The 72,089-nt window shown below is 45.2% G+C and overlaps 1 protein-coding gene across 1 annotated transcript; it reads right to left on the bottom strand.

Annotated features, from left to right (window-relative positions):
- Positions 1–22,528: 22,528 nt before the first annotated feature.
- On the bottom strand, positions 22,529–61,533 carry MEP1A (meprin A subunit alpha). The gene is made up of 13 exons (XM_065401594.1): positions 61,467–61,533; positions 61,307–61,360; positions 59,601–59,641; positions 59,415–59,490; positions 58,024–58,141; positions 43,084–43,259; positions 33,510–33,731; positions 32,668–32,817; positions 29,832–30,047; positions 27,209–27,682; positions 25,894–26,067; positions 23,263–23,467; positions 22,529–22,676 (listed from the first exon to the last, which is right to left on the bottom strand). The coding sequence occupies exons 1-13, from the start codon at positions 61,531–61,533 to the stop codon at positions 22,529–22,531; spliced, it is 2,121 nt and encodes a 706-aa protein (XP_065257666.1).
- Between the last annotated feature and the right edge of the window lie 10,556 nt (positions 61,534–72,089).

Genomic DNA, 72,089 nt, shown 5'->3' with positions numbered 1-72,089 from the left:
CAGGAGAAATTGGGAAATTAAGTTCCTGATTAAAACTCTTCGGCGAGGTTGTATCATGTATTTATGTAAGCTCTGTCGGGCATTGGAGTACTTTAAACAGGGAGACAAAAGGATGCTGCATTGGAGTACCTTATGAACTTTATCTGCAGAGTGTCACTGGGGCTTTCTTCTTCCATTTTATGTCTTATACAGCTGCTGGGTTTGCAAAGGGGGCCTTGATGGCACCTGTGTAACCCCCCACGTTTTGTTACATTTTTAAATTTGTTTCCAGCAGCATGCTCCTTATGTAAGGTGCTGTACAAACACCAAAAGCTTATTTTCTATACAACAAAGAGGACAACAATAGGGCAGTGGGGCTACACAACATATGAGTAAAGTGAGCGCACACACACCCGCTCCGACCCCCCAATACTCCATAATCTTCCCTTAACTGGTCAGTTTCTTGTTGGCAGCACCACTCCCAGTAGTGTGGGTTGTGAATGCTGGAGGGAAGAATAGACCCCCTCAAGAGTCTTGGCTTTTTTGTTGAATTGAGTATGGGGAGCAGGGCGGAGGTCTAGGAAGAAAGAGAAATCCTGTGATTTGGAGCTCGGGCCTGGGAATCAGGAGCACTGTGTCATGATCGTGGTTTTGGTGCTGCTGATTTCCTATGTGCATGCCCCTTAACTGCTCAGTTTCTCTATCTGAAAGGTGTGTGTTATTAGACCAAAGTAGGCGGGAAGTGATAGCCTTTAATGTTAACAAAGGGCTTTGTGACCCTAAGACGGAAGGTGCCTTAGAAGTGCAAAGTATTATTACAGGATTTTATATTAAGTAACATTATTGCTCTGAGCGCCCCCATCTTTTTCAGATGTCTCGTTTTTGTAAGTAAAAGGTTAATACAAATGCAGGCTATAAGAGTACTTATCTCCTGCCCATGGGGGCAGTACAAGCGATAGCTTTTACGTATGTTCCGCATAAACAAACAAGGGGTTGCTGTTACAGTCCGAACTAGATAATTTAATCTTGCATTTTGCCAAGCACCTTTACACGACACCACATAAGAAGTGGCCTGAACTGGTCTTTTGAGCCTATATATAATCCATTAATGACTTCCAGATGTTATCTGACCTGCAACTTTACCTTCAGACTGTGATTGCTTAAGCTCTCCCACGCTAAGCAGGGCTGGGTCAGGTCAGTACTTGGGAAACGGCAAAGGGAAACCTAGGACACTCTGGGGAACGGGTGCTGGTAATTCAGCAATAGCGCACTCCGTGTTGACAGCTCTCATGATTTTATCATGAATCTCACTATATTTGGTATTTTTCTTAAACCCTTAAACCCTGGAGGCATGTGATTAGGTGAACATCTCAGCTTTCTTTCTTTTTTTCTTTTTCTTTTTTTTTTTAAAGCAAGTGTCTAGCCCTCAAGGTTGCAGAGAGAGGCTGAGAAATGTGACCCCAGTGAACCCTAAACGCTCAAAACCCAGAAGGCAAATAAAAATAACCCCTGTTTTTTTACAGTCATGATTTTTGGTTCCTTGTTTTTAAACACTTGTAATTGGCAATACAGAGCTCCTCCTGACTCAGTACAGAACTTTATGCCCCTACGCAGTTTTGAAGGCAGGGCTGTGCTGTGCTGCTGGAAAGACTGCGTTTCAGATGTGACATAAAATGTGTCTTGTCATTAAAGATCCCCTGGCACTTTTTGCAAGAGCTTTGAATGAGGTTTAAGACAACTAATCCACTTTGTTACTCTTTACTATAGTATCCAATCAAGCCCTGAAAACTTGCATTCACTGCTCTGACAAAATGAAACCTTTAATGACCACAAGTGGTCAGGACCTCAGTTTTACCATACATCTCTGCAGGATGGTGCCTCCAGCAGCAGAATACCCACTAGACTTTGGTGGTGCTTTGATTTGACAGGAAGGGTGCCATTGCTGAATTGGCAACACCCCTTTCTGCAGCACTTAGATGTTCCTTGGAGGTTCCCTGTCCAAGAACTGATCCTTCCTTGACTTAATTTGTGAGAACTAAGGGCTTGGCTACACTTGCCAGTTAGAGCGCATTAAAGCACGCCCTAACTCTCGACCCGTCCACACTGGCAAGGCACGTAGAGCGCCTGGACTCTGCAGCTGGAGCGTTCCTGATAATCCACCTCCATGAGAAGCATAGAGCTTGCTGCGCCCGGGCTGAAACGCCCAGGTGTCAGTGTGAACGAGGTGTTGCATTACTGCACTCTGATCGGCCTCCGGAAACGTCCCATAATCCCCTTAAGTCAAGTGGCCACTCTTGTCGTTGTTTTGGAATCGGCTCCAGGAATGCGGATATGCCCTTTCAAAGCTCCGTTTCTGACAGCCGGGTGCTTATCTGCTCCAGGACAAAGCAACCATTACTGTGGAATGCTGCTTGCTGTGAGTGTGTGAGAGAGAGCGAGAGAGGCGGGGGGAAAGGGGATCTGCTGCTGTCTGACAGCATGCTGACATGCTCTCAGCCCCCCAAAACCCACTCTCTCTCCCCCCACATACACACAACACACTCCCTGTCACATTCCACCCCACCCCACCCCCATTTGAAAAGCACATTGCAGCCACTTGCATGCTGGGATAGCTACCACAATGCATTGCTCTCTGTGGTGTTGCAAGAGCTGCTAATATGGCCACGCCAGTGCGCTTGAATCTGACAGTGTGAACAGACTGCAGCGCTTTCCCTACTGCGCTCTCCGAGGGCTGGTTTAACTCACAGCGCTCTACATCTGCAAGTGTAGCCATGCCCTTAGTAATCCACTGCACAAGGCAGTATAGCTGGATAACTATATTTGGGGGTAGTTTAATAACACTTGCACAAGATTTAAAGTTTTGAACGAGTTCCTTGTTTGATGGGCGTCTATATAAAGGTCCCACTTATCACCCTATTAAATCTTTGCAAGAGAAGCTTATGCCCAAAGGAGTTAACATCAAGGTGCATAAATATATCTGTGGTGTATAGTTCTGATGCTAAGTAACATATATCAAGTAAATAAAGCAATAAGACAAGCTATAATGAGTCATACTTAGGTGCATTGTTAGGCACAGCTTTCAAGGTGTATCGCCCCAGCTAGTTGTGAATTATTACAGAATAATTCACACTTTATCAAGTCTTGGTGTTTTATCTACTTGCAAGCTTTAAAAAATTCCCTGTCCCTCTTCTTCTCTTTTTGTCTGTCAATGGTTCTGTACATACATGTTCTAGGAGCCAGCAACACAGTTAAGCCAGGGACCTCTCTCAATAATTTTAACCATTGTCTGCATTCAGTGCCTTCAAGGTGTTTTAACCAGGAAGGACCTCTCTGTTTCAAATGTTTAATAACCGAGAATCTTTCTGTAGAGCAGAAAATTTCTGTATGTTATCAAAAATATTCTAATCACCATATTCAATTAACAGGAAGAATAAATTACGCCTTTAAAAATTAAATGTCTTAGCTATAATAAAGAATAATTAACAATTAGAGAGCAGCTATTTTGACAATTTGATGCTATAGGTTAGGAAGTGAAGATCACCCTCTGAAGGTATGAGACTTTCATAGCTATTGTAAGGAAAATTCAGTTTTGAAACGAACACTTTTTGAGATAATTTTAATAGTTTGATAGAACTTTGCTGTGCTTGAAACTGCTGTCAAATTAGTGAGGAGAAAAATATAAAAAAAATACAAGTAGTCTTATAGTAGCTTTGAAAGTCTCTGCTTTCTCCTGTAGGAGATACATTACCTGTGTCTAATCTACAGTATCAAACTATATGCATGCTGGGAAGCATTTTGTAAATTACTGTTTCTTCTGGGAGATCCAAACACTTATTTGTATTAAAGGAAATTGTAAAATTATGGTAAATATTTTTTTTAAATCTTGTGAAATTCATTCCATTTATATCTATTAAAAAATTATAAATATATATATATATATTAAAGTATATTAAAATGTAATGACTATTTTACCTATCTATGGTGTTCTAAATAACCTGCACCCATTAAGATCCCTCCTCCACACTCATTCCTTCCATGAAAAGAGCTACAACAACTTTCTGAGACCTGGAAAATATGCTCTTATAGTGAGACACTCAAGAAGCTCAATATATTTAGTTTATCCAAGAGAAAGTTAAGAGATGGCTTCATCATGGTCTACAACAGGGGTCGGCAACCTTTCAGAAGTGGTGTGCCGAGTCTTCATTTATTCACTCTAATGTAAGGTTTCGCGTGCCAGTAATACATTTTAACGTTTTTAGAAGGTCTTGTTCTATAAGTCTATAATATATAACTAAACTATTGTTGTATGTAAAGTAAATAAGGTTTTAAAAATGTTTAAGAAACTTCATTTAAAATTAAATTAAAATGCAGAGGCCCCCGGACCGGTGGCCAGGACCTGGGCAGTGTGAGTGCCACTGAAAATCAGCTCGCGTGCCGCCTTTGGCACGTGTGCCATAGGTTGCCTACCCCCTGGTCTATAAGTCTCTGCATGGGGACGAGATGTCTGATGATGTCTCTTTAGTCTCGCTGAATAAGGCATAACAAAATCCAATGCTTGAAAGCTGAAGCTAGACCAATTCAGATTTTTTAAACAGTAAGGGTAATTAACCATTGCAACAAATTGTCTAGGAATGCAGTGGATTGTCCATCTCTTGAAGTCTTTAAATCAAGACTGGAGGTCTCTTTCTAGAAATCAGGGGTCGGCAGCCTTTCAGAAGTGGTGTGCCAAGTCTTCATTTATTCACTCTAATTTAAGGTTTCTCCTGCCAGTAATACATTTTAATGTTTTTAGAAGGTCTCTTTCTATAAGTCTATAATATATAACTAAACTAGTGTTGTATGTAAAGTACATAAGGTTTTTAAAATGTTTAAGAAGCTTCATTTAAAATTAAATTAAAATGCAGAGTCCCCCGGACCGGTGGCCAGGACCCGGCAGTGTGAGTGCCACTGAAAATCAGCTCGTGTGCCGCCTTCGGCACGCGTGCCATAGGTTGCCTACCCCTGTTCTAGAAGATCCACTCTAGCTCAGCCAGAAGATATGGGCTTGATGAGGTTTTTTGGCTTGGGTTATGCAGGAGGTCAGACTAGATGATCATAATAATCCTGGCCTTTAAATCTACGAAGACTCCTAGCTAGATGCATAGATCCTGCAGTTGCAGACAGAAGTAGAAAACCCTAAGATAGCTATAATTACCAAATATTTCTCTGGGTGGAAGCCATAGTCTAGGAGCCTCCCACAGGAATACTGTAGTCCCCATTTGGTTAAAATCTCAAGATTGGTAGCATCTCACTGACCTCAACTGCAAAATTGACTAATGAAGGGAGAAATGGTCTTTAATACTAAATAAACAGTACTGCATATTTAATAGATATTGGCAAAAGGAACTATGGTTGTGTGGTTAAAGCACTTGGTGGGGATTCAGGAGATCTAGGTTTGAGTCTCTACTCTGCCACAGACTACCTATGTGACCTTGGGCAAGCTGTTTAATCTCTTCATGCCCAACAAGCGGCGGTAGCTATGTCAGCAGGAGAAGCTCTCCCGCCGACATAGCACTGTCCACACCAGCGCTTAGGTTGGTGTAACTTATGTCACTTGGGGGCGGGGGAGGGGGGGATGGCTTATTCACATCCCTGAGTGACATAAGTTATACCGACATAAGCGGTAGTGTAGACCTAGCCAGACACCTGCCATCTTGATAAATATACTACCAAGAGGGATAAAGTAGGCAATTCAGTCGAAGCAGCTGGCAGAACTTCTGCACTTGTTTGGAAAGCAGAGTGTGATGTGGTTTTCAAACAGACTAAACATGGAGCTTAAATTAGTGGCAGCCTACGGCTACTAAACACAACTCATGGGCCTTGAAAAAAGCGTGTGTGTCTGGAAGCAGGAGGACTGCAGGAGCATGAACACAGCCCCTTGTGGTATAGGCAATTTATATTCATCAGCAGTAACCAAATGGGAACTGGTGTTGATGGGTTGTCACTTCCTTCCTCCCTCCCCATGACAGATGGTGGCTATAACACAGGGCGCTGTTCAGGCTCCAACAAGTACCCAGAGAACCCCACAGAAGATGGAATATTTCACAGCTCAAAAGCTTCCTTGACAAATAGAACTGCATTGACTATGCATGTGGAAATTATTAGGTATCCTGAATCCCAGGCTGCTAGAGTGGCACCCTGTACTGATGGTTCCAAGCCATGGGTCTGTTTGGCAGTATTGATGTTTCAGGCTTTTGAAACTAATACCCTAGACCCCCTCTCCTAGCCCCAGCGCTGCCCATCCTTACGCCGCTCAGGAGCTTAGGTTACTTCAAACCCTTGTCTTGCCGGCAATGGGATGGGGAGCAATAAAATCTCCCACTGTGGATCAGTGGGATCACAACAGAATGGGAGGCTGAGGGCATTGTTTGGTGTATATAAGATCTTGGCCTGGAAAACTAAACTCTACAGTTGAGCAAAAAGGTTGGCAGCTATTGCTGGAATTCAGATGGGGCACCTTGGTGGAGACGTGTAAATGTACATTACAGAACCCTGGCTGAGATGGCGTCTCTGACTGTCATTGTCCTAGGCACATTATCCCTGAAAGAGAGGTTTTCTCTGAATCTGCAATTTTTCTAGACTTCAGTGTTATTGAAATGAAACTGCTTCAAGGATATCTCCATTCTTTCTCATCTTATGGATTCTCATTTCATGTAAATTATTTGGCCACTTTTCATTTTAATTCTTTACTGTCATTCTCTGCAAAAGAGATCATTTGGTTTCTTCGCTGAAGGTGTTCAGTGATTACTCGGCTGACAGCTGCCCTTTGTCTAGAAAGCAGAACGCCTTTGCAGGATTTAGTTGTGCCTACTTAATCACAATTTTTCTTATATCTTCTAAGTTTGCTTCATGGCTTTTCTCCTGAAGTTTTAGGGAACTTCCAGTATTGTGAATGGAATATTGTCTTGTGGTTAGAGCTGTGAACTAGAATTCAGGATTCATGGGTTCCATCCCTATCTCTGGGGGAGAGTGTACTCTAATGATTAAAACAGGGAACCAGAAATGAGGACTCCTGGGTTCTTTTCTGGGCTGTGGCAAGGAGAGTGGATGGTGGTAACAGGGTGCTCCTGGGTTCTGTTCACAGCTCTGCCACTGACTTACTGTGTGGCCAGGGGCAAGTTCCTTAATGTCTTTGTCCCTCAGGCTTCTAGGGCTTTTCTACATGGCACCAGCAGCGAACTAGGGGGATGTGATTTCGAGAGTATTCTAATGTATTGGATTGTAACTGCCCAGTGTAGATCCTGCTGGCGCGCTCTGAAAAAGTACCTAGTGCATGGTAACAGTTCTTTTGCACCTTGTATGCAAGCCCTTAGTTGTTTTGTTTTGTATTATGGTATCACCATTATTATGGCCAGAGGAGATTGGGGCCCCCAAAGAAGTGGAGAAGGGTGTAGATGTGGCATACAACCATACAATATTTATAAACCACTTTAAGCTCTTTGCATGAAAGGTGTTACAAGAGTGTAGATTAGTATAGTGGGAGTGTGGGTTTTACAGTTAAGGTTGCATAAAATTTTCCATTCTAACCTGTTTTTCATTGCTTGTAACTTTCTGAGATCTTTGTCTTTTAGACTGGAAAATTTCAGTCGCTCTGCCCGGAGTAGCTGACAGAACTGTCCTATCAAAGTTTAAAGCTGAATATGGTGGGGGAGAGGGAACATTGGGAACTGTGAATGTTGATGGGAGGAGCTGTCCAGGAGACTGGATGTGGAGGAAAATGTGAGTTGAGTTAATAGGAGGGGCAGGAATGGAGTTGTACCAGGCTATTAGAGACTTGATGGGTGAGTGGGGGGAATTCAGATGCCGCATAGGGTTTGAGCTAGAAGGGGCTATGGACAGAGGGCGAGAGAAGTGATCTCTACTAATGCAAACCACCTGTGGTTATTGTGCCAGATCTGAGAGTGAATTTGTCCATTTAAGTGTGAAGCAGAGGGGTTCTAGTTCTACTTTAAACTTAAATCTCAACAATCCTAACTGAGGAGTCACTCCTAACATCTCCTTCATGCGCCACCCTCACCACATTCTCTGCGTCCGCCATGAAATTTTGCTATTGGCATGTCATTTCATCATCATGTTGTGAAAAGGGTTAGCTTGACCAATGGAGCCTGCTCCCAGTCATCACAAAATATTGAACATGAGTTCTGTTACGGGTAGCAAGCATTGTTCCCTTTCCAAGGCACTCGAGCCAGCCAGAGCATATGGTAGCCTGCAGCTTGTTCATAGTGCATTCAGTGTAGCACGTAGCTATATGCTGAATGAGAGGCTCATTAATGGCATCTCCATTTTCTTCTCTTTATTAATTTGTCTCCCCGTTTCTCAGATGCAGAGCTTTTCCTGCATTTTTACATCTGCTTTTGTTTGCGTTTCTTTAGTAAGCTTGGGCATCGTCCACCAGGTACAGGGTTGTGGATCATCCAGCCCGTACAGGAGTACGACATCAGGCTGTCACCTTATGATTTTAGTACATGACAGTTTCTCTCTCTCTCTCTCTCCATGGGGTTTGTTTTATGTATTGTAGATTTCTGGCAAGTATCTGTAAATGAAATAGAGTTTTCACAGGAAACCTAATACAGCTGTGTGGGGCAGATTTACAGAATTAACCTTTGGGCTAGATTCCCAAGGGGGATTAGGTACTTAACTGCCCCTTTAGGCACTAACGTCCAACATTTTGGCATCACTGGCATTCACAAACCACCCCCATTCAGCTGTCGCCTAACCCTGGAGGCATCTAAAGTCCCGTAGGCACCTAAATTTCTGCAGATGTACGTGCACACTGCCAACTAATTCCTGACGCTGCCGAACACCTAGCTCATGCCTAAACCCTGGTGGGTTTCTCAAAGTAGGCATTCCCCCACCTGTCTCACCTGATCCTGTAGGCATGCTCTGAGCACGCCCAATCCACGAGGAACAGGAAAGAAGATGGTGGTAACACTGTCTCCCTTACACCCAATAGCCCAGTGGCTAGAGCACTCACCTGGGATGTGGGAGACCAAGGTTCAAATCCCCAATCAGTGTTGGAGCAGAGCCTTATGTAGACATTGGGCCGGAGAGAGAGTGACTATAGCCTAGTAGTTAGTGCATAGATTGCAGTCCCTTATACACCTCTACCCCAACATAACGCTGTCCTCGGGAGCCAAAAAAATCTTACTGCGTTATAGGTGAAACTGTGTTATATTGAACTTGTTTTGATCCGCCGGCGTGCACAGCCCCCCCCTCCCCACGGGGCGCTGCTTTACCACGTTATATCCGAATTCATGTTATATTGGGTCACGTTATATCAGGGTAGAGGTGTACTTCAACAGGAAAGATTGAGAGAGCCCCACCTTACAGTAGCCTATACCCCACTGGTTAGTATACTCACCAGTGAGGTGGGGGACCTGGTTCAAGGCCCTGTGCCACATCAGGCAGAGTGGGGATTTGAACCTGGGTTTCCCACTTCTCAGAGGAGTGCTCTAACCACTGGGCTATTTGATATCAGTGATGCAGTGGAAGAACCATGCAATTGTTCATAAGAAAGGGCTGGCTTAGGTGCCTCTTCTCAGGATTCTCCCTCTCTAGTCAGGCTCCTAACTCCTTTTGGGGTGTGGGACTTCGGCAGCTCCCTGCTCAGTGTCTTGGCTTCTGTGAATCCCTTGCCTAGGCGCCTACCTCTTTCCATGCGTTGCACAGGGACCCTGGGTGCCTAACTCACAGTTGTGAATTCCTCTAGGCAGCAGGGTGCCTAAAAGTTAGGAGTTGCAACTCCCAGCGTCTACGGCGATGTCTGCACTGTGCACCTTACAACGGCGCAGCTGGGCCATTGTAGGGTAAGCAGTGTAGCCGCTCTTTGTCACCAGGAGAGAGCTCTCCCGGCAACACAATAAGACCACCCCCCAACAAGGGGCAGTAGCTTCGTCGACAGGAGAATGGCTCCTGCCAACGAAGCGCTGTTCACACCAGCGCTTTTTGTCGTTAAAACTTTTGTCATTCAAGGGGGTGTTTTTCCACCCCAGTTACTAAGCCTAGCTAGTTTAAAGCTTTAATAAGAGAATTTTAGGACACTATATCACCAACTTAATCAAGCATAAGTAAAACAGATAGAGCAGGATAGAGTAACAATCAGTCCTGGGGTATGGGTAGGCTGTTTTTGTCATCATCAGGTCCATGCTGGTCTATCTGATGGGGTCCTGCTTGGCTCCTCCTCCTCCAGCCCCCTTTGTTGTACACACGTCCTTTATACTTTGTCTCGTAACATCAAGCAGGAACACATGATTAAAACTACCTTATTTATAACCATTCGAGTCTCAATATATTTCATACACATATAATAACTAACCCCAAATCCTTCTAACTTATCCATTTTTATTTATCCTGCTAAAACTCTGATTGGTACCTCCTTATCTATCTTTTATAACGAGCTGTCTTTTTATTGCTTTCACCCATTCCATTATTTCTTAAAACAGTTGTCTTATTCATACTTGTCTGCATCATGTGGCCTTGGTTGGCTAGTCCTGTCCAGTCAGTATCCATCCTCCCTAGTCTGTCTTACTAAGGAGAGCTGCATCTGGCTAATAAATCACACATTTGTCAGGTGTGCTTGGCCCTGTTATCTACACCGACCAAAAATCGACCGTAGGTAAGACACAAACCTGTAGCCTTTGAAGTTGTTTTACCAGTGTTTTGAGAGCTGTGTCAGCAAGATACTTACAGGAAGCAACAAATTCCTTGACATTTTCTTATTGCTATTGAATATATAATATCTACTTCTCTGACATTATTAAATATACATTTGTCTAACACAGTTCATTATACATTTCTTGACGCTTTGTTTCCTGGTTATTCCCCTTTCGGAGAAAGTCCTGTACAAAACACAATCCCTGCAGACAGGAATTTGTAAGGGATGAGAGTTCGGTGCTGAATAGTCCATGGTACTGTATAGCCAAGGGATGGTATGTTTCAGAGAATGAAAATTACATTGATTCCAGGCTTGGGAACGTTGCCAAATCAAAGAAAGCCCTGCAGCCTTTGCTGATGCTTCGAGGAGTGTCCCTGCTGCTGCCTGCGTAGAATTTTGAGAGGTGCTGCGCACCAGCAATTCCCATTGAAATCAATGGGCCCAAGTCTGCTTCCTTTGAAGTCAGTGGCCAAACTTCCCCTGGTTTAAGACAGAATGGCATCAGGCATAGACTGTAGCTACGCGTCGTTTCTCAGGATTTACGCCCGGCTCCTCCAAGGGAGTTCAGAGTTGCAACACTCAGCATTGCAGTGGGATCTACAAAGCTGAGCTAGGCTCCCTGGACCATGACTGGAGAGAGATGGGTGCTTTAAGAATGGGATCCACAAAAGCCAGCACATTAGGTGGCTCCCCGCCTAAGCTAGCTGCATGCAGACAAGATGGGTGTGTCAAAGCCCCGCCCCTCTCACGAAGTTCGGGGCCTAAATCCGGGCTGCAGAGAGGTCCCTATCTCTGCTTGCAAGCCACAGCCTGGAGCCCCTCTCCTGGAGCCAGATGACTTCGGTGCCTAAGCAGTTTCTTGTGAGAATGAGCTAGGCAGGCGCCTAACTCAACCCCAAATGGGAGGCAGCGGCAGTGATGCCTCCCATATCACTTTTAGCCCAGTGGTTAAAGAACTCCCTTGGGATGTAGGAGACCTGGGTTTAATTTCCCCTTCTGGGGAGAAGGGGTTCAAATCCTACCTCTGAATAAAGCGCCCTAACCACTGGGCTATTCTGATGGGGGGCGCGCTGTGTCTCCTGTTGGAACTGTTTCACTTTGGATAAATGCCTAAATAGACATCGGGGCAGAGAGAGAGAGAATGTCACTGTATTCTAGTGGTTAGAAGCACTCTCCTGGGACTGAGGAGACCGGAGTCTGGTCCCCCTGCTCCAGTGACTCTGATTTATCCCAAGTAGAACAACTTCAACAGGGGAGATTGAGGGAGAGCCACATGAGCAGATCCCATAGCCCAGTGATTAGGGCACTCACCTCAGAGGTGGGAGACCCATGTTCAAATCCTTTTTTCTACAGCAGGCAGAGGGGGGCATTGAACGTGGGTGTCCCACATTGCAGATGAGTGCACTGGGGTAAGCGTTATGATGGGGCCACCACTGCTGCCTCCTCCTCTGGCCAGATTTTGAATGGAACCCAGTCCGAAGGGCGTGCTCAGAGCTCACCTACTGGATCAGGTCCCGCAGGCAAGAGAGGTTGGCAAAGCCTGTCTTCCCATGCTTTGTGGGTCATGCTGGGGCTTAGGCAGTAAATAGGCATTCGTACACCTAGAGCAGCAGTTCCTGAACTTTCTGCCTGCATAACCCTGTTTTCAGTCTCCTGCGAGTCCAGACAGCCTGGAGGAGTCCATTACCAAATGTCATCCTCTGCACAGCCTGGCCTTGCATGCACAATACCTGCAAGGTCACGCTGTGTGGAGCAAAATGGCGTCTGCACACTCGGGATTGCCACAACCCCATCTGCTGATGGCGCAACTTGACTTGATGTCATGCCCCCTAGTTGGGGAACTGCTGGCCTAGAGTCGAGGCAGCAGTGCACATCTCTGGATGCAGAAACATAGCCGCCTAGGAGACTCGCAGCAAAAATTTAGGTACTGAGTGAGGTTTAGCTGCCTACAGGATTAGGTGGCCGCCAAGCAGGAGTTCTGTGAATCTCGGTGGAGCCTAAAACTAGGAGTTGTGTCCCTGTGCTTGGGATTTAGGTGCCTATGTAGACCTGGGTCTTAGTCTGTAACAGAAACTCTCCACAAGAAACCTAGACGAGGAAGGGTGTGGGTGGGTGGGTGGGTGGGTGTGAGAGAGGGTATTTAGTTCCCAAATCACTAATTTCTATATTCTGCCCCTCACTTGAAAATGTAATTTCAATGGTTGCAGTTGCTCTCTAAGCAAGCAAATCAAATGGATGCACATTAACAGTGCTTCTTGCTGTGCTAATGAGCAATTTCTCTTAATCAATGAATAGCAACCCACAAGCAGGATTCCGATTGTACATATAGCTGTAACTACAAATTACAGGGCAAATAGCAGGATGGAATGCAAGAAAAGAAAATTCAGGCTGGACATTTACGAAAATGTATTTACAATAAGGTTGATTTAACTGTGGAATAAGCTCCAAAGCGAAATAGTGGGAGCACTGTTAATTGCAGTTATTCAAAGGTAGCTTGGAAACAAAATATTACAGGGAACAAAATCATGCTTTTAACAGCAAGATAACCTAAATTGGTTTCGTCCATTTATTTATGTATAACATCTTTTAGCTGAAAAATAAGGATATATCAACTATATGAAGTTATGCTGGGAGTAGATGCACACAGAGATGGGGTGGCGGGGTGCACGCATGCATGTCTCATTAATGAGTCCACTGCTGCATAGTCTCTTGGTAAAAATAAAAAGCAAAATTTGTTCCCTTAAATACACAGTAACAATTGTAAGAATCCATTACCAAGTTGACTGGGGAACTTTTGTAATTCTGACCTTTACTTTTGTAAAATAACCCCTACAAATATATTCCTAGGAGGCAAACTGAAAAGAAATGAAGTGATCCCTGCATATAGGGTCTGAATCGGCACCATTGGCTTTGAGTTTGATTGGGCTCAGAGGTTTTAAATCAGTTTGTTTGAGTTTGTTAAGGCTAAGGAAAATATTTCTAATAGTAAAATTATAATTTTTATAGCAAAACTATAGGTATAGTAAAATGATAATTATCCAAAGCTATAGCACTAAAATGTTACATTAAAATAGTCTCTTATTATCCCATAGTAAGTTTACAATTATTAAATAAAAAATATAATTTTAAAGAACAGGAGTACTTGTGGCACCTTAGAGACTAAAGTACTCCTGTTCTTTTTGCGGATACAGACTAACACGGCTGCTACTCTGAAACAATTTTAAAGGTGCACTCTAGAGTTAATCCATAGTTCTTAGAGTATTACTATATAGTTCTGCACTCACAGACCCCTTGTAAGAAAACCACTACGTTATCCCACAGTAATGACTCAAAACAGCTGTAGTTATGTGTTTCCTGGTAAAATGTGAAGATTTCGGTGGTCAGTGTGGAGGTAGGCATGTAGTGAATGAGAAAATGGGAGATGCTTACTGAACCCCTAACAAGGAGGGGCAGGGGGCGGGGGCTGGCGCTCGGAGGAGGGGCGAGGGTTGGCGCAGCGCGGCGCTGGGGGGGCGGGGGCTGGCGCTTGGAGGAGGGGTGGGGGTTGGCGCGGCACAGCGCTGGGGGGGTGGGGGCTGGCGCTCGGAGGAGGGGCGGGGGCTGGCGCGGCGTGGCGCGGCGCTGGGGGGACGGGGGCTGGCGCTCGGAGGAGGGGCGGGGGTTGGCGCGGCACGGAGCTGGGGGGGCGGGGGCTGGCGCTCGGAGGAGGGGTGGGGGTTGGTGCGGTGCTCGGAGGGGGCGTGGCTTCGGGCGGCGTGGCGTTCTGGGGGGCGGGGATTCAGGCAGCGTGGTGCTGGGGGGGCGGGGATTTCGGCGGCACTGGGGGAGGTACGGCGGCGCGGCGTGGCGCTCGTGGGGGGGGGGCGGCACTCTTCTTTTTTGCGTGGGACGGCAAAAAAGTTAGAGCCGGCCCTGTGCACACCTACAAAATAGGAAATGACTGCCTAGGAAGGAGTACTGCAGAAAGGGATCTGGGGCTCATAGTAGGTCACAAGCTAAATATGAGTTAACAGTGTAACACTATTGCAAAAAAACAAACCTCATTCTGGGATATATTAGCAAGCATGTTGTAAGCAAGGCAGAAGAAGTAATTCTTCCGCTGGAGAAGAGAAGACGGGACATCATAACAGTTTCAAGTACATAAAAGGTTGTTACAAGGGAGGAAGGGGAAAAATTGTTCTCCTTAACCTCTGATGATAGGTCAAGAAGCGATGGGCTTAAATTGCAGCAAGGGCGGTTTAGGCTGGACATTAGGAAAAACTTCCTAACTGTCAGAGTAGTTAAGCACTGGAATAAATTGCCTGGGGAGGTTGTGGAATCTCAGTCATTAGAGATTTTTAAGGGCAGGTTAGACAAACACCTGACAGGGATGGTCTAGATCAGTGGTTCCCAAACTGGGGTTCACGAAATGTTACAGGGGGTTCTCGGGAAAAAATTCCCTAATGGCGGACAGGACTGTCCCTAGGGACTCCGGGCAGCATGGGGCTAGCAGCCCAGAGCCTTGGGGACTTCCAAGAGCTAAGCAGATCAAAGCAAGCATATCTATCACACTGAGGAGATTTAAACTTCAAGACTCCTTATATGAAATAGAAAGGGAGGTGGATTTTTTTTGCTGTTTTTAATATTAAATAGTCTGCTAGTGTTGTTTTTAAATTGTTATGAAGAACAAGTTTAAGCTTTGTTGTCACATGCATTGTTTGCCTGGACTGCTCAAGACCTGAATGCTTGTGTAGAAGGTACTCTTTGAGTTGGCTTCTTAAATACCTTCATGCTGTTTCACATCTGATACTCCTTGATGAAACATAGGAGCCAGAAGTGCCAGTACAGGGGGGGTGACGAAGGTCACGTGCTGCCCCCGCGGGTCCCTCCCCTTTTTTTCCAGCAGCCCCCACGGGCCCCCTCACTTTTCCGGGAGTGCCCCCCAGACCCCGGGGTGCGCAGGGGCTTTGCCCCCCACCGCTTTTTTCTACTGGCGCCTCTGATAGGAGCCTTGTCTTGTAACAGACTTAATCAAAAGTGATACAAGCTACAAAAGTGAGATCTTGGAAGAGTGTTGCCGTTTTCATAATGTAATAAAAATACTGTAATGATAAATAATAATAAATAGTGTGTAATAAGCATGTCATAAAAACAAATTTTATATTTCCAAGATCATTGCTTTTATAAAATCCCTAGAAATATTCATTTTTAGGAAGGGGTTCACGAGACTTGACATTTTAGTGAAAGGGGTTTGCGGATTGTTAAAGTTTGGGAACCACTGGTCTAGATAATATTTAGTCCTGCCTTGAGTGCAGGGGAGTGGACTAGATGACCTCTCAAGGTCCCTTCCAGTCCTATGAGTATATGAGTTCTTGGGTGGGCATGGCTTTTCACTTTATGCTGTTCCTAGCATCCTACAAGCTGTTATGCTGGAACAATTTGTATTGTAGGGGGGGCTGAGAGCCATTGAACCAAACTGTAAAACACGTATATAATGGAAACCATTTCAAGCACCCCCTAGCACCTATACCTACAAATAGGACAAGAATTACTTTAACAGGATGTTTGTAGAACAAAGGAAGTTTTCAGAAAACCCATAGCATTCGTTTTTACTCCCAAAAGTCAGTTGTTCAATGACACCTAGTGGTGACTTCCAGCTGGTTCAGCCAAAGCATTTTATCTGCAAATATTTCAAGGCAGACAAGTCTTCTTTTGTCAAGACTTTTGTGTCAAAGTAACTGTTTAATAATTTTTAGCCTCTCAGTTGAGCAAGAAGATGTCCTTTTAACAAACTGGCTTTCTTTTGTGTTATGCTTGACTGTTTCAATTAAAATTGTTTACTGATTTAAAACGTGCTTTTCTCTGCTTTTTCCTTCCTCTAGATTAAAATACTTCAGGCTACCGGTTTGCCTCAGCATCTTTCCAACTTTGTGTTCTGCAAATACACTTTCTGGGATCAACTGGAGCCAGTTATGGTTGCCCCTGAGGTGGACCCCTCTTTATCCCCCATCAGCAAGGAGCCACAGTGCATGGTTGTCTTCGATCACTGCAATGTAATTTTTGTTTTATTTAGGACTGCACTTGCAGACAGGCAAAGCAAGATAGTTAAATTAGGCTGCCACTGGCCTAGTCAGTTTCTTTACTAAACTTAGTATCATTACAGTAGAACCTCCCAGATACGAATACCTCAGGAATGGAGGTTGTTTGTAACTCTGAAATGTTCGTAATTCTGAACAAAACATTAGGGTTGTTCTTTCAAAAGGTTACAGCTGAACATTGACTTTAATACAGCTTTGAAACTTTATTATGCAGAAGAAAAATGCTGCTTTTTACCATCTTAATTTAAGTGAAACAAGCACAAAAACAGTTTCTTTACCTTGTCAGATCTTTTTTTAGACTTTCCCTTTATTTTTTTAGTACTTTACTTTTAACACAGTACTGGACTGTATTTGCTTTTTTTTCTCTCTGCTGCTGCCTGATTGCGTACTTCTGGTTCCAAATGAGGTGTGTGACAGATCGGTTAGTTCGTAACTCTGAGATTATACTGTATGGTCATTTATAGTAACTTAATATAGTCACTGAATTTGTAGTCTTTCACTTGCAAGCTGCTTTTATAAGCACCGTTTACCAAAAACATCACATAGAACAATAAAATGAACTACTAATAAAGGAAAATAGAAGAGACTATATGAGAGATGTGCAAGAGGTCAGACTAGATGATTATGATGGTCTCTTCTGGCCTTAATGTCTGAAAGTCTGTGTGTTTGAGTTTACCTGTCTGGAATCAGTTCAGGCCTGTGAGCAGAGTCTCTTGAATTCCCATCCTGGCCCTTCCATTGATTTACTGTGGCACTGGGCAAGTTACTTAACTTCTCTTAGTTTCCATATCTGTAACATGGAAGGATTTTGTGAGGACTGGTTAACATTTGTAAAGCGCTTTGAGGAAGGATGCTCTTTTGGTTTACAACAGAGGGTCCTGTGGCACCTTTAAGACTAACAGAAGTATTGGAGCATAAGCTTTCGTGGGTCCCACGAAAGCTTATGCTCCAATACTTCTGTTAGTCTTAAAGGTGCCACAGGACCCTCTGTTGCTTTTTACAGATTCAGACTAACACGGCTACCCCTCTGATACTTTTGGTTTACGGCACTGGACTGGGATTTGGGCATTTGGGTTCAATTCTCAGCTCTGTCACGGACTCCCCCGTCACTTTGGGCAAGTGGTTCTCAACCTATTTACCATTGTGGGCCGCATTAATGTGTTACCTGGGCCGCAGGTTGAGAACCACAGCGCGCATTCCCAACTCCCCTGTCCTCCGCCCCCGCCCCAGACCCCTATTCCCAGCACCTCCTGTCCAGAGACCCCTCCACAGAGTAGGGCCAAGAACGGAGGCCTGGGCATGGGGTCAGGTGGTAGCCCCGACCCTGGACCTGGCTGTGAGGTAGGGCAGTCAGGCGGCAGCCCAGACCCTGAAGGGCCAGCCGGCAACCCCGGACTCTCGCCATGCGGGGCCGGCCGGCAACCCTGACCCCACTGCACAGGCCTTGGCAGCCTTTAGCACACAGCTGGGCCACAGCTGTGTGCTAATTGGGCCGCATGCAGGCCGCGGGTTGAAAACCGCTGGGCAAGTCAGATAATTTCTCTGCCTGACTTCTGCATCTGAAAAATAGGGGTAATAACGCTTCCTTTCTCACACCTTCTTTGTCTTATTAATTTAGATTTTAAGCTCTTGGGGTCAGGGACTGTTTTACTACATGTACGTGTAGCATCTAGTACAATAGGCTCCAACCTCTTCTGTAGGTTCTAGGCGCCTCCCTAGGTGCTACTGTAATACAAATAGTTTGACCAGGTAGAGAAGTGCCAAGTGTTCATTTTTACCATATGCAGAAACTGAATGCAATTTGCAGGTAGAAGTAGGTACAGAAATCAGGAGACATCAGCCTAGTGCTTCTGAGTGGAGAACCTTAAATGCCAGTGTCAAAAGCCTTTGATTTATGCAAAAAAGCAGTCAATGAAATAATAGACTTGGATAAATGGGATTATGTAGCTTGTCTGATCTAGAGTCACCTCCAAAAGTGTGTGTAGAATGGGGGGGTTATTAATTTAGAAGGCATGTATGGGCCCAAAGAGTTAAAGGTGTGAACATGACCCCTGTAACTGTCCAACAGTAAACAGTTTTAAACGAGTTTTGGGGTTTGGTATTCAGAGACCTCAGCCTACTTAATACCTTGGCAAACACATAATTAAAAATCCTTTTAACCTTTTATTGAAGGTACAGTGGGGGGGGAAAGGGAAAATGGTTAAAGCATTTGAAATGTTAAGTATTAAATAAGGCTTTCATCTTAACATCTCTTGTTCACTGTCCCTTTAGTTGGAGAGAGTTCTCAAATAACCCCCGCCATGTTTGATAAGTCTCTTAGTTGGTAATTGTCCTTTTCAGGGAAAAGAGAAGTTAGTTGAGATGTCATTGCTGTTAAAATCCAATCCTGTTTCCTAAAAGACGCAACAAGACAGCAGACACACACAAGGAGAAAGAAAAGAACAGCAAAGATAGAAAATGCAACTTCTTCCTCACTTGCAACCTCTCTGCTGGCAAAACATAGGCACAGCACACGATCTTATCAGCCACTCTGAGACCTGGCAATCATGTATCAGCACTGGGCTATTTAGGGCATTGCATTTAGCTGCCCTTCTGGTAACAGGCTTACGGCAAAGTATGCAGTCTTGGCCGGCTAAGACAGACTCTTATTGGACAGAAGGAAAAAAGAAAGAGAGAGGAAAGAGAAGTAATAAGGTAGAGAAGAAAAATAATACATTGTGGGGGAGAGGGAGGAGACAAAATCTCATATCCCATGTGGCGTTTGGGATGTAGCTGGACCTGGCGGGTATGGCAGTGTCATCTGGGTCCCTCTCTCTGACCCAGACGGGTCAAGACATCTTTCAGGATTAGGATGATGAAGGCACAGTGGTGTCACTCTGAACCCTAGGGTCCCAGGAAACAGAGTGGGCAGCGGTTATGATGATGAAGCTTGCTCCTTCCCCAGCATTGCAGTAGCTAGCTTTTCCTTCTAGCCTCTTTTTGAGGACCCTAAGGGACTGATGGGTGGAACAGCCTATCCCCTCATTCCCATTGTTCCCCAATTGGTCTGTTGACTTCTGGTTGCACACTTTTCTTGCTTACAAGTCAGGACCTTAGCATGGTCCTTGATTTATATCAGTAGGCCTTTTTGTTTGGACTAATGCCGTGTTTCTGTTGCCCTTATGCACCTTTTCCCATCAGCATTTATTGTTGAAGGTTATTGTGATGTTTTGTGAACTTTCACTCACTTTTCACAGTTGAGCTCACAATTAGGGTAAATTTGTAGGTCCAATTAGCACAATTGTTAACAACTTATTCTTTTTAATGTTTAATTAGTTTTGTCATTTCCACATAGGAGTTTTCTGTAAATATTTCTGAAGACTTCATGGAGCATCTTTACGAAGGGGCTTTGGCAATTGAAGTGTACGGGCACAAGCAAAGTGATCCTCGGAAAAACTCAGCCGTGTGGGATTTGGGAATAATTCAAGCCAAAACGCGAAGCCTTCGTGACAGGTAACTGCAGGCAGCAAACTCCTCCCATACAGTTTAAAATCCAGCCTCCCAGGCACAGTATATTTTTCTGGATTCTAAAGTGGGTTAGAGACCAGCAGTCAAATCCTGGGTTAAGTAAAAATGAATCTGATGTTTGGGTCTTTGTAACCCTCTGTGCTCATTGCAAAACCACCACACAGGTTGGTAATGTAGGTAAAAATTATTGATAAATGCTCATTCATATTGTTTATAGTTTTGATTAAAAGAAGAAAAACCTGAAGAATAAGACTGGATGATGTCATATTATTTAGGCAACACCATAAATGTGTGTATGGTTCTTTGCAAAGAAACAAAAGATAGTGGGGCTGATTTAGCTGTATCTCTGAAATCAATGGACGGGAGAATGTCTTTGGTTACGTACCGATGTATTGGAGATCAGTCCATGCCATGAAGCGTTTACAATCTAAGGACCTGCTCCCGCTTTCATTGGAGACAATTGTGGTTTTGCCATTGACTTTAGTGGCAACAGAATAGGACTGTAAGTTAAAACATGACATGGGAAGGTAACAAACACTGGGAAAAATAAGGAGAAGGGAGAATCGACAAGGGTGTTACAAAATTTCCTACTTCCAAAATTCAAGCTGATGGGACGAGCCCTTTTGCACATTGCCCTGTTCTTGATTTTTAATGGGGCAATTAACAAAGTCTTTGTAAGCTGCCCCATTTAGTTTTGATAGATGTTCTTGATGGACAAGAGACCATTCCTCCTGACTAGGTTCACAGTTTCAGAGCAAACGTTTTTTAGGGTATGTCTACACTACGAGAGTAGTTCGATTTTACTTAAATCATAGAATCATATAATCTCAGGGTTGGAAGGGACCTCAGGAGGTCATCTAGTCCAACCCCCTGCTCAAAGCAGGACCAATCCCCAACTAAATCATCCCAGCCAGGGCTTTGTCAAGCCGGGCCTTAAAAACCTCCAAGGAAGGAGATTCCACCACTTCCCTAGGTAACGCATTCCAGTGCTTCACCACCCTCCTAGTGAAATAGTGTTTCCTAATATCCAACCTAGACCTCCCCCACTGCAACTTGAGACCATTGCTCCTTGTTCTGTCATCTGCCACCACTGAGAACAGCCGAGCTCCATCCTCTTTGGAACCCCCCTTCAGGTAGTTGAAAGCAGCTATCAAATCCCCCCTCATCCTTCTCTTCTGGAGACTAAACAATCCCAGTTCCCTCAGCCTCTCCTCATAAGTCATGTGCTCCAGACCCCTAATCATTTTTGTTGCCCTCCGCTGGACTCTTTCCAATATTTCCACATCCTTCTTGTAGTGTGGGGCCCAAAACTGGACACAGTACTCCAGATGAGGCCTCACCAATGTCGAATAAAGGGGAACGATCACGTTCCTCGATCTGCTGGCAATGCCCCTACTTATACAGCCCAAAATGCCGTTAGCCTTCTTGGCAACAAGAGCACACTGTTGACTCATATCCAGCTTCTCATCCACTGTGACCCCTAGGTCCTTTTCTGCAGAACTGCTACCTAGCCATTCGGTCCCTAGTCTGTAGCAGGGTTCTTCCGTCCTAAGTGCAGGACTCTGCACTTGTCCTTGTTGAACCTCATCATGTTTTTTTTGGCCCAATCCTCTAATTTGTCTAGGTCCCTCGGTATCTGATCCCTACCCTCCAGCGTATCTACCACGCCTCCCAGTTTAGTGTCGTCTGCAAACTTGCTGAGAGTGCAGTCCACACCATCCTCCAGATCATTAATAAAGATATTAAACAAAACTGGCCCCAGGACCGACCCTTGGGGCACTCTGCTTGAAACCGGCTGCCAACTAGACATGGAGCCGTTGATCACTACCCGTTGAGCCCGCCGATCAAGCCCATTGGGTCTGTTCCTGTTGAATTCTATGGGCTTTTTCCATAAGGGAATTTCTCTCAATCATTTAAAAAGTTCTTCCAGTTACTTTATCTGAGTTTGAACACTGGCTATTTTTCACTGGTTAGATCAAATGCATGGGATCTCCTCATTCCTGCTTGTCTTAGAATAAACAATCTGATAAAAGGACACGCAGAAGAGATTCTCTAGGTTGTTCTCATGTTACAAACTTTTATTAAAAGAGAAGTTCTAGGTGAGCGCTCTTTAAATGCTATGCCCTACAGAGCAAAAGCATTGTCACTGAGATTTTAGTAGAACATTTTCTATATCCATATCTTGAGAGTTTCTACATATTTTATTCCTGCATCTGTTTTCATTAAAAACCAGATGCTCCCAAGCTCCAGGAAAATCATCATGCTGAAGCATTTATCTTCTAGTTAGCATGGAAACAATTATGATAATTAATACTATTGTTCCGGCAGCTCCACCAACCATCATTCCAAGGAGATTCCCATGGACCTGTGCCGCCTGGCATCTCTCACCTGTATAGAAGAAGGTGTTGCCTGAAGGACACCTGGGAATAAAAGGCAACAAATGTAAAGCCTTGGTGGGTATTTTCCTGCCCTGCAGGACCATTGCAAGATCATCCATCTACATTCAGAACTCCTGAAAGAACTAAGGGGCCTGTCTGTTGTAGATTGAGGACTGTTTGGTTTGAGAGAGGATGTTCCATCTAGACACAACCCTGAGCAGGGTCCAATGGGGAACCATCCCATCCCAGAGCTGAGAAGGAGAGGGAGCTCAAGGAGGCTTTCCCCCCGACAAGCTGGCTGGGTTGCCTGGGGCAGTTCCCAATAGAGGGGTTTGGGCCAAGTCTCCCACATCATCCCCACTTCCTTTAGGGTAATTTACATCCCCTGGGAGCACCCACAGAGGGAGCAGTTTCTGCACTGCCCTGAGGACTGCTAGTAAGAGAATTCCCAAAGGCTGAGCAAAGGAGTACCGTGTTCCTATCACTGTGCCCGACAATGTGGAGGATTTGATATTAATGTCTGTAGTGGTGATCTGAGAGTCTTATCTTCTCATGAGCTGAATGTTTATTAGATGCATCAGCTAGTGCATGAGAAATCGGCGGCTGGCAAAAAAGGGGCCCGTGGTACCTGCAGCTTGCTTTCCCTTTCACATTCACACAGACTCCATCATTTTGGCAAGGATTTGGGTCACACGGGTCTCTCATGTAGGATGGCCAGTCTTCAAGGGGGCCAATGTTCAGGGCTGATCTCCTCTGCCTTTCAAGAATGAGGCCTTTGGTGATGGATTGGGCCGGTTTAATAGGGACTTCAGTCTTTTTGAGATAGGTTAGATCTTTTAAAAAGAAAATAAAGAGAGAGACAGCGGTTAATAGCGACTGACATTATTATACATTGCACTTTTCATCCCAAAGGATCTCAACAATGGCATATTATCTCTCCTTGCTCCACATAGGGAGCTCTCACTGGTATTGGAGGAAGCTCTGCATGTATAAAAAGAGGAGAACGTGCCCCTGCTATACACACACACACACATACACACACACACACACACACACACATACACACATATATATATATAGAGAGAGAGAGAGAATGTGTATATGTGTGTATATATATAGAATGTACCAAACTCAAACCTTAGAGCCTGGGATGTTTGAAATCCAGATCCACATTTTGCAGTCTGAATCCATCACTAACACACATAGGAATCACTTCACCAATAATTGAGATTACTTGGCAAATGACTTCAATTCAGAGAAAGCTACCATAGAAGCCATGCAATGTCCTCACACAGGGCTAGCTAAAAGGGGAAACTTCAGGGTTCTAATACATGGATGCCAAGATGGCATAAGCAGGAGGAGTTTCATTTTATTAGGCACTGGGGAATTTTCAGGCTATGCAAAAGGGACAGGCACCAAACCTGGAACCAAAGTGGAACCAGACTGCTGGCACAGAAAGTTGATGAAGTTTGGAGGCACTCTTTAAAGGAAGATCTTAAAGCAGAAATAGGTGAATTAGAAGATAAAGTGCTTTGCTGAAACATGGTGGAGTGACAAACATCAAATCCGTATGGATACAAGTCCCAGGTAATAACAATAGAAAGATATTAACAGGGTTGTTCTACCAACTTCCAGATCAGGGAAAGGTTATAATTGAGTGCACAGTGCTGAGGCAGGTCAAAGCAGTAACGAATTCTAATAAAACAGTAATCAGTGGTGATTTCAGTTAGCTGGGTATAAACAGATTAAATGTCCCGATGGAACAAGGTTTAGAGTGGCAATTTCTCAACACATTAAATGATTGTTTCTTGGAAAGAGCATGGACGAGAACAGAGGAGGACAGGCTAGTCTCATCTTAGGGTGTGTCTACACTTAAAACACTGCAGCGGTGCACAAGCAGCACTATAGCTGTGCTGCTGTAGTGTTCAAATGTAGACAAGCTCTTAGTAATACACTGGAGATGGGTCAAGAAATTAGCTGACCTCCAAGACCAGTGGTTCTCAAACTTTTGTACTGGTGATCCCTTTCACATAGCAAGCCTCTGAGTGTGACCCCCTTTATAAATTAAAAACACCTTTAAATATATTTAACACCATTATAAATGCTGGAAGCAAAGCAGGGTTTGTGATGGAGGCTGACAGCTCACGACCCCGGCATGTAATAACCTCACGACCCTCTTAAGGGTCCCGACCCCCAGTTTGAGAACCCCTGCCCAAGACAAAAGAATGGAAATTAAAATCCATAGACTCAGGATGGAGGCTATTCAAGCAACCTGCGCAGAGTGTCCCAGAAGGAATGCATACCCCTAAACAGGAAAGGAAGCATGCAGGCAAGTAAAAGAAGATTGAAGGTGAAATTTTCAAGTGTCCAAGCAACATAGGCGTTTAAGTCCCATTTTCAAGAAAATTTGAACTCTTAGGCGCAGATCCTCAAAGGCATTTAGGAACCCAGCTCCCACAGAAATCAGTAGGCATTAGGTGCCTAAATACCTTTGAGGATCTGGGGGCCTAGGAGCGTAAGTCCCATTGAAAGTCAATGATTTAGTCTTCTAAGGATTTTGATTTCCTTTCCATTTAAAGTCAATGGAACTTTGGATCTTTTGAAAATGAAATTTAGACTCCTAAATCTCTTAAGCTCTTCTGAAAATGTTATCCTAGAAGATTAAATGGCAAGGTTCAAGAGGTTATTCAATCAAAGAGATATCCTTCCAAAAATGGACACCCAAGCCAAAAATAAGCAATCAAGACATAAGACGGAAATTAGGAGCAGGGGTGATTATTGAAAATATACTAGCTCATTACATCAATCAATGATACATCCTTACTTGGAATACTGTGTTCAATTCCAGACATCTTTTTCCAAATAGACACAGCTGGCCATATTTTTAAAGGTATCTAGGCACCTAAAGATGCAGATAAGCACCCACTGGGATTTTCAAAATGCCTACATGCCTAACTCTTATTGAAATCAATGGGCGTTAGACCCCTAGGAGCTCTTGAAAAATCACACAAGGTGCCTACCTGCATCTTTTAGGTGCCTAAACACCTTTAAAAATCTGGCCCAGCAAAATAGAAGAGGCTCAGAGATTGATGACAATCATTATTGGAATACCCATCTGAACTGACATTGAAAGAAGAGCCTGTTCAGTTTGATTTAGTTGGAGTTGGTCCTTCTTTGAGCAGGGGGTTGGACTAGATGACCTCCTGAGGTCTCTTCCAACCCTGATATTCTATGAAGAGAAAGAAAAAAGATTCTGCACCTTTAAATTCTGCAAAAATAATGAGGTCATCGTTTTTCAGGAAATTCCTCTGTCTCAGCTGTTTGTGAGAGATGAAATTACTCCACCCCCAGTCTAAGCTTCTATTACAGTTGCATGAAGGGTCGAATGTTCCAACAACAGATGGTTTATCCCACATTGAAGTATCATTTTTATCTGCAAAATATTATGATTATGCATGACTTGGTTTTAATCAGCAAAAAGCCTAGAACCAAATGTTATTCAGCAATAGATGTCAAATCATTACAAGGACTTTTTCTGCATTAATAAACTAGTGGTGAAGTCATGCCACAAAGTCAGATTCAGATTTTGAATACCTGTGTGAGAGTTTAGAGGTTCTGGATTTTATCCATCATTATTGTTCTGTGAAAAATCTTTGTTATTAAAAGCATTAATATAGAAAAGATCATACTGACAAAGGTATGGCGAGATAGGGACTCAGCTGTTGGGGTTTTACTTTGACATCAAACTCTTTTTTCTTATCATTATTAATTTGCATTACAATATCACATAGGAGTTCTAGTCATGGACCAAGACCCCACTGTGCTGGGTGCTGTACAAACACAGAACCGAAAAACTGCCTCTTCCCCAAAGAATTTATAATCTTAGTGTAAGGCAAGAAGCAATAGATGAAGACAGAGATATGGATGGGGGGGGGGATTACTGGATATGCTCTGGATGATGATAACTTAGAACTCCCACAGATTTCCAACTACTTTATTCATTAAATAAACTGCTTTGGATGACAATCTAAATGCAACCAAGCTGTCTGTATTCAAATTCGCCAAACTGCAAAATCTGCACGTTCAGTTGGTCAGGCGCATCACGGGAAGGTGATGCTCTTGTGGTGTTGCAATGTCACATTGTGACACACCACTCATCAGATCACGTCACTGGCTTGGAAGTGTTCTGACCTCCCTGAACCCATTCTAAGAACACAGGCAGAATTCTGGGTCTTGACCTGGTTTGGAAGAACTTTATATATTTAGAGTCAAACTCATATCTCTGGGCTCATTCGCCCCTATGATAATAAATAATAATTATTAATAAACACCTAACACTTCTAGAGCACATTTTTATCCCAGGTGAGCTTGTATCACTATTCCCATTTTACAGATAAGGAGCCTGAGGCCCAGAAAATGGAAGGGACTTGCCCAAGGTCACCCAACAAAGTAATAGAAGAGCTGGGAATGGGAACTAGGCCTCCTGACTCCAAGTCCCATGCCCTCTCCACTGGCTCACACTCCCTTTCCCTTGTGCATGCTGCTTCAGTCATTTTCATACAGAAGCCACTTACCCGGCAAAACTTGGCTCTTGTCTGTTGTGAAGCTCCTGCTCGAGGACATCCTGTTCCTGATGTCAGGGTGCTGGTCTAGCACCGTTATAATAGCTCGTCTGTTCTCAGCAGGCCATTGCAGAACATCATCATTCTCTCCACTGCACAAGTGAAAAGAAATGCGGGCGTAATCTGGAAAGTAGGAATTAGATGTGCCATGAGGATACAAAGTTATACCATAACCATAGCCCTCAGGGCTATAAAACCGGGGACTACGCATCACAGAGCCTGAAACAGAAGTCTGGAGAATGTAGGTGAAGTTCCGAATGAGCCATACAGCACTGGGGCACGGTGTCTCAGTTAGGGTGACATCATCAATAAAAATTCCACCAGATGAGCTGCTGTGACTGCCCCTGAGTCCTTGGAAGACGTATCTGAACTTCTCTTGAACATTGAGGGTCACATGGGCAATTTTCCAATTGTGGTCGCTATCTCCTACGGGAAGAAACGAGAACCAGAGACACAATTAATAACGATATACCATAGGCTTGGTCTACATTACAGAGTTAGGTCGGCACAAGGTGGCTTACGTTGATGTCAGTGTCTACACTAGAATGCTGCTTCCACTGAAGTAAGTGGCCCACTATGGCAACATCATAACTCCACCTCCACAAGAGGCGTAGCACTTATGTCTATGTAGTTAGGGCCTCACCCCATCAGTGACCGCCCAAATTGTTAGCCACCTCCACTCCCACCCTGGCGTGACAGCCTGAGCTGTCAGCCAGGCACGTGGCTCACCTGGTCCCTGGCTGACCGCTCGGGCTGTCAGCACCAGGGCAGTGGGGCCCCCACCTGTGAGCCCAGCATCTGCCTGACAGCTAGGGCTGTCAGCACTGGGGTGGGGGAGGGCCATCTGTGAGTCCGGTATCCAGCTGACAGCTAGGGCTGTCAGCACTGGGGTGGGGGAGGGCCATCTGTGAGTCCGGCATCCAGCTGACAGCTCGGGCTGTCAGCGCCAAGGTGATGTGGGGGGGGGGGAGAGAAGGGGGCAGCTGTTATCCCCAGGCAGGGCTGCCAGACTCCAGCTCTCAGTGTCCCACAATGCCCCACTTCAGTCAGTGGACGCTCCTGGTGGGGACACGCACCACCAACAGAAGGAGTAACTGTGGACGTGAATTACAGTGCTGTCTGTACATTGACTTAAGTCGACTTAATTTTGTAGCGTAGACAAGTCTTTAGTAGCACATTTATTGTTATCCAACCACTTATTTAAACCACATACTAAGACATGTGGATTTCCCCATAACCCTGAAGGGTGGAGATCTCAGGTTGTTATTATTACTATTATAAATTTATATTTCAGTATCACCAGAGGCCAGCTAGGCCAGAGGCCCATTGTGCTAGGTGCAGTACAAATATTTAGTAAACGGCAGTCTCTAACCCAAAGAGCTTACACTTTAAAAGACAAGTTATACGAGGTCAATGAGACAAACAAGAGGCTCAGGGAGTCTGGCACCAGCTGTCCCAATATCACCCTGATTTTGCTAAGGTACAATCCTTCATCCTGAAAATCCCACCTGCAGGATATTCATAGGTCCCCCAAACTCCCTGGGTTTTGCCACCACAACAGAACCATTTCACGGTAGCTGAGTTTGTGCTGTTGAGCAAACCCACAAAAGTGGCAACTCTCATCAGTGTTTGGTTTTGCATTTTTTTAACTTGGTCTAAAGTAATCTCAAAATAAACCACCAGGGTCAGATCCTTCGTTCCTTAAGGTGACTCGATGGCAGTCGTTAGAGTGACACAGGGGCTGAATGTTGCCCTTTCTGTTGTAGGAGAGCCGGATTCGGATACCTTTACTCACACTGAATAGCACATGACTCCTTGAGAAGTCCAATTGATTTCTACATGTCAGGTGCATTGAAATCAGTGGGATTGCTCATGAAGTCAGGTGTTCTTTAGTATGACTGACATAGTAACAGAATCTGGCCTCCTAAGTCTTTGACTTTGTGTGGTGCAGATTGAGACCATTTGTTGGCTACCCCTTCGCCCTTCCCTATTATTCCAGGGTGACCCCAGGATGCTCAAAATGTTCTCTGTTCAGACACAAGTTTAAAGTTTGATGTCAAAGCACTTGTATTAGATGGTGCCACTTAAGTTCAGTGACTCATTGGAACCACGTTCCACTGGCAAGCAATGAGGAGTTGATGAATTTTTTGCATGGAAAATGTTCTAGAAGCAAATACATGTGCAAATGGTCAGGAATGAAAGCTCTTATTTGCATTAACAATGCCGGGGATCATTGCTCCTATTTGCATGAGCACAGTGATTAGTTACCCCTCATGGTGCAAATGTAAATCTTTTACAGGCCTGCTTTGCTCTTACCCAAAGCATTAAAATGGTGACCTATATTGTTTGGGACCATCCGAATTTCACCATCCAGGGCTTGTAAACAGCCATCCACGTAGTAGGTATGTTGTGCTCTGATACCAGAATGCCTGCCTGGATAGCAAGATGCTGACCTGATTGGTTTGGGAAAACTCTTGTGTTTCTGAACCAGTTTGTCTCATTTCTGAACACACTAGGATGTCTCCCCATCCCCCACCCCCAATTTTGTGTAGTCGTCTAATATTTTCAAAAATACCTTGAAAGGTTTTGACTTTAACGAGTGTGTTAACAGTCCCGGTGCCACTGTCCTTTCTAACCCAGATGACAAGCTTGTCCGAGGGGCTTCCGGAGATCTTATAGAAGAACTGGAGACACTGCTGAGTTCTCTTTGGGTAAAGGATCCGGGATTCTAGGAGAGCCATATCGTCTGCCTGGCCAGAGCTAGTGTTGAAGTACATGAAAGAACCAGCATCTACAGAGAAAGTGAGCATCAGTTATTGCCTCTTTTTAATCTTTCTGCCTGCTGCATATGACTTGTGGTGGCATAAATGTATGTACAGTGCAGAAGAAACAGCTGCATGTATAGTTAGTGGTGCTTTTCTTAAGCCTCACAACACCACTATCTTTTTAGGTATTATCTCATATCCCCATGTCACCAACGGGGAAACTGAAGCACAGAGAGGCTACACAGAAGACCCAGGAATAATATCCCGGGGCTTGTCCCTAGCCACTAGACTGTACTGTCACACAGCCAAAGTCCCTTTAGTTACAACTGTGAAATAAAAAATGGGGGTGTGACATTTTGGGGATCACACACACTGCCTGCCTTGTAACTTTGGGTGCCTTAATGCTATGCTGCTATAGCTCTGAGCTCCGATACCAGCAGCCAGCCTTCAAGCATAAAGGGCTTCCACCCACCTAATTACTCCTTGTAGGGTGACCCCAATAGCCCTTCTGCTCCCGAGTCTCCCCATATCCATCTCCTGAGTTCTTAACTACCAGACACTTGGACTTTTCCCTTTGGGATCGTCATCCCAGAAGGAGTGCAACCTGCCCCCCGTCAACAGATAACTGCTTAGGGTAAAAATAAACAAAGAACGTGTATTTAATAGAAAAATCACAGACTCAAAGATGAAATCAAAAGGAAAAGCAAACACATACGAGTTACACAGAAATTAACCATACAGATGCAACCTCAGACTTTACACTTCAATATTAGCTATATCCCCTTCTCTAACACAAGTTACCTACTGCTACTGAACAGTTTCCCAGCATGCCCTCTGTCCTAGAGGGGATCCAGTGTTTAAGAAACAGCACCTTGCTTAGATGCTGGCCCCCAGTTTCTAGATAGCCTGCACTTCAAACTCCTTCCCTTTTAACTCAGGATAAAACTGCAACCCCCCACTTTCTTTCAGGCTATAGGAATTCATGGTTACAGAGAGTGGGGAAACGCCTTCCTGCCTTAGTCCACCAACCATCGTCCTTCCCTGGGTTGCACAATGCCAGGTGCTTGGAGTTTGTTTCATGTAAACAGCTAGCCTGGGAGGTGCCCTCCCTGCCTGCCTGGTGGGAGGTGACACTGCAGTTACACCTTTGTTACAAGTACAATGTTCTACACATATCTCCACGCATACATTCATAACCATCTGAAGAAGTGAGTTTTTTTACCCATGAAAGCTTATGCCCAAATAAATCTGTTAGTCTTGAAGGTGCCACCGGACTCCTCACTGATCTCCTAATGACCACCAAGTTTGGGACATTACATGCTTTCATGAAAGACCATACTTAATCTACAGTTCTACTCTGTAACATTGTGTAGAGCCCATAGATTCAATTGCTTATCCCTTGGGGTTCAGACCCCCTGTTCTCTCCTGGGGGTGTCTGGACTTTGATTGTCACAGGAGGGGAAGAATTCAAAGAAAGCCTGCAGGATGTTTTACTGGCGACCCTTGGATTGCTTCCAAGTATCATTTCTCATTCCTAGTTAAAATTGTACCTGATCCTGTGTAACCATTCCTGAGAGAGTGAGAGTCTCCGTGTCTTCTTCACTTTAGTGGCTGGTCCACATAAGGGGATAAGAATGTACCACCACTGCCAGCAAATGGAATTGCTCCTTAAGCTCAAATGATAGTGGCTCATGCTTAGGGTCATTATACCTGCACTTCTTTAGGCAAAATTCCCACTGAAGTCATATTTTCCCGAAGTCTGAGGGAGTTCTGCCTGACTAAGTAGTGGAAAATCAGGCCCTTAGTTGTCAAACAAGCCTTTGAGAATTTCTCTTTACTTTAATTTGTGAGCAAATGCTTCCTGGACTGACACTGCCGGGCTCTGTCACTGGCTCATACTAGGGACTGACCTTGCATTTTTGTGATTCTACTAGTTTGAAAAACAGAAAACTGGGGATTTTTGTGTAAAATTATCCTTAAACACTTGAATAGAAGGACCTTAAAAATCATTGTTGTTTGATTCTTTAGAAAATCAAATATTGATCTAAGACTGTTCCAGACCCAACACACCTCACACTTCATTTATGTTTCAAATGTAACAGTTACCAGAGATATGTGTGCAACTCTTCACTCTTATGTTGTGCTAAAATCATTGTTAATCAAACCAAGGCAGGTACGGTAGGTCACATTCATTCCAGCATCAGCATATATTTATTATGCCTCTAGTTAAACCATAATACATGTTCTTTGTCCTCTTCTATATTGCTGAGCTGGTCTGGAGAATGTAGTGTATGTTGCAAAAAGGTTCTGATTTGGCACTGGTAATATCAGCACCTTTGTTCCTCATTATCAAAAGAAAGCACATTGCCAACGTGCTGTGAAAAGGGAAAAGGGTGTTAGCGTGACCAGAGTCATAACAAACAAGCCTTCTTTAGAACGGTATCCTCAAAGATAGTTGTTCTTTTCCTGGCTTTGAAGTACTTTTCAGTTTGATCAGCTGCCAAGATTTTCCAAGTGTTGGCTGCAATGTTAGCATCTCTCCGAAGCTGTCTTTAAAACACAGCTGTCACCCTCGCTAAGGCATGAACAAAGTGGCCTTTGGGGTCCCTAACGTTTACTCAGGTACATATTTATTTTTTATTTTACCTTTGCAGCGTCCGAGGAGCGTGTGGTCTTCTTGTCCTGCGAGGCTGCTCTTCTTATGGACCCAGTCTGCGTCATCTCCGGTGCCCTGAACCATGCCACAGATATTGGCAAACTCAAAAGCACACTGGTCCAAAAGGGTGTGGGTTGAAGCTGAAAGAACATGCATATAGTTAAATCCAAAGAAGCCTCTAGTAAATAAAATATGTTTTAAGGAAGACTGGGATAATGCTGTTCAAATTGTTTTTCCCTTCTGTATGCTTTTCCTGATGGATACGTTTCTATGCAACACATCATATGGTACATATACAATCCTGCAACCTTTACCATCCCTGAGTATTCAAAATGATTCCTTAGGGAGCTATTACACAACTTGGTTCCTGAAGATAGCAAATAAAATCAGCTATCCCTGACTGATGCACAACCTGACAATTGGCTGATTTCTTGGAGCTGTCACAACCAAGGTGACCCTCAAGCAAGGATCTGAAGGAGGAGAAGGTTAATTCATTGAGGGGGATCCCTGAATAAAGCACAGCATGGAAGGAAGCTTAGAATTGGATGAGTATAAGTCTTTCATTCACTTACTGGACTGCTTCAAAAGCAGTAATGGCTAGCAGAGACCTAGAGAGGGATTGGGATGGGGAAAATAACCTGCTCCACACATCACTCAGCCCCATTAGCACTGCAGTAAGGTAAACTGAGGACAAGTTTTCTATAGTTCCTCCCTGTTTGGATTTCTCATCTTTTTATTTATTTATTTAGTCATAAAAATTAAGGGGGAGCAATGAAATCCTGCTAAAGTCCAAAAATGCGGCACACTTGACAATGGCTCAGTGTGGACTTACTGCAGTTGTACATGCGATTGAGTCTTTCTAAGTCAACGGTGCTGAAATCCAAGCGCTGCCCAATAATGTCATTAAATGCTGGTATCTTCGCAGTGATTGTTGGGGCACTCTCGTTTTTGTTAAATGAGAACGGCTCGTAATGCATTACGGATTCATAGTCGTAGGGGGTGTTCAGGTCGGAGATGAACGTGGCATTGTACTTCACAAAGTTGTGAGATTGGCCTGGTGAAAGAACAAATGAGTGAGTCATTCTTAAAATGATCAGAATCTTTCCCCAGGCAAAAATGTCCCTGGGATGGACATACTAAAGCTCAAAAGTTACAACATATTAATGCAGAACGGAATCAACATGGTGGATTCAAAGACAAGTACCATATGGTTAGAATTAGAATCTTACATTATTGGTTTATGAAGCAATTTTGACAACAAAGTCCTCTTATTTTAGATCCCAATTTTCATTTCATGTGTCTTCTGCTTGTGCACATTTAAATAACTGCCAGACGCAGCTTTTGAGTGTCTGCATGCACTAGTAACAGTGTTCAGAAATGGTGCACGTATATATAAGACCACATTTTGAAAAAGTGGTTCTGAATGTCTTTTCCTTTTCTGAAGGTCCTCAGGCATCTCCTCGTTTCAATCTCATTTGCTTCCCTTCTCTGCCTCCTTTATGCCTCACATTACAGTTCGTCTTCTTCTAGCTATGGCCTCGATCCTGCAAAGTGTGAAACTCTCTGGCTCCAATCCAGCCAAGCATGCATGTAATTGCTCAAATTTACTCATGTGAGTGAATCTATTGGCCTCAGTGGAACTACTCATACGCTTACAAGTTAAGTCCAAGCTTAAGTGTTTTGCAAGAATTGGGACCAGCACCTTGCAGGATTAAGCCCTAAGGAATGATGAGCATGCCTCATTCTGGAGCCTTTAATTACTGATGCAAATATTTGCCTGGGTATTCGTTTCACTGTAGAACAACCAGGGGTACTTCTCCTCAGTAGGGGGATGCATGCAACATGCATCCTTAGTGTGTAGAGTGCTCCCAGCCCCCCGCTGGCCTGCCGGACAAAAGACATCTTCCATTTAGAGCTGAATGAAAATGCAGTTTTGCCACACTAGATATTATAATATTTGTTGCTATTTTATCCATTTTCACATCCCTATGACACTAAAACGGTAATTTGGCTGCAGAAGTACATGAAATTGTAACATTTCCATTGTTTTCCTGAAAACAATGTTGCTATAAAAAAAGGAAAGACCTATTTTTCAATGAAAATAACCCCTATTTAGTGCAAATAAATCACAGAAGGGACCAATTTCAAGCTTTCAGAGTTTGAGAGAAAGAGAGAGAAAAAATTAACATTTCAAATTATACCGTGAATGTTTTGGCTGCTTCTCACTGCTATTAAAATTCTTATTCTCCTCAATTAGAAATAGCATGTGGCTGCACTGAATGACCCATTACTACTAAATAGCTTCCGTTGTACTATTTCCCAGTGTAGCTTATTGGGGTAAGCAGCTACGTGCTCAACACAACAGTCTGGGATTCAGAGCTGAGGATTGTCTGAAAGTTTATGTTTATTTCCTTTTAGAGATTTGAATTGAGACTTTGACTGGATTCATTATCAGAAAGGATGCCACTCCCCCCAGTGTAGCACTATAGCTTTTTACAGCTCAGAGGAAGGTAGTCCATGCAGAAGATCAGTTATAACTTTTAGATGAAGATCTGTTCTAAGAAGACCACGGCACTAGCTGGCAGGTTGTACAAATCCAACCTTTGCTGACACCTATTGCCAGTGATTCAGAGCCAGAGATGATCCAGTCTTTACGCAGATGCAAGATAAGAGGAGGGCCTGTGGAACCTTCCACTGTATCCTCCATGCAGTGCCCAGCTGGAGTTGCAGTCTCTCAACTCCCCTAAGGCCTGGTCTACACTGGGGGGGAGGGAGGGAATCGATCTAAGTTACGTGTAACCCCTTTGGGGTTTAGAGAGCATGGCCCTTTAAATCTTTTTCCTAAGGGGGAGGGGGAGAGTAAGAAAAAAGGAGGGAAACTCCAGGGGGCAGCGCGGGAGCTCCAGGGAGGGGGAGAGGCAGCCTGCAGGCCCTGGAAAAGTGAAGCAGAGAGAACCTGTCTGAAGCCTGGGAAGGACAGGGCCGATCGGGGACACCCCAGGACAGGAGCCAGGAGGAGCACTGTGCCAAGGAGGAATCGCCCGAGGAGGACAGGCCGGAGCTGGACCCAGTATCACGGCTGCCCAGAGCTGCATGGGGCTGTGAGTACTGGGGCTTGTGACTCTGCATTGGGGACAAGGAGGGAGGCTGTAGCTAGTTAAGTGGGGAGGTGGTCGCTCTGTGTGGCTTTGCAGAGAGCGGCAGAAGAGGGCACCGGAGGGGTTTGTTTAGGGTTACCATATTTCAGCAAGCAAAAAAGAGGACGGGAGGAGCCCTGCCCCTGTCCTGCCCTAGCCCCGCCCATGCCCCTTCCACTCCCTCCCACTTCCTGACCCCCTCAGAACCCCCAACCCTCCCCCTGCTCCTTGTCCCCTGACTGCCCCCTCCTGGGACCCCTGCCCCTAACTGCCCCCCAGGACTCCACCCCCTACCTAAGCCTCCCTGCTCCTTGTTCCCTGACTGCCCCCTCCTGAGACCCTCCCCCCATCCTAACTGGCCCCCTAGGACCCTACCCCCTACCTGTCCCCTGACTGCCCCAACCCTTATCCACACCCCCACTCCCAGACAGACCCCTGGGACTCCCACGCCCCATCCAACCACTCCCCACCAGAACTCCCGACCCATCTAAACCCCTCTGCTCCCTGTCCCCTGACTGCTCCGATCCCTCTCCCCACCCCCTGACAGCCCCCCCCAGAACTCCCAAACACCCCCCCCCCGCTCCTTGTCCCCTGACTACCCCTCCTGGGACCCCTGCTCCTAACTGCCCTCCAGAACCCCACCCCCTACCTAAGCCTCCCTGTTCCTTGTCCCCTAACTGCCCCCTCCTGAGACCCTACTCCCTACCTGTACCCTGACTGCCCAAAACCTTATCCACACCCCCACCCCCAGAAAGCCCCGCCGTACACCCGACCCCCCCCCCCCGCTCCCTGTCTCTTGACTGCCCCCTCCAGAACCTCCCTGCCCCTTCTCCGACCCCCTGGCCCCCTTACCCTGCCGCTCAGACCAGTGTGCCAGGGAGGAGGAGCAGGGGGAGGAGCTCCAGACTGCCGGTGCGAACTGCCGGCTGGTGATCCATCATCTGCGAATGCAGGGTGGGAGGGAGGGATCTCTGCTGCAGGGGAAGCGGAGGAGGGGCTCCCTCTGGCTGTTGGAGCCCCATGTAAGTGACACCATCCGGCCGGCTGCCCTGTTAGCCGCGCGCGCTCTGCATGGGGGGGGGAAGTCCGGACATTTACAGATTCCCCCCGGACGCTATTTTTAACTCTAAAAGCCGGACATGTCCGGGGGAATCCGGATGAATGGTAACCCTAGGTTTGTTGGGGGAAAGGTCACTGGCGCCGAGGAGCACCCAAGACTCACCACTGGACTGGAACTTTGCTCAGGACTCCTGAACTCTGCGTGCAGACACATTGCTCAGTGTCTGCCCTTCCAGACTGTGCTACCAGTGGGCCTGTGGGGCCTTGGCTTGAATGCAACCCTGTCTTACTGCTCCCCCTATATTTCCCCTTGTTGTTTTTCTCCCTCATCCCTCTGTAAACAAATATTTCCCTTGTTATATCCACTGTACTTTTCCTGTGGGTGTGTGTGTTCACTCTGGGGGGTTTGGAACAGGTGCCCCTGGGGTGGAAGGGATTTCTCCTGCTGCATTCCTGCGCACGCCTTCTCTTGGCCAGAGCTGCCTGCAGAGCAGACTCCATCTTGGCCACGAGGGCGCTAAAGTTACACTTGGTGGCCCGTACGGGGACTTTGCAGTACACACACACACACACCTACATTGTGCACCCTGGGCTCTTCTTCACAGAGCAAAGAAACTCCTGAGTGACTTTCATCTCAGTTTAAAAAAAAAAAAATGGAGAGAGGATTATTAGAAGACCTGTGCCGAGGGGCACGAATCCCAGTAACCAAAGCTGTGCTGGTGGCGGGGTTCCCAGAAGAGATGGAACCAAATGAAATTGAGGAGAGCTTAGATGCAGCTGAAATACTGGGGAGAGTAAAGGTCCGCACCCGTATTTACAACCGCAAAGTGAAGGGCATGGTAGCACTATGTACTCACTCCAAGGAAACAGATCTTGATAAAGTGCCCAAAGAGGTGCAAGTAGAAGGTATTCCCTGGACAATTCTGGGGGCAGAGCAGTCCCCTCCTAGTGTGCCTGTGTCACTTGAGGTGGATTCTTTAGCACAGAAATTGCAAGCTCTGATGGTGGATGAGAAGCGGACAAGAGAAGAATTAATTTTGGCATTAGGAGGGGCTCCAACACCTGCAGCACCCAGCCTGGTGGGATGAGCCAAAGAGCTGGGAAACACTCTCAAAGATGCATTGAGGCCAGTATATGAAAGTCCTCCATACAAGCGGTTACGTTCATTCTCGGGGGTGTCACCTGTACCCCCAGGGGAGGAGGATTACGAGACCTGGAGGGATTTTACGGTGCCACTTGTCCAAGAGTGGGAATGCTCTGATGCTGAGAAGCGGAAACGTGTGCTTGAGAGTCTGAGGGGACCTGCCATGCGAATTATCCGAGCCCTGAAAGACTCACAACCAGCTGCCACAGTGCAAGACTATTTAACCGCTCTTGAGAGTGTCTACGGTACTACTGATAGCACTGAAGACCTGTATTATCGGTTCCGCCATACCTATCAGGAGCCCCACGAACGATTGTCGGATTTCATCAGGAGACTAGAGGATTTGCTACAGCAGGTAGTGCGGAAGGAGGGCATCCCCACCAAGCGCATTGATTCCGCTAGGTTGGACCAAATCCTTGGGGGCACCCGACAAGATGGGTTGATGTTGTGGCGACTGCAGCTGAGGGAGCGGGCCCAAAACCCACCCCCATTCCACAAGCTCATTCGAGAGATACGTGAAGAGGAGGAGCGATTGTTGCAAGTGGATGCAGTGGTGCAGCCGAAGATGGCAGGGAGTCGCACCACTACAGTGCTTGGAGAGATGGAAGAAGCCCCGTCAGTGGCAGCAGCACTGAGAGATTTGACCCGAGAAATGGCCATGATGAAGGCTCAGGGACATACTGTGCCATCCTCCAGAGGGGAGAGTAGCAGGAGGGGTGATAGCCAGCGAGAAGGTTTCTGTTATAACTGTGGAAGAGATGGTCACTATGCCTTGGACTGCCAAAACAAGACAGATCATGCAAGGGTATCAGAGATTGCAGCAGACCATTAGGAAGCTTCAGGGAAACACCAACAGGGCTTGGGGAAGGAGCAACCCAAGACCCTGAAATTCCAAGGCTCCCCAGAAAAAACCACAAACAGGGGTTACATACGCAACTTCAGCTACGTGAAGCGATGTCTTCATTACGGTGAGTCGACTGCTGCCACTCCCCCGTCGACTCTGCCTGCGCATCTCGCCGAGCTGGAGTACAGGAGTCGACGGGAGAGCGCTCGGGGATCTATTTATCACGTCTAGACTAGATGCGATAAATCGATCCCCGCTGGATCGATCGCTGCCCGCAGATCCGGCCGGTAGTGAAGACATACCCTAAGAAACTTTAAGAGGCGTTTTCCCTCAGTAAGGCCTGCACGATTTATCTCAGTGGGAAGTGGGATCTATAGCTTGTAATGGCACCTGCAGAACATCGTACCTGCAGTAAATTTACGCTAACATGCACTTGCTATATTTTTTCCTTTTTTGCATTAGGCAGGAGAATGTTATAATGCTCCCAGTCAATTACCATTTTATTATATGTGTCATATTTGGGTTGGGGGGAGGCAGAGAGGGGTGTTATTGATCATATGAAAAGAATAAAGAAAACTGATGACTGGGTGGCTCCAGGGATTAAGAAGGCGGATGTGTTTAATGCCTATTTTGCTTCAGTCTTCACTAAAAAAGTTAATGGTGATCAGATAATCAACACAATTAATATTGCCAACAAGAGGGAAGGAATGCAAGCCAAATTAGGGAAAGAACAGGTTAAAGACTATTCAGATAAATTAGATGTATTCAAGTAAGCAGGGACTGATGAAACTCATCCTAAGGTACTTAAGGAACTAGCTGAAGCAATCTCAGAACCATTAGCAATTATCTTCAAGAGCTCATGAAGGACGGGTGAGGTTCCAGAGGACTGGAGAAGGGCGAACATAGCATTTGTCTTTAAAAAGGGGAACAAAGAGGACGCAGGAAATTATAGACTAGTCAGCCTAACTTCGATACCTGGCAAGATACTGGAACAAATTATCAATCAATAAATTTGTAAGCGCCTGGAGAAGAACAGGATTATAAGAAATAGCCAGCATGGATTTTTCAAAAATAAATCATGCCAAACCAACCTAATTTCCTTCTGTCACAGGGTTACTGGCCTAGTGGATGGGGGGAAGCAGTAGATATGACATCTCTTGATTTTAGTAAGATTTTTGACATAATCCCACATGACATTCTCATAAGCAAAATAGGGAAATGTGGTCTAGATTAAATTAGCATAAAATGGACACACAACCAGTTGAAGACCATAGTCAAAGAGTAGCTATTCTTGGTGTGCTGTCAGACTGGGAGGGCATATCTAGTGGGGTCCCACAGGATTCAGTCCTGGGTCCTGTACTATTCAATATTTTCTTTAATGACTTGGATAATGGAGTGGAGAGTATGTTTATAAAATTTGTGGCTGACACCAAAATGGGAGGGGTTGCACACACTTTGAAGGACAGGATTAGAATTCAAAATGACCTTGACAAATTAGAGAATTGGTCTGAACTCATCAAGATGAAATTCAGTAAAGATAAGTGCAAAGTACTATACTTAGGAAGGAAAATTCAAGGTTATTGTTATGCACATGCACACAATGGTGGCTAGATGTCAGTACTGCTGAAAAGGATCTGGGGGTTATAGTGGATCACAAATTGCTTTGAGCAGGGGGTTGGACTAGATGACCTCCTGAGGTCTCTTCCAGCCCTAATCCTCTATGATTCTATGAATGTGAGTCAGTGTAATGCAGTTGCCAAAAAGGCTAATATCATTCTGGGGTGTATTAACAGGAGCGTCATATGTAAGACAAGGGAAGTAATTGTCCTGCTCTATGAGGCACTGGTGAGGCCTCAGGCAGAGTAGTGTTCAATTCTGAGTGCCACACTTTAAGAAACATGTGGATAAATTGGAAAAGTCCAGAGGAGAGCAACAAAAATGATAAAAGGTTTAGAAAACCTGACCTGTGAGGAAAGATTAAAAGAACTGGGCATGTTTACTCTTGAGAAAAGAAGACTAAGGTGCGAACCTAGTAACAATCTTCAAATATATTAAGGGCTGTTATAAAAAGGACGGTGATCAGTTGTTCTCCGTGTTCACTAAAGGTAGGACAAGAAGCAATGGGCTTAATCTGCACCAAGAAACATTTAGGTTAGATATTAGGAAAAACTTTCTAACTACACCTCTACCTCAATATAACGCTGTCCTCGGGAGCCAAAAAATCTTACTGCGTTTTAGGTGAAACTGCGTTATATCGAACTTGCTTTGATCTGGCAGAGTGCGCAGCCCCGCCCCCCCGGAGCACTGCTTTACCGCGTTATATCCAAATTTGTATTATATTGGGTCGCGTTATATCGGGGTAGAGCTGTATAAGGATATTTAAGTTCTGGAATAGGCCTCCAAAGGAGGCTGTGGAATTCCCATCATTGGCAGTGTTTAAGAACAGGTTGAACAAACACCTGCCAGGGATGGTCTAGGACTTGGTCCTGCCTCAGCACAGGGGACTGCATTAAAGGATTTCTCAAGGTCCCTTCTAGCCCTACCTTTCTATGCTTCTATTGGTAATGGGTTGTGGAGCCTTTCAACACATCTGAAAAATGGGGATAATTCTACTCTCTGGTCTGTCTTGTCTATTGTAAGGATCAGAGACTGTTTCTTACTATGTGTTTATTCAGCATCTAGCACAGTGGAACCCCAAACTCAGCTGAGGCATGTAGGCCCTATATTTAATAATATTATTATTATATTATACTGCTGGTTCAAATCCAGCCCAGGTTAATAGCAACTGAAAATTACTGCCATCTGATGACTGTTTGGTGACCTAAGTGAGGCGAGTTGTTCTTAGTTCAGTTTAGTGATGAAAAACATGGTGTGTAAAGCCTCCCATCAACAGCTGGCCGTCTCAGTCATGTTGGCAGTCCCAACACAGATGTTAAGGAAGGAATGGGCATGGACGTTCAACTCCTCTCTCGCTTTTAGAGACCTTTCTGCCACCACCCGGGTCAGACACATGTTGGGGCAGAGCTGTGTGAGCATGCATACACTACCGTTACCCGTTCGGCACAAAATGACAGCTGTTTGGCTTGGAGGACAGAAAAGAGTATTTTTACCATCAGTTAATTAGATAACTGAATTATTTTGGTACACTTTCTGTTTGTCTTGCATTTATTTAGTGCTTGTGAAAGGTGGTGGCTGGATAGCCCTGGAGATTGAAATCATCGTTTATCACATATACCATGCAACAATGCTGCAAGCTTCCCTATACAGTCCCATCAATGTACCTCAACACTGAGCAAAAAGAACCACCTCTAAGAGTAAAAGAGTGGCTCATGGTTTTGGTGCTGAGACTAGCAATAAGGATGCCAATGGAGGGGACATTTGTTACATGGTCACATGGGACAGGTTATTGTTGGACCTCAATTCTTCCATTCTTCTACTTTTATGTGTGCATTTTCCTTTCCTTATTATTAATATCACATTAACGTCTAGCACTAGGACCACAATCAGGGGCGGCTCTATGTTTTTTGCCACCCCAAGCACGGCAGTCAGGCGGCCTTTGGGGGCACGCCTGCGGGCGGTCCGCTGGTCATGCAGATTCGGCGGTGTTTCTGCGGGTGATCTGCTGGTCCCACGCCTTTGGCGTACCCGCCGCTGAATTGCCACTGAAGCCGCGGGACCGGCGGACCTCCCGCAGGCATGCCACCGAAGGCTACCTGACTGCTGCCCTCACGGTGACCAGCGCACCGCCTCCCGCGGCTTCCCGCCCCAGGCACGCATTTGCTGCGCTGGTGCCTGGAGCTGCCCCTGACCACAGTGTGCTAAGTACTGTATAACTCCATAGTAAAACACTGCCCCGGCCCCAAAGAGCTTCTAATTCAAAAAGAGAATACAGAGAAATAGGGAGAGGGAAAGTAGAGGTGAAGAGACTTGCTTATGGGCTCCTGACATCTAGGCCAGTCCCATTCACTAGGCAATGCTGCCTCTCTGATCTGTGTTATCCTCAGGAAAAAAGGCAGAGCTGAGATAAAATGATGTCAAACTATCTACTACATCTAAACGTGCACAAGTATCAACTTTTAGAGATGCCCAATGCTGCACCCTTGACTCTCATCTGGCTCTAAAATTCCATGTCAGGAGGCTTTAAAATCTAGTGTATTAGTGAGAAAAATAAAATACTTTGTCTCTGTACTTCCCAAAATCTGTATTGGCATTTAAAGCTGACCTGGAAGAATTTCATCCCACCAGATGTTCACGTAATCATCCCGGTCTGTCCTTGACTGTTCATGATAAAATCCCATTGCATGTAAGAGCTCGTGTTCTACAATAGCTTTATGGTCACACCGCTCCCCAATGGAAAGATTTTGTCCAGTCTGTCGATCACCCACCATGGACCAGCACCTGAGAAAGAGAGACTGCACAGTCATATAACCATAGAAGTGTAGGACTGGAAGGCACCTCAAGAGGTCATCTAGTCCAGTCCCCTGCACTCAAGGTAGAACTAAGTAAAACTAGACCATTCCTGACAGGTGTTTGTCTAACCTGTTCTTAAAAACTTCCAATGACAAAGATTCCATAACCTGCCTAAGTAATTTGTTCCAGCGCTTAACTACTGTGACAGTTAGGAAGTTTTTCATAATGTCCAACCTAAACTACCCTTTCTACAATTTAATCCCATTGCTTCTTGTCCTATCCTCAGAGGTTAAGAAGAATAATTTTCACCCTCCTCCTTGTAACAACCTTTTATGTACTTTAAAACTGTTATCATGTTCCGCTGCAGAATTCTGCATCCAAGGGTGCTAAAGGAGTTGGCAGATGTGATTGCAGACAGGGGCGGTGAGTTATATGGGCCCATGGTGCCCGTGCTCCAGCAATATTCAGGGCACAGGGGCCCGGCTTCACCAACTTTCGGGGCTAGGTCCTCCTCCCTTTGGCCTGCTGCCCCCGTGCGCCTCCCGCAAGCGTCCCTGCCTGTGCCCTGGGCAGCGGGCACCTGTCCCCTGCAGCGCCGCGCTGTGCTCTGCCGACTCCCAGCATCAACTGCCGCCGCAGGGTCCTAGCGCCCCCCACCACTAGTGCCAGGACAGGTTGACCCAGGTTTACCCTGCCCTTCCGGCATGGACGGACAGACCCATCCCTTTTCCGACGGGACCCTCCACCAGCACAGGGGACACCTCCGCCTGCAGTCACCATTCCTGCCCCACGCTGGGCAAGGGGCAGCCCCATCCTCCACCCCCAGTGAGGCTGCAGTGACGGGCAGCAGCAGGGGAAGAGGTGCACACGTGATGGAAGCCCCCACACCCACCACAGAGGAGGCGAAGGGGCTTCCTGGACCTGAGAGGGGCTCTAGGAGCACATGCAGTGACAGCGGTGTGAGGTGAGTGTGCTGCCAGTGGGGGAGAGGACTGCGGGAAGTCCTCTCTGGCCCCAGCCAGGGGCAGTCTGCCTGCAGCCCGGAGTCCTCCTCCCCGGCCCTGCCCCACCCCAGAACCTGCAGCCCCAGCCAGAGCCCTTACCCCACCCCCCACCCTAACCCTCTGCCCCAGCCCTGAGCCCCCTCCTGCACCGTGAACCTCTCATCCCCAGGCCCAACCCCACAGCCTTCAGCCTCGCACCCCAACCCTCTGCCTGAACCCCTCCCCTACTACAAACCCCTCATCCCCAGCCCCACCCCAGAGCCCTCACATTTTTACATTATTTTAAAAAATATATATTGGCTTACAAGGCAGGTATGTGGGGGCGGGGCAGGACTTGGACCCCATTCTGGGCACCACCAAAAATTATACAAACTGCCGCCCCTGATTGCAGAGCCATTGGCCATTATCTTTGAAAACTCATGGCGATCAGGGGAGGTCCCAGATGACTGGAAAAAAAGGCGAATGTAGTGCCCATATTTAAAAAAGGGAAGGAGGAGGATCCGGGGAACTAAAGGCCAGCGAGCCTCACCTCAGTCCCTGGAAAAATCATGGAGCAGGTCCTCAAGGAATCAATTCTGAAGCACCTTGAGGAGAGGAAAGTGATCTGGAACAGTCAGCATGGATTCACCAAGGGCAAGTCATGCCTGACTAATCTAATTGCCTTCTATGAGGAGATAACTGGCTCTGTGGATAAGGGGAAAGCAGTGGACGTGTTATTCCTTGACTTTAGCAAAGTTTTTGATACGGTATCCCACAGTATTCTTGCCAGCAAGTTAAAGTAGTATGGATTGGATGAATAGACTATAAGGTGGATAGAAAGCTGGCTAGATCATCAAGCTCAACGGGTAGTGATCAATGGCTCCATGTCTAGTTGGCAGCCGGTATCAAGCGGAGTGCCCCAAGGGTCGGTCCTGGGGCCGGTTTTGTTCAATATCTTCATTAATGATCTGGAGGATGGCGTGGATTGCACCCTCAGCAAGTTTGCAGATGACACTAAACTGGGAGGAGTGGTAGATACGCTGGAGGGTCGGGGAGAGGGACCTAGACAAATTAGAGGATTGGGCCAAAAGAAATCTGATGAGGTTCACCAAGGAAAAGTGCAGTGTCCTGCAGTTAGGACTGAAGAATCCCATGCACTGCTACAGGCTAGGGACCGAGTGGATAGGCAGCAGTTCTGCAGAAAAGGACCTAGGGGTTACAGTGGATGAGAAGCTGGATATGAGTCAACAGTGTGCCCTTGTTGCCAAGAAGGCTAACCGCATTTTCGGCTGTATGAGTAGGAGCATTTCCAGTAGATCGAGGGACGTGATCATTCCCCTCTATTTGGCATTGGTGAGGCCTCATCTGGAGTATTGTGTCCAGTTTGGGGCCCCACACTACAAGAAGGGTGTGGAAAAATTGGAAAGAGTCCAGCGGAGGGCAACAAAAATGATTAGGGGTCTGGAGCACATGACTTATGAGGAGAGGCTGAGGGAACTGGGATTATTTAGTCTGTAAAAGAGAAGAATGAGGAGGGATTTGATAGCTGCTTTCAACTACCTGAAAGGGGGTTCCAAAGAGGATGAACCTAGACTGTTCTCAGTGTTGGCAGATGACAGAACAAGGAGTAATGATCTCAAGTTGCAGTGGGGGAGGTTTAGGTTGGATAGCAGGAAAATCTTTTTCACTAGGAGGGTGGTGAAGCACTGGAATGGGTTACCTAGGGAGGTGGTGGAATCTCCTTCCTTAGAGGTTTTAAGGTCAGGCTTGACAAAGCCCTGGCTGAGATGATTTAGTTGGGGATTGGTCCTGCTTTGAGCAGGGGGTTGGACTAGATGACCTCCTGAGGTCCCTTCCAACCCTGATATTCTAGGATTCTCCCCTCTAGACTAAACAAACCTAATTTTTTCAATCTTTCCTCATAGGTCATAAGGACCTTTAATAATTCTGTTGCTGTCACTTAAGAAGAGTTTGCAGGTCTGTATTTAAGGACTATCTAATTACATTATGTATTTTCAAAATCATTTTGGATATTTAAGTAACCAATGTTATTATTTATTATTTATTAAGGTGCTGAGAATGTGCTCAGTGTTGACCAAGACAAAGAATGAAGGCAGTCCCTGCTCGGAAGACAAACAGAGACATTATCACAGGCATTAGGCCAGTATATGACATACTCCCCTGTTAGACAAGCTCATTCACAATGTCTTAGGTCAACAAGAGTTAAAAACATAAGAATGGCCATACTAGGTTAGACCAATGGTCCATCTAGCCCAGTGTCCTGTCTTCTGGTAGTGGCCAATGCCAGGTGCTTCTAGCAGTTGAAAGTTTAAGAACACCAGGGCTGGCCTTACCATGAGGCAAACTGAGACAGCCGCCTCAGGTGCCAGACTGGGGGGGGGCGGGGCGCCACTAGGACCCAGAGTGTAGAAAATTGTGGCTGCTGCTGGTGCATATGTATTCTCTCTGCTCTAGAGGTACAGAGATGATGGAGTGCTGTGCCAGAGGAAGGAGGGCACAAGAGACATAACAGGCAGGCAGGCGAAAAGGTGAGAGGGAATAACAGAAAGCAGCAGGAGCTGCAGGGAGAGAGAGGAGGAGGAGGAGCCTCTTATGGACCTCTCTAGCACCCCTAGGAGCCTGGACTGTTTAACACCAGCTTCTCAGGGAGCTTCCTGTTTCCTGCTGCTTCCCTGAACCCACTTGAGGAGAACAGGCAGTCAACTGAAGTAGTAGGAGCCAGTTAGGCCCTTAAGACGCTGATATCTTCCCTCACTCAGGCCCTGCTACCAGCCTGCTTATTTGTCCCCTTCAATTGAATGCTGAGAACCACTATAGCTGGCACAGAACAGCAGTCATGAGTGAAAGAAGAAAACGCCCCTCTGGGGCAGCATTCAGAAAAAGAAAGAAAGCAAAGGAAGCTTTTCTATCTGAGCAGGAAGGAGCTCTCCTGAGATACATAGACACTAATGTTCCCGGTGAGCCTTCCGACCCCAGTGAGGATGTGAGTGGTGAGGAGATGCCTGATCTTCCAGTTAGTCAGAGTGCAGGAGACCTGGCAGCACTCTGCAGCAGCATCCATATCTCAATCTCAAATGGATGTAACCATGCACATTCCTGAAGAAAAGTGTAGATCAGAGAAGAGTGTGGAGGAGGCGCAAGAAACAGCTGCTGCTGAGTTTAGTTCCTTAAGTTTAGATGATCCAGGACTGTGGACCCACTTGAGCAGTAGCCTGAGGGACTTCCTTGTATTGCATGGGCCACAGCAAGTGAAAAATTTCATGTTCCCTGTCATAACTATAAAAGGAAGGGTAACAGCTCTCTGTGTACAGTACTAAAATCCCTCCTGGTCAGAGACTCCAAAATCCTTTTACCTGTAAAGGGTTAAGAAGCTCGGGTAACCTGGCTGACACCTAACCCAGAGGACCAATGAGGGGACAAGATACTTTCAAATCTTGGGGGGGGAAAGGCTTTTGTGTGTGTCCTTTGTTTAAGGGGTTGTTCGCTCTTGGAACTGAGAGGGACCAGACATCAATCCAGGTTCTCCCCATCTTTCTAAACAAGTTTCTCTTATTTCAAAATTGTAAGTAAAAGCCAGGCAAGGCGTCTTAAATTTACTTTGTTTTCTCAGCTTGTAAATGTACCTTTTACTAGAGTGCTTTTCTTGTTTGCTATACTTTGAACCTAAGACAGAGGGGATTCCTCTGAGCTCTTTAAGTTTGATTACCCTGTAAAGTTATTTTCCATACTAATTTTGCAGAGATGATTTTACCTTTTGCTTTAATTAAAAGCCTTCTTTTTAAGAACCTGATTGATTTCTCCTTGTTTTAAGATCCAAAGGGGGTTTGGATCTGTATTCACCAGGAGTTGGTGAAAGGAAGGAGGGGGGAAGGGTCAATCTCTCCTTGTTAAGATCCAAGCAGTTTGGATCTGTATTCACCAGGAAATTGGTGAAAGGTTTCTCAAGGCTTCCCAGGGAGGGAATCCATCGAGAATGGTGGCAGCGGGACCAGAGCTAAGCTGGTAGATAAGCTTAGCAGTTTTCATGCAGGCCCCTACATTTGTACCCTAAAGTTCAAAGTAGGGATACAGCCTTGACATGGTGGCACAGCGGTGGGATCGTTTTAAACCCAAAAGCCAGTAAGAGATTTTTTTTTCCTTCTAGCTGCTTGGAGAGCAGAGCTGAAGGTAGATGCATATCTTATCTCTCCTTGCCTGAAGGCAGAGGTGTTAAGTTTTTTTAACAAGGTCCTTTGTTAAGAGAAGGGTTCAATTAATGAGCAAACAACTGGTAAAGATAATTTACAAGCTGAATTGTGTTTTTTTTCTTTTTACATCCTCGGGAGTAGCTTGTTAGAAAGTCTCTGTTAACTCAGCAGCACTCAGCAGGAGCCTGAGCTAAATACATCCCAGTTTCAGTCAATTGCAGAGGGTGTGACCCAGCACAAGAAAACCAGGAAAATGACTACCAAAGAAGAAAAAGCTAAAGAGGAGGCCCACAAGAGAGCTATGGAGCTAAAAGAAAAAGAGATAGAGCTGAGAGACAGAAAAGAGAAATCCAAAGAGGGGGCCCACAAGAGAGAGATGGAGCTGAGAGACAGAGAAGAGAAAGCCAAAGAGGAGGCCCACAAGAGAGAAATGGAGCTGGAAAAAGCCAAACAGGAGGCCCATGAAAGAGAAGAAAAAGCCAAACAGGAGGCCCATAAAAGAGAGATGGAGCTGAAAGAAAAAGAGATGGAACTGGAAGCAGCAAGGACTAGGCAGGGTGCATCAGACCATCCTAACAACTCCTCTCCAGGTACCACTTCCCATCCCAGGAAATTCCCCACCTACAAGGCAGGCGATGATACTGAGGCCTTCTTAGAAAATTTTGAAAGGGCCTGCCTTGGATACGACATCCCTCCAACCCAGTACATGGTAGAGCTGAGGCCGCAGCTCAGTGGACCCTTAGCAGAAGTGGCGGCTGAAATGCCTAAGGAACACATGAACAGTTATGAACTTTTTAAAAACAAGGCCAGACTCAGAATGGGGCTAACACCCGAGCATGCCCGTCGGCGGTTCAGAGCCCTAAGGTGGAAACCAGATGTGTCATTTACCCGGCATGCCTACCACATTGACAAAAATTGTGATGCCTGGGTATCAGGAGCAAATGTTAAATCTCTGGAAGATCTGCTTTCCCTAGTAAAAATGGAGCAGTTTTTAGAGGGTGTTCCTGAGGAAATAGAAAGGTACATCCTAGATGGGAAGCCCAAAACTGTAACCGAGGCGGGGGAGATTGGAGCCAAATGGGTGGAGGTGACAGAAAAGAAAAAAGCTAGTAGCAGTTGGAGCGAATATCAGAAGGGGCAAGCCGAAACAAAACCTTATCACCGGGGACAACCCAAGGCCCCACCCACATCCCAAGGGAAACCCCAGACGCCTTCTCACCCCACCACACCAGTCTCCAGCAACCAACATCGCCCCGGTGATACCTTAGCAGGGCGATGTTTTAAATGTAATGAACTGGGACATATAAAGGCTCACTGCCCCAAGAACCCCAACCGATTACAGTTCATTACACCCCAATCACACCAAAGATCCCCAGACCCAGATGCCTCTCTCATACCCTCGGAGCGAAGGGAAACCTTGAGAGTGGGCGGAAAGAAGGTTATCGCTTGGAGGGACACTGGGGCACAAGTGTCAACTATCCACCAATCCCTAGTGGACCCCAAACTCATCAACCCTGAGGCTACAGTGACAATTCAACCCTTCGTGTCTGAGTCTGTAACCTTGCCTACAGCCCAGTTGCATGTCCAGTACAAGGGCTGGTCAGGAATGTGAACTTTTGCAGTCTATGACAATTATCCCATTCCCATGCTGCTGGGGGAAGACTTGGCTAACCATGTGAAGCTAGCCAAGAGGGTGGGAATAGTCACCCGCAGCCAGGCTAAGCAAGCTTTCACCCCCATCCCTGTTCCTGAGCCGTCCACCAGGACCCCGTCTGTGTTACCGGAGACCCAAACACAGGTGGTGGAACCGGATCCCCTGCCAACGACTGCAACAGCCGTAGTGGATCCAATCCCAGAGACCCAGCCAAAGCCAGTCCCAGAACCGGAACTGGCAACGCAACCAGCACCAGAACCATTGCCAGCACTGAGTCCAGCGCTTGCAACCCCGTCTACAACTCCAATGCCAGAGGGCACCAGCGAGCCTAAACTGGCGGAAGCAGCAAATAACCCTACCCAAGAGGCTCAGCCAGAGCCTGAGATACCACATAGTGCACCAGCGGGCAGCGGTTCACAGTCAATGGAAAAAACCCCAGCCCCTACATCGCTTCCAGAGGGACCAAGCCCCAGTCCACAGTCCAAGGAGGAACTGATGTCTCCAGCATCAAGGGAACAGTTCCAGGCCGAGCAGGAAGCAGATGACAGCCTTCAGAAAGCTTGGGCGGCGGCACGGAGCACCCCACCGCCTCTCAGCTCTTCTAACCGATCCCGGTTTGTTGTAGAAAAAGGACTTTTATACAAGGAGACTCTTTCTGGTGGGCACCAGGAAGACTGGCATCCTCAAAGACAGCTGGTAGTTCCCACTAAGTATCGGGTAAAACTCTTGAGCTTAGCCCATGATCATCCCAGTGGCCATTCTGGGGTGAACAGAACCAAAAACCGGTTGGGGAAGTCCTTCCACTGGGAGGGAATGGGCAAGGACGTTGCTAATTATGTCCGGTCTTGTGAGGTGTGCCAACGAGTGGGAAAGCCCCAAGACCAGGTTAAAGCCCCTCTCCAGCCACTACCCATAATTGAGGTCCCATTTCAGCGAGTAGCTGTGGATATTCTGGGTCCTTTCCCAAAAAAGACACCCAGAGGAAAGCAGTACGTACTGACTTTCATGGATTTTGCTACCCGATGGCCGGAAGCTGTACCCTTAAGCAACACCAGGTCTAACAGTGTGTGCCAGGCATTAGCAGACATTTTTGCCAGGGTAGGGTGGCCCTCCGACATACTTACAGATGCGGGAACTAATTTCCTGGCAGGGAACATGAAAAACCTGTGGAAAGCTCATGGGGTGAATCACTTGGTTGCCACCCCTCATCACCATCAAACCAGTGGTCTGGTGGAGAGGTTTAATGGAACTTTGGGGGCCATGATACGTAAATTCGTAAATGAACACTCCAATGATTGGGACCTAGTGTTGCAGCAGTTGCTTTTTGCCTACAGGGCTGTACCACATCCCAGTTTAGGGTTTTCACCATTTGAACTTGTGTATGGCCGCGAGGTTAAGGGGCCATTACAGTTGGTGAAGCAGCAATGGGAGGGGTTTACGCCTTCTCCAGGAACTAACATTCTAGACTTTGTAAGCAACCTACAAAACACCCTCCGACACTCTTTAGCCCTTGCTAAAGAAAACCTAAAGGATGCTCAGGAAGAGCAAAAGGCCTGGTATGATAAACATTCCAGAGAACGGTCCTTCAAAGTAGGAGACCAAGTCATGGTCTTAAAGGCGCTCCAGGCCCATAAAATGGAAGCGTCGTGGGAAGGACCATTCACGGTCCAGGAGCGCCTAGGAGCTGTTAACTATCTCATAGCCTCCCCCACCTCCAACATAAAGCCTAAGGTATACCATGTTAATTCTCTTAAGCCCTTTTATTCTAGAGAATTAAACGTTTGCCAGTTTACAGCCCAGAAAACTGATGACGCGGAGTGGCCTGCAGGTGTCTACTATGAAGGAAAAAGGAATGGTGGCGTGGAAGAGGTGAACCTCTCCACGACTCTGGGACGTCTGCAGCGACAGCAGATAAAGGAGCTGTGCACAAGCTTTGCACCGATTTTCTCAGCCACTCCAGGACGGACCGAACGGGCATACCACTCCATTGACACAGGTAATGCTCACCCAATTAAAACCCCACCCTACCGGGAGTCACCTCATGCCCAAGCGGCTATACAAAGGGAGATCCAGAACATGCTACAGATGGGTATAATCCGCCCCTCTACCAGTGCATGGGCATCTCCAGTGGTTCTAGTTCCCAAACCAGATGGGGAAATACGCTTTTGCGTGGACTACCGTAAGCTAAATGCTGTAACTCGTCCTGACAACTATCCAATGCCACGCACAGATGAGCTATTGAAAAAATTGGGACATGCCCAATTCATCTCTACTTTAGACTTAACCAAAGGGTACTGGCAAGTACCACTAAATGAACCCGCTAAGGAAAGGTCAGCCTTCGTCACCCAGGCAGGGGTGTATGAATTCAATGTACTTCCTTTCGGGTTGCGAAATGCACCCGCCACCTTCCAAAGACTTGTAGATGGTCTCCTAGCAGGATTGGGAGAATCTGCAGTTGCCTACCTTGATAATGTGGCCATTTTTTCTGATTCATGGACAGAACACCTGGAGCACCTGAAAAAAGTCTTCAAGCGCATCCGGCAGGCAGGACTAACTGTTAAGGCTAAAAAGTGTCAAATAGGCCAAAACAAAGTGACATACCTGGGGCACCAGGTGGGTCAAGGAACTATAAATCCCCTACAGGCCAAAGTGGATGCTATCCAAAAGTGGCCGGTTCCAAAGTCAAAAAAACAGGTCCAATCCTTCTTAGGCTTGGCCGGATATTATAGGCGATTTGTACCACACTACAGCCAAATCGCCGCCCCGCTGACAGACCTAACCAGAAAGAAACAGCCAAATGCAGTTCAGTGGACTGATAAGTGTCAAAAGGCCTTTAACCAGCTTAAGGCAACACTCATGTCTAACCCTGTGCTAAGGGCCCCAGACTTTGACAAACCGTTCCTAGTAACCACAGATGCGTCCGAGCGAGGCGTGGGAGCAGTTTTAATGCAGGAAGAACCGGATCAAAAATTCCATCCTGTCGTGTTTCTCAGCAAGAAACTGTCTGAGAGGGAAAGCCACTGGTCAATCAGCAAAAAGGAATGCTACGCCATTGTGTACGCGCTGGAAAAGCTACGCCCATATGTTTGGGGACGGCGGTTCCAACTACAAACAGACCATGCTGCGCTACAGTGGCTTCATACCGCCAGGGGAAATAACAAAAAACTTCTTCGGTGGAGTTTAGCTCTCCAAGATTTTGATTTTGAAATACAACACATTTCGGGAGCTTCTAACAAAGTGGCTGATGCACTCTCCCGGGAAAGTTTCCCAGAGTTAACTGGTTAACAATTGTTTTTGAAATAAAACATATTGTTAGTTTTTATATAATCAGTAGTATGTCTAAAGGTACGTGTGTCTTATTAACTCTGTTTTCTCCTAGAGCTCCAGGAAAGAAATCACAGCCAGTGTGGAACCAAACGTCCAACACTATCTGTGATTTGGGGGGCGTGTCATAACTATAAAAGGAAGGGTAACAGCTCTCTGTGTACAGTACTAAAATCCCTCCTGGTCAGAGACTCCAAAATCCTTTTACCTGTAAAGGGTTAAGAAGCTCGGGTAACCTGGCTGACACCTAACCCAGAGGACCAATGAGGGGACAAGATACTTTCAAATCTTGGGGGGGGAAAGGCTTTTGTGTGTGTCCTTTGTTTAAGGGGTTGTTCGCTCTTGGAACTGAGAGGGACCAGACATCAATCCAGGTTCTCCCCATCTTTCTAAACAAGTTTCTCTTATTTCAAAATTGTAAGTAAAAGCCAGGCAAGGCGTCTTAAATTTACTTTGTTTTCTCAGCTTGTAAATGTACCTTTTACTAGAGTGCTTTTCTTGTTTGCTATACTTTGAACCTAAGACAGAGGGGATTCCTCTAAGCTCTTTAAGTTTGATTACCCTGTAAAGTTATTTTGCAGAGATGATTTTACCTTTTGCTTTAATTAAAAGCCTTCTTTTTAAGAACCTGATTGATTTCTCCTTGTTTTAAGATCCAAAGGGGGTTTGGATCTGTATTCACCAGGAGTTGGTGAAAGGAAGGAGGGGGGAAGGGTCAATCTCTCCTTGTTAAGATCCAAGCAGTTTGGATCTGTATTCACCAGGAAATTGGTGAAAGGTTTCTCAAGGCTTCCCAGGGAGGGAATCCATCGAGAATGGTGGCAGCGGGACCAGAGCTAAGCTGGTAGATAAGCTTAGCAGTTTTCATGCAGGCCCCTACATTTGTACCCTAAAGTTCAAAGTAGGGATACAGCCTTGACATTCCCCAAAGACAATAAAAATAGAAGTTTCCATCCAACACATTACTGGTGTGAAATCCCCAATGGTGACAAAGTGGAGAGGCCATAGCTTATGTACTCAAAAACCCAGAATGCTGCATACTGTTTTTGTTGAAAACTCTTCGAGTCTAATGTTCCAGCCACATTAGGTTCTACAGGAACAAAGGACTGGAAAAATCTGGCTCGAAATCTGTCATGCCATGAGAAGGCAGCAAATCACCAGAGAGCATTCCATAGGTGGAAAGAGCTTGAGATGAGACTAAGGTTAAAGGCCACCATAGATTATCAGCATCAAGAGAAGATTGCATCAGAGTCTCTTTTCTGGCAAAATGTTCTGAAAAGCTCATTGCCATTGTGAGAATGCTTGCTACCCAAAACCTAGCACTGCGTGGCACTTCCGATCAGCTGTATGTGCCAAACAAATGGAAACTTGCTTAAAATTGTGGAGCTGATGGTTGAGTTTGATGCTGTACTCCAGGAGCATCTAAGAAGAGTCAGCATCCAAGAAATGTACACACCCCACTACCTTGGAAAAACAATTCAAAATGAGATCACACAGTTACCGGCAACAAAAGTCAAACAGAAGATTGTGGCAGATCTGAAGTCAGCAAGATATTACTCTGTTATTCTGGACTGCACACCTGACATCAGCCATACGGAACAAATGCCTTTAATGGTGCATTTTGTAACAACAACAGAACCTAGTGAAAATGTCCCTGCAATGGTGACTGTCAGACAGCATTTTCTAGAAAGTATTGACATTGATGATACTACAGGAGCTGGTATGATAAATGTGCTTCTTAAAAAGCTGGAAGATATGGGAATTGCAATAGCTGACATGAGAGGTCAGGGCTACAATAATGGTGCCAACATGAGAGGAAAGAACAGAGGAGTGCAGACACGGATCCGAGAGTTAAACCCTTGAGCTTTTTTTGTCCCATGCAGTTCTCATTCATTCAACTTGGTGGTCAGTGATGCAGCATCAGCTTCTAGTGAGGCTGCTAAATTTTTTAATGTAATTCAAAGCATCTATGTATTTTTCTCTGCATCAACTCATCGATGGCAAATTTTGAAGCAACATCTGGGAACATCCTCTCTGACACTGAAACCACTGAGTGCCACACGATGGGAAAGTCGAGTGGAGGCGATAAAGCCTATCAAACACCAAATTGGGAAGATAGATGATGCCATAGTTGCTATTATGGAGGATAATGCTATGACAGGAACTGTTCATGGGAGAACAGTGGCAGAGGGAAATGGAATCACCAGAAACATACATAACTTCAAATTTCTGTGTGGCTTAGTGTTGTGGCATGACATACTGGTTGAAATAAATGTTGTAAGCAAGAGACTCCAAGGTGTTGACCTTGATATATCTGGAGCAATGGAACAACTGGACAAAGCAAAGTCATACCTACAGTCTTACCGGTCAGATGAGGGATTTCAAAATGTTCTGAAGAGTGCACAGAAGTTGGCAGAGGAACTTCACACTGAAGCTATTTTCCCACCCATTCAAGAATACAAGAATCACTGAAGAAGACGACATTTTGATTACGAGGCACGGGATAATCCCACAAGAGACCCCAAACAATTCAAAGTTGAATTCTTTAACCAGGTGCTAGATGGTGCAATACAGTCAGTTGAAGAACGTTTCATGCAGCTCAAGGAACATAGCAGTATATTTGGGATATTGTATGATATTTCAAAACTCCTCACTATACCTGAAGAAGACCTACACCAGCAATGCAGGGCACTAGAGACAGTGTTGACACATGATGACATGCGCGATATTGATGCGAGTGATTTAGGTGATGAACTGAAAGCCTTTCAAGATACATTTCAGCAGGATCAACTCCAAAGGCTGTTCTGGAATATATGTGCACAAATAAGATGACCACCCTCTTTCCAAATGCTTTTGTTGCTCTGTGTATACTTCTAACACTTCCTGTAACAGTTGCCAGTGGAGAACGCAGCTTCTCCAAGCTGAAGTTAATAAAAGCATATCTACGCTCCACAATGACACAGGAGAGGCTGGTCGGCCTTGCAACCATCTCAATAGAGCATGAGCTGGCCCAGACTGTGGACCTTCAGGAAGCAGTTCAAATCTTTGCAACCAAGAAGGCACAGAAAGCACCACTTTGATTATTCAAACAGATAAAAATGCCAGTGTTTACTATGCAGACAAGAAAAGTTACATTTGCTGTTCAGATGTTTGAAAGTTAAGTGTTACTTAACATTTTTGAACAGGCATTTTAAGTTATTAGTTCTCCTTTACTGGGGTAGGTAGCAGAGCAGTACCATGAGAGGAGTAGAACAGGAAGAAGGCAGAATTGAGACCTTTCAAAGTTTTGGCCCAAGCGAGGGGGCATGGGGGCGTCATTTGAACTCCCTGCCTCAGGTGCCAAAATGTTGTGGGCCAGCCCTGAAGGACACTCTGAGAATAGGGTTGCGTCCCTGACCACTTTGGCTACTACCCATTGATGGACCTATCCTCCATGAACTTATCTAATTCTTTTTTGAACACAGTTATGCTTTAGGCCTTCACAACATCCCCTGGCAACGAGATCCACAGGTTGACTGTGTGCTGTGTGAAGAAGTACTTCCTTATGTTTGAAATCATCATCAAGTTACCCCTAGTTCTTGTGCTATGTAAAGGCATAATTGACACTCTTCTATTCACTTTCTCCATACCATTCATGATTGTATAGGCCTCTATCATATCCCCCCACACACAACCCTTAGTCATCTCCTTCCTAAGATGAAGAGTCTGAATCTTTTTAATCTCTCCTCCTATGGTCCCATCTTGGGTGCCATTTTGCAATGAAACACATGGCCAGATTGGAATACACATACAGACACCACCCTCATCAGTGAAGACTGAACCTTCCACCTCTCGTGCTAAAGAAGAATTTGTCACTAGAGGGATTTAGGATGAGAAGCACGTAGGCATCTTATGAGGGAGTATGTAATACACTGGCCTAGTGTTTGACAGCATATTTCCCTCTAATGTTATAGCAGCACAATGTGCTGGGATCTGAGCTATTGACTCCAGCTCAGTCTCTTGCACCTGGGCCAGCAGGAGTTAAGAGTGTTGCAGAGGTAGCATGCTCAGCATCTAAGCATCTAAGTGTTGCCACTTTATGTCATTCACTGATGACTTCTCTGGATGACTCAGAATGGACCCTGATGGGATCCAGAAAGAATATCTTCAGTCTGGAGGATAAATAAGCCAAGGCAGAGTGGAGGACAGGGGAAAATATAATAACCTTTATGACTCTGAAAAGGCCTTTAAGAAACCCTGAGAAAAAAGAAACATACATAAGTGATATACTTGATAAGATTCTTATCTTTTTCTAGCTACCTCCTTTGTACTCAGTGATCTGGGGATAGTTTATACACAGGAAATAAAAACTGCATTTCAATAACTTGAGCGTTCATGGCATCTTTTCTTCCAAAGATTTCAAAGCCCAAATTCTGCCTCCCAACACCCCTGCAAAATAGGTAAGGAGTGTACATAGGGACCACTTCACCCACCACTGAAATGGAAACACCTCTCGGGAAGCTGGTGGTGGCTGTTTAAGGGTGTGCAGCAAATCTACACAAAGAAAATTAAACAAGAATCTAGGAGGTCATCATAATACTTGCCCATTCGCTTTTTGAAATCGTATATAGGTGCTCTCTCCTTCATATGGCTTGAAATCCACACAAGACTTAAGACGGAACATTTCAAACACTTCAAGTATAACTCCCTTGGCATTCAGGTCTGGAAAATATATTTCAAAAAGTACCTTTAATATATTGTAGATCACTTGTTTGTGGAGATAAGCTATATGCTGTACATGCATTATGCTATATCGCAGTGTAGTAATGCGCAACTCACCGCTGCGGCGCCTCCTGCTGGTCATCCTGGGAATTAGCTCTGTTTCCAGCTCCGGAGCGCCCTCTGCAGGCCGGTGTCTCGCCTGTCACTGGCCCCCATGTCCCTCCCGGACCCCGGTGCTGCTTCTCTCGGGGTTCTGCCCCCTGCAGAACCCCGCAGTCTCTGGGTCTCCCTTCCCAGGGGAACCCCCAACCCTCTATCCCCACCTCACCTCAGTCTATGGCTACTGCCAGTCACCATCTAGCCTCCGCTCACTGGGGAAGACTGCAGTGTACAAGCCATTCATCATTGGCAAAGGGGGGTTTGGACCTGCTGCCTTTGCCTACCCTGGGCTGCACCTCTGTACCCTTCTTTGCCTTTAGCAAGGCCTGTAGCTGGGGGTTTTCTAGGCTGCTGGTCCCCAGCTCCTCTCACCTTCCCCCAGCCCTGCTACACTCCAGGTACCTGGCTCAGCTCCCCAGCAGCCAGGCCCGTCTCTCTCAACAGCAAGAGAGACTCTTTGAACTCCTGGCTCACAGCCTTTTATAAGGCCAGCTGCGGCCTGATTGGGGCGTGGCCCCAGCGTGGCTCTTTCCCCTATCAGCCCAGCCTTTAGCTCACAGCCCCAGCCCTCTCCCAGGGCTGGCTGTAACTAGGGTGACCAGATGTCCCGATTTTATAGGGACAGTCCCGATTTTTGGGTCTTTTTCTTATATAGGCTCCTATTACCCCCCCATCCCCTGTCCCGATTTTTCACACTGGCTGTCTGGTCACTCTAGCTGTAACCCTTTCAGGCTCGGAGCGGGTGACCACCCCATAGGGTGACCAGACAGCCATTGTGAAAAATCAGGACGGGGGTGGGGAGTAATAGGAGCCTATGTAAGAAAAAGACCCAAAAATCGGGACTGTCCCTATAAAATCGGAACATCTGGTCACCCTACCACCCCATTACACACAGTAAGAGACAAACACTTTAAATTACATTTTTTGCTGTATCTTTGTGATGCTGTGGAATTTGATCTTAGTGTAATTGGTGGGCCTGCTTATTAGTGTATTTTGAAAAGCTTTGAATGGCATAATGTCATTTCTGTTAGGGTCAAATTCTGGTATCCTGTTAACTCCAATGAGACCAGGATTTGGCCCTAAAATTTGAAGAGTAAAATATAGTCTGCTTTACCTAGGTCATCACCCAGAATATAGGGAATAGGGAACTTCCATCTGTAGATCTCATTTCTCAGTGCATTACGCTCATTCTGTTGAAAACAGAGGGAAAGATTATTCCCTCCTGGAATAGGGAAGAGGGCTAATAGTACTGCAAATATGACGAGTACGAATTACGTCCATGCATTTACAAAATACTTACTGGCAGTAAGATATCCCCCTGAAAGAGGTTCAGGCCAGCAGCTGCAAAGCAATTTAGGAACAGATTATTTAAATTAAATCTCAAATACTGTTATTTTATAACCTGAAAAATGCTGAGTTTATGTAACCATGGAAGTTTCAAGTCCACAAGTGACGCTTATGGATAATTATTAAGGGCCTGTTTCTAGTATCACTGAAGTAAATTATCTGTCCCTAAATTAACAGCAGATGCTGCTACCTAATTCGACAGGTTACTAAAAAGCATGTTATGAGAGGTTTACTCTGCTTTATGGCTGTCTATGCTCCAATGTCTTTGCCTCACTATAATCATAGCTTCATAGATTTTAAGTTTAGAGGAAACTATTCCAATCATCACATCTGACCTCCTGTATAACACAGGCCATAGGATTTCACCCCATGATTCCTGCATCAAGCCGATAACTTGTGTCTGAGCTAGGGCATCTCTTTTAGAAAGAGATCCAGTTCTGATATGAAGTCTTTAAGTGATGGAGAATCCACTATGTCCTTAGGTAAGCTGCTCCAATGATAAGAATAGAATAGAATATGCATACATATATTTATCAATATATTTGTATATATATCAATATATATATATATATATCAAAATCAGATTACAAAAAATAGAAAATTAAATGAAGTGGGTTCATTTTGTTGTGTGTTTTTCCATGTAATTTCTATACAGTTCAGACAGAAACACAGTAAAGCCACTAAATTACTGCCCACTCTCTAGAACCAGCTGTTATGGCAGAGGGGGAAGTGCTAACTGGCTTCTAAAGCTATTCCTAATTGGCACCCCACTCTGAGCCATACCGTCAACTGGAGTAGTATCATTCACTTCAGTGTAAATTCCCCTCAGTTATAGATCTGGCCCAATAGCCCCGAGTCTTCGGGAGTGAAAGGCTCTCACCCTAGTGGATGTTCATTAACATCACAGAATTACCACACAGGTCACTATGACCCTGTGGTTTTCAGCCAGGAGAAGCCCAAGGCTTGGACAGCAGGATTGTTGCAGGGCTAAGATTCAGGAATACTGGTGGTGCTGGAGGATGTTCAGTCCCACCCTGCCTTCACTATGTTTGTTTATGTCCATTGATATGTCGGAGAATAACAGAGTTCTCACTCTTTGGTTGGGTACAGCAAAGTCAGATACTTTATTTTCTCAAGCAATTGTGTAGAGGGAGAGAGTGCACTAAGACACAGGGTCTCCCCCTCCTAGGCAGGTCTCTCTACAGATAAACAATTACAGCAAGCATTTATACCTTCTAACAGACAATAATAAGCAACAGCTGCATTTTGTTTATAAATAGGTCATCCTGATATCTTATTTTTCTCACTTATTTAGACTCTAGTCTACATTCCATATTATCTACACAAGGTCGCAACAACTTCTCACACAGTTCTTTCCCACTCCCCTCACACAATATTAGCTTCTACAAATCTTGCGTTATTAGGATTACAGTTAGCCTGACTCTTGCTAACAAACTGTCATGCATTGCAATCCCCTTCCTGTCAGTTCTTTCTCTGCTTCCACAGATATGACTGCCTGCCCTGCTTGAGCATGTCACCCTCTTTTTAAAAAAAAATGACTAAAAGAAATTAAAAGCGTCTAAATATTAGAAGATTGCACCAGCATTTTGCTTACAACCATCTCAAAAGGACTGCATAGGCATTAGAAATGCAACCCACCTAAATTTATTGCTGGAATGTCCTCCCTCAATTCACCATCATCAGCATCGCGTGCTGTAAGAAAAGCAAATTAAGAAGAAAACATTATGCATCCCCCGCTCCACCCACAGAAAATAAAAGAAAATATCTCAACACTAGAAATAGTTTACTGAGTCCTTACCATCTCCCTTTGGAGGGTGTCTAATCTGAAAGACAGTAAAATACATGTTGTACAAGATGTATAACATGCTGAAAGAGAAGATCTGGCAATACAAGAGTTAGACTTACCGAGAATGTAGTGCAATAGGCAAAACATAATATGAGACACAGGCATGGGAAGAAGTAAGTGGAAACCATTCTTGCAGTGGAGAGAGAAAACAGGGCATTTACAATTTACAACGCTTTCAATTTATAGAGCAGTTCCTTGAACTTTGCACTTAGCTCCGTGAAAGAAACTTTGAACCCATCATTTTTACCAGGAGAGTTATTATTAAAATAGTCAATCTTTTTTCAATTGCATGAGATATCATTATCATTGTTTACCTAAGTCCATTTGCAAGAACATGTAATTGAACAGCCTGATATCTTTCTGTCTTCATTTCAAAAGCTGAAGGGCCAGACCCCAACCTCAAGTACTGCTTCCAGGTCTGAATTTGGCCCAGAGATTAAGGTAAGTGGGGAAATGGGATCCTGGGAGGAAGCACAAGCAGGAGAGCGCAAGAGGGGAGGACTCCTGTCTCATGCTGAGAAAGAGGGACGATCGATGAGTTATCTTAAGTGCCTATACACAAATGCAAGAAGCCTGGGAAACAAGCAGGGAGAACTGGAAGTCCTGGCACAATCAGGGAACTATGATGCGATTGGAATAACAGAGACTTGGTGGGATAACTCACATGACTGGAGTACTGTCATGGATGGATATAAACTGTTCAGGAAGGACAGGCAGGGCAGAAAAGGTGGGGGAGTTGCGTTGTATGTAAGAGAGGAGTATGACTGCTCAGAGCTCCGATATGAAACTGCAGAAAAACCTGAGAGTCTCTGGATAAAGTTGAGAAGTGTGAGCAACAAGGGTGATGTCGTGGTTGGAGTCTGCTATAGACCACCAGACCAGGGGGATGAGGTGGATGAGGCTTTCTTCTGGCAACTAGCAGAAGTTGCTAGATCGCAGGCCCTGGTTCTCATGGGAGACTTTAATCACCCTGATATCTGCTGGGAGAGCAATACAGCGGTGCACAGACAATCCAGGAAGTTTTTGGAAAGTGTAGGGGACAATTTCCTGGTGCAAGTGCTGGAGGAACCAACTAGGGGCAGAGCTTTTCTTGACCTGCTGCTCACAAACAGGGAAGAATTAGTAGGGGAAGCAAAAGTGGATGGGAACCTGGGAGGCAGTGACCATGAGATGGTCGAGTTCAGGATCCTGACACAAGGAAGAAAGGAGAGCAGCAGAATACGGACCCTGGACTTCAGAAAAGCAGACTTTGACTCCCTCAGGGAACAGATGGGCAGGATCCCCTGGGAGAATAACATGAAGGGCAAAGGGGTCCAGGAGAGCTGGCTGTATTTTAAAGAATCCTTATTGCGGTTGCAGGAAAAAAACATCCCGATGTGTAGAAAGAATAGTAAATATGGCAGGCGACCAGCTTGGCTAAACAGTGAAATCCTTGCTGAACTTAAACGCAAAAAAGAAGCTTACAAGAAGTGGAAGATTGGACAAATGACCAGGGAGGAGTATAAAACTATTGCTCAGGCATGCAGGAATGAAATCAGGAAGGCCAAATCACACTTGGAGTTGCAGCTAGCAAGAGATGTTAAGAGTAACAAGAAAGGTTTCTTCAGGTATGTTAGCAACAAGAAGAAAGTCAAGGAAAGTGTGGGCCCCTTACTGAATGTGGGAGGCAACCTAGTGACCGAGGATGTGGAAAAAGCTAATGTACTCAATGATTTTTTTGCCTCTGTCTTCACAAACAAGGTCAGCTCCCAGACTGCTGCACTGGGCAGCACAATATGGGGAGAAGGTGACCAGCCCTATGTGGAGAAAGAAGTGGTTCGGGACTATTTAGAAAAACTGGATGTGCACAAGTCCATGGGGCCGGATGCGCTGCATCCGAGGGTGCTAAAGGAGTTGGCGGATGAGATTGCAGAGCCATTAGCCATTATTTTTGAAAACTCATGGCGAACGGGGGAGGTCCCGGATGACTGGAAAAAGGCTAATGTAGTGCCCATCTTTAAAAAAGGGAAGAAGGAGGATCCGGGGAACTACAGGCCAGTCAGCCTCACCTCAGTCCCTGGAAAAATCATGGAACAGGTCCTCAAGGAATCAATTATGAAACACTTAGAGGAGAGGAAAGTGATCAGGAACAGTCAGCATGGATTCACCAAAGGGAAGTCGTGCCTGACTAACCTAATTGCCTTCTATGATGAGATAACTGGCTCTGTGGATGAGGGGAAAGCAGTGGATGTGTTATTCCTTGACTTTAGCAAAGCTTTTGATACAGTCTCCCACAGTATTCTTGCCGCCAAGTTAAAGAAATATGGGCTGGATGAATGGACTGTAAGGTGGATAGAAAGCTGGCTAGATCGTCGGGCTCAACGGGTAGTGATCAATGGCTCCATGTCTAGTTGGCAGCCGGTTTCAAGCGGAGTGCCCCAAGGGTCGGTCCTGGGGCCGGTTTTGTTTAATATCTTTATTAATGATCTGGAGGATGGTGTGGACTGCACTCTCAGCAAGTTTGCAGATGACACTAAACTAGGAGGCGTGGTAGATACACTAGAGGGTAGGGATCGGATACAGAGGGACCTAGACAAATTAGAGGATTGGGCCAAAAAAAACCTGATGAGGTTCAACAAGGATAAGTGCAGAGTCCTGCACTTAGGACGGAAGAATCCCATGCACTGCTACAGACTAGGGACCGAATGGCTAGGTAGCAGTTCTGCAGAAAAGGACCTAGGGGTCACAGTGGACGAGAAGCTGGATATGAGTCAACAGTGTGCTCTTGTTGCCAAGAAGGCTAACGGCATTTTGGGCTGTATAAGTAGGGGCATTGCCAGCAGATCGAGGAACGTGATCGTTCCCCTTTATTCGACATTGGTGAGGCCTCATCTGGAATACTGTGTCCAATTTTGGGCCCCACACTACAAGAAGGATGTGGAAAAATTGGAAAGAGTCCAGCGGAGGGCAACAAAAATGATTAGGGGTCTGGAGCACATGACTTATGAGGAGAGGCTGAGGGAACTGGGATTGTTTAGTCTCCAGAAGAGAAGAATGAGGGGGGATTTGATAGCAGCCTTCAACTACCTGAAGGGAGGTTCCAAAGAGGATGGAGCTCGGCTGTTCTCAGTGGTGGCAGATGACAGAACAAGGAGCAATGGTCTCAAGTTGCAGTGGGGGAGGTCCAGGTTGGATATTAGGAAACACTATTTCACTAGGAGGGTGGTGAAGCACTGGAATGCGTTACCTAGGGAGGTGGTGGAGTCTCCTTCCTTGGAGGTTTTTAAGGCCCGGCTTGACAAAGCCCTGGCTGGGATGATTTAGTTGGGAATTGGTCCTGCTTTGAGCAGGGGGTTGGACTAGATGACCTCTTGAGGTCCCTTCCAACCCTGATATTCTATGATTCTATGATTCTAAGTTATTTCCGTTGCTGACAGGGCCAGCTCTAGGCACCAGCAAACCAAGCACGCGCTTGGGGCGGCACAACTCCAGAGGCGGCATTCCAGGGGTGGCATTTTTTGCTTCGGCAGTTTGCTCTCGGAGGTTTTTATTTTTATTTTAATTTTTTGCTTTGGCAGTTGCGCTCTTGGAAGTTGGTTTTTTTTTGCTTGGGGCAGCAAAAAAAACTAGAGCCAGCCGATTCTAATCTCAGTTACTCTAGCATAAATCCAAATTAACTCCATTTGCTTGAGTGGAATGACTACAGATTTACATCACTGCGAGTGTGACGGCAGAATTTGTTCCAATGCTATAGAAACATGCACTATAAACTCTGCAAGGTGAACTTTGTGGCATTTCCTGGTCTTTCTGTTTCTCCCTATGGGTTTTACCACAGGATGATATAATATACCTACAACATAACAACAACAGCCTTGTTTTCAGATAGTCTGCACACAAACAGTGCAAAATGTATGTATGATGAGCACCTGGCTCAAACTTTGTACAACAGTGGTTGGCTTCCCAAGCTACCTCTTTTTCTTCTTCTTGCAGACTCTTTGCTCTGTACTTGTCGATTAAGGTGTCTATTATAGCCAAAGAATCAGTGATAGCTATAGTTAAGGTTCCCTACATGTTTACATTCTAAGACTCTTTTTCATTTTCTCATAGTTTTCTGAAACTTTCACCTTCTGAGTTGATTTTTTCCAGGTGTGATCTCTGAGTGAGGATGAATTGAAATAAATGTGTCTGATTCTCCTAAGAGAGAAAGATATCAGGCTGCTCAATTACATGTTCTTGCAAATGGACTTAGGTAAACTTGGATTGAAGTAATATTTTTTATGGCACTAACTTCTGTTGGTGGAAGGAACAAGCTTCACAGAGCTCTTAATCAGGTTTCTCTGATTCTCCTGTCATTCACACTGGTATAAGCCAAAAACAACTCAGTTTAAATCAGTGGTGTTAGATGGTATAGAATTGGGGTAAGTGAACGGAGACTCAGGCTCTATGAGGTTCTTTTTATGTGTTGACTTCTTATGGAATTTAAGGGCCCAGCAAACTTGTCTGAGGGACTGGCAGACACATTTATTTAAACTTGGTTAAAAGTTTCCTTTTTACTGAAAACCAATAAAAACTATTTCAAACAAAATCTTGGAGCGGGTCCCTGGTGAAACCACATTGGCCACTTCTTGCTCTGTGCACTTTTTACAGTGAAATTGAAATCCATTGTGCATGAATTGCCTAAGACCAGCGCATAATGAAATATCAGCACAGTAAACAAAACATAGGTATGTAGGTAATGTGCCTTCTAGCTGTACATACATTACAATCACCAACAGGTAAGTAATTCAGACAATGTAAGAAACTGTAAACACTTAAAAAAAAAAGCACAGAGGTGTTTTTATTTATGAACCACCACCAAGGGCCCATCCAGCTCAAAATAGCTTCTCTGGGACTTCTGGGCCTTGGAAGCTCTATGAGCTTCTGAAGATCACCAGCAATAAAAACTGCTTCCAAATCTAAAGCAGGGCTGTCGAGAGTGGGTTCGGGCCTCCCAGCAGGGCTAAATAGGGCCGACGAGAGGGGAGGGAAGCCGGGCCCCCTTCCAGACCGCCGGGCCCCAGTAATTTGTACCGGCTTCCCCCCGCCCCTCGTCGGCCCTGATCTGAAGTCTATGGTTCAGTGACTATCAGAGATAGCCCCCCCAAGGCAGTAAAATCACAGACTCCCCCCAACATCATCACATGGGAGAGGTGAATTCTCTCTGTCTGGCAATCAGCAAAAGGAGATTTATAAAGGTACTGAAGGCAAGAAGACATCTGGATCTCCCAGGATAACAGCTCTGTGCCTACCAGCCAGAGATAAGCCCACTGAGCCAAAGACTAAACTTCACACCCCCTGTGACTGGAGAGTACTCGAGAAAGTGGGGGGCCTCTGAGAGATCATAGGGTACCTCACCCAGTTCTTCCCAAAGAGGTGAGCAGGAGCCATTAGTGATCAGGGCGACAGAGTGAGTCCAATTCAAAATCCAGGTTGTTGCTCTTTAAATAGGAAAACCTGTCCATCTACAAATGTAACGTCCCTCACAAGAAATCTAGATGGACCAAGGATAGAGAGTTTATTTACATGAGTTCCCCGCCCTGGTGATTTTACAAGATCACAACACACAGGGATTTTTTTTTAAGAAAGGTTTTGCCCTTCCCAGTGGACTGAATTTTTGCCTAAACTGTAGACAGGCCTACTTAAAAGCCTGTATTCCTGGACTTGTGCAGCCTGCATGGTTTGGAGGCGAAGATATCTTTAGCAAGATAGGATCCATTGTTAGCAAAATATTTCCATGGGAATCTTGGTTTAAAGAAACATGTTTCAAATTTGGTTCAGCATATACAGTGTGAGAACAGGACAATCATGGGCAAATTTAAAAAATGAACAAACAACGGGATTTGCATGCATTCAACACTGAAAATGTATGTGAAAAAGGAAAAAACCTACAACACAATGTGAATTAATTAAAAGTATATCACTGCCAGGTGCCTAAACTTAGAAACAACACAACTACAGCCAATTTTCAGAGAACAATTATCCTGAAAAGATACACAGATACACTGTTCACATTTTGGATTATAAAGGAAAGTGCTTATATGGCCGCCTCATGATATACTAACTTAATACACTACAAAAAGTAATTTTCCCTCTGTTGATATTGACCCCTTCTTGTCAACTGTTGGGAATAGGCCACATCCACCTTGATTGAATTGGCCTCGTTAGCACTGACCCCCCACTTGGTAAGGCAACTCCCATCTTTTCATGTGCTGTATATTTGTACCTGCCTACTGTATTTTTCACTCCATGCATCTGATGAAGTGGGTTATAGCCCATGAAAGCTTACGCCCAAATACATTTGTTAGTCTCTAAGGTGCCTCAAGGACTCCTCGTTGTTTTAACTTAATACCATTTATTTTGTATAGCATTTTTCATACAAACTGCATCCCCAAATATTTGTCTCTGCTTCCTGAGCCATACTGAGTCAAATACACCCTTCCATTTCAACTCCTGTTGAAGCCAATGTACAGGTGTAACTTTGGCCTCCAAGTCTAATGAAATCTTATCATTCATAATCGCCTTTTCCACAAAAGTAAAACCAGAAGTCCCCCCCTAAATCAAACCATCTCAGCAACGTTGAACTGAGTCCTGAAATGGATGAGGGTCAGGAGGAGGGCTGTCAGTGAGTTGTTTAAGCAAATTAGTAGTGTGGTTGTATGTTTGAGTACATGGGTAGCAGCATTCTTTATCTAACAAGTTTTGGAGAGCTGGGGTTAGAGGAAGCTAGCCAAGAGGAATCTGCAATAGTCAAGATGAAGGGAAATGAAACCATGGATGAGAATCTCAGCAGAAGTATTGAGCAGGATCAATATTGCTTGGGTGGGGATAGGTAGATGTACAGATTGGGGAGGAGGAGTTTGGATTCAAGGATGTCGCCAGTATCATGCACAGTGGAGATCAGCGGGAAGACTGAATCATGGAGGAAGGCACAGTTGTGCTTGGAGAAGTTCCTCGTGTCTATGAGAAGCATTTTGAGTTTTTTGAGACACTTAATTAAACAGTTGGAGATGAAGCTACCTGTTTACTTTGCCAAAACCAGCAGAGAAGCTCAGTTTAAGTTGTTCAACTGAAAATGTGCTGGTGTCATGGAACACAACTGTTGTTTAAATCAAACAGTTTATATGGTCTGTAGTGGATGATTTTTTGTTTACAGTTCTCATGATTAGAGTCAGTGCATTTCAAGGATACACTGGGACTTCAGATTTCATCCAAGGGATGAGATCTGTAAGAAAAGATGTTTCAAGAAATGAATGCAATACATACAATACTTCTGGGTGCCAGGCAAACTGTCAACAGGCTGAGTCAAGTGCAAACTATGGAATGAATTTGTAATCCCTCTGTTTAGTTCCACACAAGGTAATTAAATGTCTCAATGGGATGCTCTAATCAGCATTTAAGGCCTGATCCCGCTCACATGGATATCAATGGGAAGACTCACACTGACTTCCAGAGGACCTGGATCAAGCCTTTGGAATTTAGCTGTAGAATACGCACATGCCTAAAATGGGTGTTTATGCTTGTTGGTGCCAATATGAACATCCACATGGAGGCTATGGCCCTTTCATGAAGGTGACACATTTGATGTCTACAAATGAAACTCTGAACTGGCTCCTAAATGGAGAGTAACTCCAGTCCTCCTAGTACTGCTGTTAATTTCTTAAATATCAACTTGATTGGCAGGTCTACACTAGCAAGTTTTGCTAGCATAGCTATGTTGGTTGGGGTGTGACTTTTCGCCAAAATAGTTATGCCAATAAAAGCTCTAATGTATATGCAGTTATATCAGTATAAAAGTGCTGATATCAGTATAGCTTACGCTGGTTGCAGAATCAGAATAAACAATACAGTTATATCCATATAAGGGTACTTATCCTGGTGTCAATATTAAGAGGGTTGTACCGATTTAACTATACTGGAATGGTTAAATAGGCAAAACCCTCCTAGTGAAGACTAGGCCTTTCAATAGGGCCCTGATTCTGAGCTCACTTCCATTAGTGTCAAACTAGTGTAAGTCCTCTGGCTTTAATAAAGCTACTCCCAATAAAGACTGGTGAAGTGAATAAGGTCACAAATGATATTCTTATCGTTAAAGGTGGAATAACTATTGACTGCCTCATATAACCAAGGTAAAAGCTGGAGCATTCTGCTCGCTGGGAATGTAAAACTTACCTTTGTGTTTTTTATTAGGCAATCTAAAGTCATGGGTCTTTGATTCTTACTCTGAGTGAAATGCCAGCACTCAGTCTCACAGTGACATTATATAATCTTAGAAATTAGTTGGGGCATGGAGAGACAAGGTGGGTGTGGTAATATCTTGTATTGGACCAACTTCTGTTGGTGAGAGAGAAACAAGCTTTCAAGCTTTCTTTCACCAACAGAAGTTGGTCCAATAAAAGCTATCACCTTGCCCACGTTGTACCTCTTATATCCTGGGACCGACATGGCTAGGACTACACTGCATTGGGGCCAGGAGACATTCTATGGTGGTGGTTGTTAAGTCAAGTAAATGCATTTATGGGCAATCTAATTCCATGCCCTAGCTGAGATTCCTAGGCTTGATGTGAGCTAGTGCACTGGAGTATCACTCAAAGCAAGAACTAATGATCCCTGACGTCAAAGAAAGTGAAAAGAGGGACACTGTTTACAAGCCAAGAGCCTTATTCTGCAGCCCTTTCTCATGTGACTTGTGTCACTGACTTCAAAATTCCCATACTGCCATTGATAGAGATGGGATTACTCACATTTGGGCTACAGAACTGGGGTCTGTAATGACCCAAACAACACTTTTCCTGGTTATTTATTAGGGAAAAATCACTTATTTTATCTTTATATTTCCACCCCAATCTACTTTATCTACTGCCACAGGTGTGTCCTTTGGACCTGGCCTTATCTGACTGTGTGAACTTAAACAACATTCCTCTCAGGATTTATTCCTGAACTACTGCAATACGACTATGAATCCTTCCATCATTGCCTGCTTCACATTACAGACAGGGTCAGGTTCACTGCTGGCATGAGTGGCCCAAATCCAGCATGTCAGAGGAAGTATGGCTGCTCCTTCCTGCAGTGAATATTGCCCTTTGAATGGAGAGGACTAAATAGCTAAAAGAGGTTGAGAGAAATGGCTAATGAATGGTGTGACGGGTTGGGTCACAGAAACCCACTTTGGAAATGTCACCCGATGTGCTGGGACTACCTCTGAGCCCATTTTCCCTGGCAGTTTGGGACTTCAGTACCTTGCCTGGTTGTGCCAGACACACTAGCCTTCTGCAAACACAGACCCAGGTCTGAACCACATCCCCCAAAAGCTGCAGGCTTAACTGAAAACAGCTTAAGAAGTGCTCCTGTCTCCAACACCCAGTCACCCAGTTCCCAGTGGGATCCAGACCCCAAATAAATCCGTTTTATTCTTTATAAAGCTTATACAGCGTAAACCCATAAATTGTTCACCTTCTATAACACTGATAGAGAGATATGCACAGCTCTTTGCTGCCCCAGGAATTAATGACTTGCTCTGGGTTAATTAATAATTAAAAGTGATTTTATTAAATATAAAAAATAGGATTTAAGTGGTTCCAAGTAATAACAGACAGAACAAAGTAAATTACCAAGCAAAATAAAACAAAACACACAAGACTAAGCCTAATACAGTAAGAAACTAAATGCAGGTAAATATTACCCGCAGAGATGTTCCAATAAGCTTATTTTACAGACTAGACTTCCTCCTAGTCTGGGTCCAGCAATCACTCACACCCCTGTAGTTACTGTCCTTTGTTCCAGTTTCTTTCAGGCATCTCTTTGGGGTGGAGAGGCTATCTCTTGAGCCAGCTGAAAACAAAATGGAGGGGTTTCCCAGGACCTTATATAGTCTCTCTTGTGGGTGGAAACCCCTTGCCTTTTCCTATGCAAAATCACAGCTACAAGATGGAGTTTTGGAATCACATGGGCAAGTCACATGTCCATGCATGACTCAGTTCTTTACAGGCCAACGCCATTGCCTACATGTTAGTCTGAACGTTCCCAGGAAAGCTCAGATGTGGATCGGCGTCTATCAAGGTCCACTGTTAGCCAAGTACTCCCAATTACTTGAACAACCCCTTCACACTATGTTAACCAAATCTACCTTATGTGCTTCCTACAGCAAACACTTTAAATACACACATAGAGCCAACACTCATAACTTCAGAAATAAAAATGATACATGCATACGAATAGGATGAATACATCCAGTAGAACATAACCTTTGCAAAGATATTACATGGCATACCTAGCATAAAACATATTCCAGTTATGTCATATTTACACTCATAAGCATATTTCTATGAAGCATTATGGGGTGCAAAGTCACAAATGAATTAGTCAGATAGCCCTTTTCTCATTCCCTTGGATTTATTGCTCTACAGTTAGCTACTCTCCATCTGTAATACAGCCCAGGTTCATAACTCATTAGATGTTCATTTTCCCAGAAATGCACAAAGCCAAAGTGTTCACAATGTGCTAGCTGCTTCTATTCATAGACAATCAGGATTAGAAGGGACCTCATGAGGTCATCTAGTC

The sequence above is a fragment of the Emys orbicularis genome, chromosome 3 (assembly GCF_028017835.1).
Source record: "Emys orbicularis isolate rEmyOrb1 chromosome 3, rEmyOrb1.hap1, whole genome shotgun sequence".
In the NCBI taxonomy this organism is placed as follows: Eukaryota; Metazoa; Chordata; order Testudines; family Emydidae; genus Emys; species Emys orbicularis.
Note: the sequence above shows the minus strand (reverse complement) of the source record. Positions and strands in the feature narration are given on the sequence as shown.

What these genes read in the sequence shown, in the direction of transcription:
- MEP1A (XM_065401594.1), bottom strand. Translation starts at nt 61,533, where the DNA reads ATGTTATACATCTTGTACAACATGTATTTTACTGTCTTTCAGATTAGA. An exon ending in GTGGGATGAAATTCTTCCAG is followed by an intron (nt 33,732 to 43,083) that starts GTCAGCTTTAAA and finishes TTCTTTCACCAG; the next exon opens with GCCAATCTCACAACTTTGTG. An exon ending in TATTTTTGCAGAATTTAAAG is followed by an intron (nt 23,468 to 25,893) that starts GTGCAGAATCTT and finishes TCTTTTTAAAAG; the next exon opens with ATCTAACCTATCTCAAAAAG.